This window comes from Phytophthora infestans, genomic scaffold (assembly GCF_000142945.1).
Source record: "Phytophthora infestans T30-4 supercont1.69 genomic scaffold, whole genome shotgun sequence".
In the NCBI taxonomy this organism is placed as follows: domain Eukaryota; phylum Oomycota; class Peronosporomycetes; order Peronosporales; family Peronosporaceae; genus Phytophthora; species Phytophthora infestans.
The window spans coordinates 372,793-441,866 of NW_003303690.1; the positions used below are offsets into that span (position 1 = coordinate 372,793).

Sequence of the window (69,074 nt, forward strand, 5' to 3'; positions counted from 1 at the left end):
CAACAGTATTTAATTTGTCTACTTTCAATGATGTTCCCATTGAAGCTAAACCCGGATGAATCGTTGAATGAAGACCTTGCCCAAGCCATTAGCAAGATGGAAAAAGGATGATTCCTTTGCTCTTCTTTTGGAGCATGAGTACACTGAAAATAGTAAAGAACGCTTTGGTTCGAAATGTCTTAAAGGTGCTAACCGTGCGAGATTTCGTGCTGTTCTGGGGGCGACTCCGTTCGCTGCGACGTACAAGAAATTGTGCTTTTTTATGGACAGGTTGCTCCACGGCTACAGCTACAAGACGTATGACGAGGATGAGAAGATTGATGAACATGTTGAAATTAATTGGAATTCTGTAACTGGAGAGGACCTAGGACAAAAAAGGAGATCGATAGCAAAGTTCAACTTTCTTAATCCTACTCAGGAGACTCTGTATGAGACCTGGATGCCACACTGGACCCAAACCAAAGATGGTGGATGTATCGGGAATGAATGCTCTGTCAACGTCATTACTTATTCCAGAGTTGCGATTGTTGCGTGCGAAGTATTTTATTTGGACCATATTTCAATTATCACAAAAATGGTCAACATTCTATTTCGTACCTGGTCAAGTGATTTGATCAAATATCCATCTTAAGTATGGATATGAGTGGTCGACCACCTCCGTCATTTACACTTTTCCGACAACGAAGATAAGTAGCGCCCTTCCTGTACGACCATGAACCAGCAAGTTGTAGCGTCTCCAGCACCTTCTTCACCACTTCACGAGGCCACTATCTGCTCGCCTCCGTGCAGTGCAAGGCACCAGAGCACTGCGAGATCTCGGCACAGCCCCGAGCGCATGCGAAACCCAATCTCTCAGAGCGTCTCAGCTTCGTGACGTATGTTAGGTTGCTGGAATAAGTCTCGCTACTGCCGCAGTCCAAGCTGTTGGCGTGTCGACGACCACTGCAACGGTCCGCGCCATCAAGACTCTGCTGGTCGTGGCCGCAGTTCACGTCATCGTCACTCGACCGGTCGCGAGTACAGTCCAAGTCGTCGGCGCAGTCATAGTCGTGGTCGCGGTCGCAGCCCAAGCCCACGTCGCCGGCGGAGTTTTGGTCGCGGTCGCAGTCCAAGCCGCAGTACAAGTCGTCGGCGCACGTCTCTTCGAGAATATAGCCCAAGGCACCAGATCCCTTCTGTACAACCCCGTGAAAGTCGCTGGCGCGGCACAAGTTCGTCTTGGCGCTCTTTGCATTGCCGCTACAGCCGAAGTCTTCAACGTACCGTTGACATGATCAGAGACGGAGTCGTCGGAGAAGCTCAAGTTACGTGAGCTGGTCGAGTCGACGCCGAAGCTCAAGTCGTCGCTGTAGCTCTTACACTCGGCGCGATTGCAGTCCTCGACAACGTGCAGCTCGGGGAAGAAGCTCAACTCCTCAACGAGACGCTAGCGATGCCTGCAGCGAGCATTTTCCTGGCAGCTTAAGGCGATCACCTATATATATTTTTTAGTAGAGAAGGCGATCACCAGTGTGCCATATTAAATTCACCTTTTACTGGGCATCCTGCAGACGGTGAAGCCGCTGAAGGTATTACACCGCATGTTCCCGCGAACAGTGCTCAGCATCATCGTCGCACTGTTGTCCATGCAGCTGGTCACGTATTTACAGGTTACCATAAATTGGAGGTTAAGATTTCGTACAGGTGAAGTTCCTACCGGAGTACAAAATGTAAGGCAAAGTTACATTACGATATCAAGCCAAATGGGTACCAAAGTCGTGGTGAACATTCTTGCGACCGGCGTAGAGTGGAATTACCTGGAGTAGCTGTTACCGAATCCATGAAGGAGGCCACTGATGTGATGGCTATCACTCGAATGGACCTGACGGCGGAACGAATCTGGATGCAGATTCGCAGCGACTTCTACCCTGAGGAAGTATCACTGGTGCAATTCGGACTTACACGTGAGCAGTTTTCCAGCGAGTTCGCCGAGCGAGACGTGCTCACTTTGATGCAGATTTTCATGGTATTGTGGAGGTTCCGCCGCTGTCACTGGTATCGGGGACCACACAGCCATTCTTTCAATTTTACAGGTCCTATATGAATGGAGCAACACTAGAGCGCTTAGTCGGTTGGGCCATCCTGATCTGATCAAGCTACTGAAGTACAAACAGACTACGTTGTTTCTCGACCGGACATTCAGGTGCGTCCCGCGCCCATTCTACCAGTGCGCGGTAATGATGGTTTTTGAGAATGCAACGGACCTATTCGTCCCTGTATTTTATACATTGTGCACGTCAAAGACCCAATTTACGTACTGGCATTTGATGGAGGCTGTCAATGTCGCTGCAGACGACAAAATCGAGTCGAGCATGGTGGTCTGCGACTTTGAGGCTGGATTGGAAAAGGCAGCACAAGTTCAATTTTCGGATGCAGATATCGTCGGCTGCTACTTTCACTTTAAGCAGGCCTGCCGGAGGAAGATGAAGCCACTAAGCCTCCCTGAAAGTGAGGTCGTCATTGCAATGAGTAAGGGCTGTCTGGATATGCTGCCTGTCATTCCGCACGAGAAGATCAAAGACGAAGGTATCAAATTTGTGAAAGACAAGATAAGAGACACGTGTGTAGCCAAGAGCATTCGGTAGTCGGACGTGTTGAGGAAGCGATTTTGGTCGTATTTTTGTACAACGTGGCTGAAGATATTCACACCTAGTGTTTGAAATATTCATGAGGTGGGTGCTGCTATGGTAAGTCGTACTAATAATATTTTAGAGCGTTTTAACCGCGAGATAAACGCGGAGCTAACAGCTCCACATCCTTCTCTACCATCATTGGTCGGCATAATCCAAGCTCTATCGAAACGCTATGTCAACCGAATTGAGGATATGTTAAAGTCCCGAGCGAAAAAACGGCAACGTCTAGCTCCTGAGCCACTAGATCTCCCTGTCCCTGTGGAACTTGGAGGAAGTGCAGACACCTTAACGACGAACGCGTAGATTACGTAGAGTAGTAAAGATATACAAATTTCTGTATATATAGAAATGCATGCAGAAGGACTTGTATACGAAAACAATTTCGAGTCACTTCAGATTTGATCAGCTTTCGTCAGGGTCAAGGGATTTGATCAACTTTCGACAGGGTCAAGGGATTTGATCAGCTGACCATTTATGTGATGATTGAAATATGATCCAAATAAAAGTCAAGGAGGAACTGGCCGTTCGGCCGTGGAAATGACACCGATGGCTTAAGCGATGAGAATACTCAAGCTGCACTCCTAAATATGGTTATGGGAAAGCTATGAAAGTAAATGAAAGGGAACTATTCTTGATGAAGTCCGTTGGTTTATTATGGAGGTGAGTGATTCGTTGTAAGAAAATCCCTCTCAGTCGATCCCAAATCTGAAAGCGCAGATCTGGGTGTGTTTGGGTCATCTATCCGGTATTTGTCGGACTATTGCAGAGATCTAGACTTGGAGGCTGAAGCGGTTAAAATTCCTGTCGTCTACCGTTACCAAGCGGATCAAGTGGCAGCAAACTCAAATCGAAAAGCTGATAAAAACGTTAGTAGTATGACATGGAACATTACGCCGGCAGTTTTATTACTTTCCGTAATTTACCACCGAGACCAGTTCTGGAACGTTCTTCCGAGGCAGCTGGTATTCTGGCGACGCAACCTCTCGACCGAAAGCAACGTCTTTTCGACCTTAGGGTAGTTTCAGAACCGCTCGACCACTGAGAACAGGTTTGTCTGAATTTCAGAATTAATTTATTTTTTTCAAAAAAATAAGACCCTATGTACATAACTAATAACGTGTCGAACGAACTAACTTTTGGAAAATACAAGGGCACACCGATCGAAGAAGTATATGCTTCTGATCCCGGGTATTGTCAATGGATGCACAACCAACCCAGGCTCAATATTACTGAGGATATCAAGATTTTCCTTCACTCCAAGTTTCTTAGCAATGATAATTCGTATATGATGAGTTGAAGCAAGTACAAGGGGAAGACGCTAAAGCAAATTAGTCGCACCGATTCAAATTATATCGATTGGCTTCGTAAGAACCCATTCGTAATTGAGAAATGCCCTAAACTACTCAACGAACTTAATTAAGCGACAAAAAATAATTTTTTTTGCCTATGACAGAAATTACTAAACACATTCTAACTAAGCCGTGGTAAAATCTAAAACCTCACCCGTTAGACGATCGTAGAAGAGCTCTTGTTCGCTTACAACCAAAACAAGCATCTTTGTTCCCTGGCAACCAGCGTTTGTACCCTGGATCTGAATAGCCTGAGGTACATCACGCTCCGTCAGGCGGCTAACGTCAGCGATAAGGACGCGGTAGTTAGAGACCACGTCTGATAGTCAAGCAGTCCATTCAGAAGCTCAGGAGTCAGATCACCATTAATCGCAGCAATTTTAGCGAACTCGTTTGTGAATTGGTCGAAATCGTAGTCATGACTAATGTCGAAGCATTGAGTCGAACCGATATGGACATTGAAGTTGCGAATGCTCGAACCAGGCTGAAGTGTCCAAGGAGCCGTATCAAACGGACTCTGAAACTGTTGAACAGCAGCAGTAGCAAAGTTTCCAGTTTGCCTCGCAAATGGTAAAAGAATGACGTACTTCGCATTCTTTACAGAAGCCGAAAGTTGCAGATCGAAAGAAGCATTAATCTGTGTCCCTTGCTTGCCAATACCGGCGCGCTGGTAAAACCACTGTGCATAACAGTCGTTGTAGCGGACCTTCTTTAGTGGCTTCGAGATGATAGCCTGAGAGTTCTCCAAATGAACAAACACGATATACAGTCGAGAAGTCGTAAAAGGCATGTAGGTTCCATCAATAGTAGGTTCAAGCGCATTGACGACAGCACCCCACAAAACAGCAATAGAACCAGCTGTTGAACCTGAAAGGACACTAACCATAGGATTACTACTTGCCGACGAAGCAATCATTACAGGTCATGTATTACCACTCGATAGTGTAGTACTTGTAAGCGTCATATAACGAGAAGTATCAGCATCAATAGCTACAGTACCCTGATTAACCTGGAAACGAAGACGGACTTGAGGGTTAGCCATAAGATCAAGCTCCTTCAAATCGGGTGGAGATTAACAAGCTTGATTTTTAGCATGTAGTTCTACGTTCCCATGATAGCGCCAGCAGCATAGCCACCCGCCACGAAATCGCCACGTCCCAGCTGATTAGCGATGGTGGTTGTAGCAGATGCGGCACCAGTGGAAGGCCACGACGTAGATGAGTCAGCTCCAGCATTTGGTGGGTTCGAAAGAAGGCGCTTGACAAAACCATCATTTGCTACTGAAGCTGTGGCAGAGATAGCGCCGGCGGTGAAGGAGGAGGAGAACGCAGTGTTATTCGAATACCCGTCTCCAGTAAAAGAGCCCGTAGCACTGTACCTCGACGACTGAGTAGCATCAGGGAAGAGGAAAGACTCTGCACCATGCTTTTCAACATACTGAGGACTATATCCAGTCGGAGCACGAATATTGTTCCAAAACAGTTTGTAGTCAGCCATAGAAACGATAGTCTTACCATTCAGCTCAAGACTCAACGAATCGATCACATCCAATTTCCGCACTTCAGCGAAACGCAAAAACGGTTAGCAGGATTAGCCTGAGCAGTAGTAGCATGAGTGTTTTTCATCGATACCTTGTATGGTAGCATAATGTAGGCATCACGGAGCGAAGCGAATCCTTCACTTCCATTAAGCTGGGATGTTGCATCGATAGTAATAACACCGTTTTGGTATGACCCCTGGTTAAGATCGATAACGAAAGGCACGCGCTTGCCAGAGGAGACTTTAATCTCCGGATCACTCTTGCGCGAGCTCTGGTAAAGAAATTGGTCGGAAAGCTGTGTTCCAGACATCGTTGAGATTCTATATGGCATGTAATATACTTTATCAAAAATAATTGTTATGGAACTCGTCAAGCCTATTACATCCGATCATGATCTAATTGAGCTTGCCAAGCGTATTGGGGTTCATCTCGATGCTATCTTTGAGTCAAATGAGATCACAAAGCCGCTTCCGAAGAAAGGTTCTACTTAGATCGCCTAATCTCGATATAGGACACTGGCAGGCTGTTCATGATGGAGAATTATTTGATTCAATGGGGGAAGCGGCACCTACGAAGTAGGGCATCGGGCGATACAATCCCAAACAATATCAAGGCACTTATGGCGATTATTGTGGTCCGTTTTGCATGCTATGGCTATATTGCAAACAAAAAAATAAGACGAATCTATTGAATCGATTCAAAGATCTGAATTTGTCAATTCTGTATTAAATATGTTTCAGGAAATATAGCAATAATGTATCGCGAATTGACGATTTCCAGCGATGTATCAGCTCCCAAGCTGACTAAAGCCCTCACGACAGGTAAGCTAAGTCTTACAGCTGATCAACTCGAGGGTTCAGGCTCTGTTATCCATCTCCACCCAGCTTCGTATGAGAAAGCACTAAAGGCACGCAAGGCGGGTCGTGGGGTTAGACTTGACATTACCAAGCATGAGATCAAGAAAGGCTACAAGAAGCTCCAAGGAGGATCCATTTGGAGTAAAATCAAATCAGGGTTATCGACAGCATTCAAATTCGTAAAAGATAGTGGTTTGCTGAGCAAGGGTGTATCAGAAATGATAGGTGTAGAGATTCAGCCAATCAGAGACAGGCTCAGTTTAACATAGATTCAGTATGTAATACAAAAAGGCAGATGTAGGGCGGCCGTGGAACCTTCTAGAAGGTTCTAGAAGGTTCCATCCGCCTGAACTGCGGGGGCGGCACTTCTCGTTTCGCGCGCCCTCCCCCAAGCTAGCGTTTCCTGAAATACTGGTAGCACTTGTTGGTCCCAGCAACCTGATTAGAAGGAGCCCATGCCAACAATCGCCCAGCTACGCGCCGAGATCGATCGGCTGAACCAAGCGATGGCCGACCGCACGAAAGTGCCGAGCCATCTGCCCAAGTTCACGGGCAAGAGGGGGGAAGACGTCCGCGAATGGCTGTTCCAGATCGAGAACGCCTGCCGCATCAACAACATTCCAATTGAAGACACGAGCGCGCGTCTTTCTGGAATCGCCGGATCGGCAATGGAAAAGCCGGCATCCGGATGGTTTCTGCACTGGTCGTCGACAACTCGAGCGGAGGAGCACACGTGGGGGATTTTCCGTGAGCATGTGCTCCAACATTTGGAAGCGTCGAATTACCAGTCTGTCCTGCGCGAGAAGCTTCAACGCCTCAAGCAGACAGCGGACATCGAGACCTACAACGGCGAGTATTCAGCCTTGATCTTCAGAGTTGAAGGAATGAGCGTGCTTGACCAAGTACTATACTACGCGAACGGTCTCAAGCCGCGCACGCGTAGCTATGTCAAGCTCGAGAACCCAGAGACCCTGAGTGACGCAATGGACCTTGCGGTCAAGTATGAGGTGACACACTTCGTCGACGAGTCGCGCGAACGTCACACTCGCCAAGACAAGCGGAAGCCGTCCACTGAGCACGCGCCGAGTCATGACAAGTCGCTCAAGGGAAAAACGTTTCGTGGTAAAGGGCGTTTCAAGGCGAAGACTAGCTCGAAACGAGCCGAAAGTCGTACCTGTTCCACTGCAAGAAACCTGGCCACATCAAGACCAACTGCTTCCTTTGGAAGAAGGAGCAAGAGAAGCAGGGAAACGGGCAGCCACGTCAGTGAATGAGGGTCCTGTCGTGGAAGAGAACGTAGCCGGATCAGTTAAGTTTGAGAATGTCAGCCTTAACGTTCTGAGCGAAAACCCTCTCGTCTACAAGTCGCGTCCACTGTTCTCCGTAGAGAGGGAAATCATCGTTAGTGGCGCGACCATTTCGACCCAAAGGATGCTGTTGGACTGTGGAGCAACCACAATCTACGTGTCCAGACAGTGGGTCGAGAAACATCGACTCAAGGCCACGAAGTTCATTGGTAAGAACATTCGTGTGAAACTTGGAGACAACCAGATTGTCGAGACGGAACTGGAGGTACTTCCCCTCGAAATCCTGGTGTCTGGGTTGGGCGAGGCATACAAGTGTATCGCTGTCGTCTACGCCATACCCGACGAATTCGACTGCATCCTTGGAATCCCATTCTTCGAGGATATGCAGCCGCAGATCGACTGGAGAGGTCGATGTATCGAAGGAAGGCAAGTGAAGACTCTGCATTGGAAGCGAACAGGGGAAACCAGTGGACCGATCGAGGAAGGCGGACCGGTGATTGCCTCCGGGCTTCGGAGATCTGTCGAGGCGAAAGGCCTATCGGCGAAATGACCCGATTCCTGTCGAGGTGCCGCGCTGGAAACGGATGTGAAGTCCGCGGCTGAAACTGTTTGCGACGCAACGCAGAAAGAGAGCCCAAGAGTTGTTTGCGAACAACCAGGAGACGCGTCAGCCGGCAAGGGTTCGGCGGTGAAGGACAACTTAGAATGTTCGAAACGCGGCGGTACTGTACGAGAGGCTGGAGATAGCAGCAGTACTGGGGGCAGAGGCACTGTCGTGAAAAATATGTTCACGATCGGTGTCGTTAACGAGGCTGTTGTCCAGACGAAGTTCATCACTCGCAAGAAACTACGAAAGTTCCCGAGAATCAAGACCAAGTCGATCGATGAACCTGACTTTATGTTGGTTCTGACGAACGTGACGACCAAGCAAGTTGCTCGCTCACTGCAACGGCAAGATCAACCCGACAACGTCGGAAGTGCGAAAGCACAACGGTATCTGGATACGGACTGGGATAGCTTCAAGGGGAATCCCGCGTACCAGTTACTCATGGAGTACATGGACAATGTGTTCCGTCCTGAGCTCCCAGAAGGTTTACCCGAGAAACGCGAGATTGAGCATAGGATTGACGTGGAGGATCCGAATCTTGCAATGTATCGGCAACAATGGCGTCAATCGCCAGAGCAGCAACGCGAGATTGTGCGTTGGGTTGTAGACATGGTGAAGAAGAAGCTCATCCGTCCAAGCATCAGTCTACATGCTGCTCCAACCTTCTGTGTACGAAAACCAGTTGGCTGGAGGATTGTACACGACTACCGGTACTTGAACCCCAACACTGTACGTCAAAGTATCCCAATGACGAGGAAGGAGGACATTCTTGACGCGATGTCCGGAGCGTACTGGATTTCCGCTATGGATTTGATGTCCGCGTACTATCAAGTACGTATGCGTGAAGAGGATATCAAGTTCACAGCATTTCAAGCGCCAAATGGACTCTGGGAGTATCTTGTTCTGCCCATGGGAGTCTGTAATGCGCCAGCGACGATGCATCGTTTAACGTCAAAGCTGTTCCGAGGTTTGGAATACACTAAATCGTTTTATGATGACATCTACGTTTTCACGAAGTCTCAGAGCATCGACGACCACTTGAAGGCGTTGCGCAAGACATTAAATATCCTGCGTGCCAACAAGCTGTACGTCAAGCTTGCCAAGTGTGTCTTCTGTGCCGACGAGATTCCGTGTCTCGGGGACTTCGTAGGACGCAACGGTGTACGAATGGATCCGGACAAGGTACAAACCATCACGGACTGGCCAGTACCACGAACACAAGAGGAACTTTACAGCTTCCATGGGTTGACTGGCTACGTCCAGCGATTTTGTCCAGACTACGCAGCATTTACTGCAACAATGTTCACTCTCTTGAAGAAGAAGAACAAGAGGAACGCGAAGATCCCAATTCAATAATGAGCAGTTGAAGAATTTCAAGGAGCTGAAGAGGCGACTGTGTAATCCTCCAGTGTTGCACCTCCCTAACTTCAGCCAGTCCATGCATCTGCGCACTGATGCAAGCAAATTCGCTGTTGGTGGAGCAGTATTCCAAGTCGTGGACGGAGTTGAGCGACCCATTGCGTATACCAGTCGAAAGATGAAATCCGCGGAGCTCAACTATCCTACACAGCAGCAGGAGCTACTTGCTATCGTACACGCGCTAGCAGCTTTTCGAATTTACTGCTTAGACAAACCACCGATCGTCGAGACGGATCACAAAAGTCTCGAAGGATTGTTCACACAGAAGATGGCGAACCGCCGATTGGCTAGGTGGTACGACATTCTAGCTGAGTACCAACCCACGTTCTCGTATCTTCCAGGTGCGAAGAACAGTATCGCGGATGCATTGAGTCGTAGACCTGACTTGCAGCCAGATACGAAGTATTTCCATGACCTGAGTGTGTCCAGCTTCAACGACACTTCCTTCAGTCTTGCTCTTAGTCAAGTGTCTACAGATTCAGAGCTGCTGAAGAGAATCAAGGGTGCTTACGTCAAAGATCGAGATGTCCCGACAATCCGGGCAGCAATCCAGCGACGTACAAGCACCTCAAAGTCAAAGGAAAAACACCAGCACCACAAGCTATACCGATACTATTCGGAGGCAAACGGCTTGCTGTGGTACCAGTCTCCGGTGGATGACCATCCTCGAATCACTGATCCCAACGATGTGAAGTTGAGACAATCGATAATCAAGGAGAGTCATGACACCAACTACAGTGGCCATCCTGGTGCCGAGCGAACGTACTTGACGTTAGCACGACGCTGGTACTGGTCCAAGATGCTCAAGTCGATCCAAACGTTCATTGCTGACTGCGAACCATGTCGACAAAACAAGCCAAGGCTAACAAAGCCTCCTGGCTTACTCGAACCATTGAGTATTCCCGATGAGCGCTGGAGATCGATCTCCATGGACTTCATAACGGATTTGCCTAGAACGAAGCGTGACGTTGATTCGATTTGGGTCGTCGTCGATCGACTGACCAAGAGATGCCACTTTGTGCCGACAACAAAAGGTAACAGCCGAAGGCGTTGCCCGTCTCTTCATTAACAACATTTGGAAACTTCACGGTATGCCGACGAATATTGTATCCGACCGAGATAGAAAATTCGTGTCTGCGTTTTGGCAACACGTCTTCAAGTCTATCGGCACGTCACTCAGCATGACAGTAGCACACCGGGCCCAAGGCGACGGACAAACTGAGCGAATGAATCGATCGCTCGAAGAGTATGTTCGATGCTTCGTCAGTCCACGTCAAGACGACTGGGACATTCACTTAGCGAACGCTGAGCTTGCTATCAACTCAACGGTGAGCTCCAGAACTAAGCTCGCACCGTTCGAGGCGGATCTAGGGTATATTCCGCTGAATCCGCTACAGCTTGCAGCGGAGCAGCTCGATACGGTTACAAGGAGTCGTCGAGGCGCTGAGTTTCACGAGCGCCAAGCAGCTATTCTTTTTCGCTGCCGTGAAACACTTGCTCAAACGCAAGAGCGAATGCGTGATGTTTACGACAAGAACCGACAAGAACAAGTCTTTGCGGTTGGCGACCGTGTGTACTTGAGCACCAAACACTTGGACCCCAAGCACACTGGTCTGCCAGCATCCACTAAGTTCGGTCCGAAGTGGATTGGACCTTACTCTGTTGTGCGGAAGATACACAACCATGCTTACGAACTTAACATTCAAGCTGGCAACAAGCTTCACCCAGTATTCAATACGGGTTCGCTGAAACCGTACAGCGAGTCGACACGCTTGTCGCGACCCAACGAGGTTGTACTGGCTGATGGAAGTATCGGCCAGATCGTCAAACGCTTGGTGAAGAAGATGACACACAAGCGACGGACCCAATTCCTTGTGGAGTGGGTGGGAGAAGAGAAGCAGACCTGGGAACCGGATGAAAACTTGTCACAAGTCCCAGATCTACTCGTAGAGTTTGAGACTGCAAGGCGCAAGAAACGAAAGAGAAGATGAAGTAAAATTAACTTAAGGGGGGCTCAAAGACCTACATGTATTCCCGTACTACATCCCCTCCAAGTTGAAGCTACTGCTGCATCAAGCGTCTCTTCCGGTTACGCGCCGTCTTCGAAGTGCGTTTGCCGTGGCGACACACGTACCCAAGTTGAAGCTGAACACGACTAATCCACTTTACACTCTCAATCCAAAGGTAGTTCGAGAGAGGAGACACTTCCATCGGTGGATCGTGGTCAGCCGAGTACCCATCAAGCACGACCAGGCGAGCATTGGGACCAGTCTTCACTACGACGAAACAGTGACCGATGTCATCCTGGCCTGCGCTCACCAAGTACGTACCCGGAACCAAAGCTTCAAAGAAGTGGTTCAGAGTCGCAACACTCCCGATGGATTCATGAAGAATATTGGGAAGCATGATGCCGTAGTCCAACGGAACACTTTGGCGCTGAAGCGTTTTCCAGAACTCCGTGACGTCTTCGCGAGATACGCCAAACGCAATCGCCTCGGGACGAGTTTTTTCATACTCATCCCACATCGCCATGGTAACTAGATTAGGCCGACCAAGATGGTACAGCGCGCAGCGGAGCGCATCCATGAAACACGTACCAGCTTCGGAAGCACTAGCACGAACGTCGTACCATCCCATGAATGTTATTTCAGAATTCGAAGCCTTCCACTTGTCGACATTTTGCATCATGTACCGCGTCGATTCCTTGTCCAGCAACTCCATCCAGACCCAGCTCATCTGCAGCGGACGACCCTTTCACTGAACAAGATAGCAGCGGTGCGGAGATTCCCCTTCGACGTCAAGCAAGCGTGTAATTCCAGCCGAGTTCGCATAATCTCAAGGAGCATTCGGATTATAGTGGTTGCGATGGTTCGTAGTTAGATGTCTCTCCGGAGCTTTCGGAAGCGGAAAGGGATGCCAGTCCGACGTCTCATCGCCACGACGAAGCCGAGCGCGCTTCGTCTGTTGGGTGTCCTCCTCATCTTCGTCGTTAAACAATCCCACCTCTTGAAAAGGAACATCCTCAGCTGCAACGCTATCATCACCAGCATCATCAGCCGCAACATCACCATCAACGTCATCTCCACACAACCCTTCGATCGTGATCTCGTAGATGAGTTGCTGGAGCACGGTGGGCGGCGACGACGCAGAGGCATCGCGAGACGCAGCCAAAGAGAAGCCAACAGGAGACGAAGGCGAACGGGGAGGCATGAGACCTGAGCCAGGAGCTTCAGCAGCTGCGTCGTTCGGGGATGGAGAAACAGGAGCTCGTACAGGCGACGATGAAGCAACAGGAGCCCGTACAGGCGGCGAGGGAGCAACAGAAGCCCGTACAGGCGACGAGGGAACAACGGGAGCCCGTACAGGTGACGGTGGCGTTACAGCACCAGCAGGAGCATCGACCATGGCAGCCGGAACAGCAGGGACTGCAGCAGGAGCACGCGGCGTCGGCGAGCGAGGCGAGGGAGCGGCGGAAGGCGAGCTAGTGGCAGGAGCAGCAGCAGCAGACGCAAGAGGCACAGCCATCCCCCAGGACGGACCTACCCAAGCCCCAAGTAAACAGGCCCGCACAAGGCAAGCGTGGGTAAACACGGGGTCGGACTAATCCGTCAGGAACGGCACCTCTGGCCTTCAGCGCAATTTCGGGAATGACAAGACTGAGGGAACGCGCACGCCAGAGAGAGGGTGAGTGTATCAGATATGATAGGTGTAGAGTTTCAGCCAATCAGCGACAGGCTCAGTTTAACATAGATTCAGTATGTAATACAAAAAATGCAGATGTAGGGCGGCCGTGGAACCTTCTAGAAGGTTCTAGAAGGTTCCATCCGCCTGAACTGCGGGGGCGGCACTTCTCGTTTCGCCAAGCTAGCGTTTCCTGAAATAAAGGGTCTGGATGCGGCAGTGCCTGCTATTGCTACAGCGTTTGGAGTCCCTCAAGCAGGAATCCCCGCAAGTGCGGCAATTAAGTCATTGACAGGAGTTGGAGTATATGACTCTGACAGCGATACCCCGGTAGAGTCTCAAAACTCTGCCTACGTCCGAGCCTTGCTCGATGTAGAGAAAGAAGGTGGTCGTATTTCGGTAGCGGATGTTAAGAAGGCGGCGAAAAATGCTCTCGGGTATGCTAAACGTAAGGGGATTCTAACTGATGCAGTCGATGCAGGCGAGAAGTTTCTACTATCAAAAGCAGCGAAGCCACAGCATGAGAATCTGATCAAATCGGTTCGAGGTGAGGTAAAGAGACGCTATGGTGTAGGAGTCCCTAAGAAACCAGCTAAAGGTTCGCCCGAAATGAAGGCTAAGATGGCTGCACTCCGTGCTAAACGTAAGAAAGCAATGATTGCTGGCTCTTTTCAATTAAAGTAGATCCACCCTATTCTGCGGAATGGGAGAAAAAAATCATTGAGTGCTTATTTTTTGGCCTCAGCAACAACATGATCGAGACAGAAGTACCACGGAACTTAACCTTTTGATCGTTTTGATTATAGATACTGATTGTAATGGACGTTCTCGCGCCGTTATGACAGTTCATCCAAGCATACTGACTCGGCTTATAGCTGATTAATTGACCTGCCTGAGCATCACGACGGTCAAACGCACTAAGGATATCACCAGAGGCAACATACTCGTTTTTGATCAGGTCGCATCGAACGATGTAGCTCGAGGTTGGGTGAATCTGAGGAATGGTATTTGACAGCTGAGCACTTGAAGCCGTTGCAGACGCTGAAGGATACGTACCAGCCGTCAATCCTGCTACTTTACCAAAAGAGGCGCTATCAATGATGATGCGAGGGACACGCGTTGTTGTTGGCAAACCAGTACCGCCTGACGAATAAAGCCCACTTGCTGGTCGTGTCCAAGTGCCACCGGCTGTAGGAAGTGTCGTTGGAGTAGCGCTAAAATCGAATTGAGCAGCATAATACACACTGTTTTCCGTTAGTTAAATATAGAAAACGTTCTCACCAAATGGATTAATTAAATACGCTCCAGCATTTACGAGAGCCGTCGGAATGCTTCGATTAATATCGGTATAGCTGTAATGTCCATCAGGGAGGACAACATATACATTGGATGTGGTTCCAGCTGTCGGAACCTCGATTTTGAAGGCTTTATTCAGAAGCTGAGTTGCAACGATGTTGTATTCAGAGTTATACATCGAAATCGATTGAGCCGCGCATACCACATCCTTAAAATCGGCAGCACTGCCAGGAAAGCTGTATTTCCATGTGCTGTTATAATTGTCTTGAACGAGGTTAGTGGAATCGAGTTTAACAAAACTTGCCATGGTATATGTATATTGATTCCCCCAAAACAAATATTCTAAAGTTATTGCTCAATATCTATCGGTCGATCAAAGTTGTATCTGATTTGACCTTTGACTGAATCCACGAACAGCATCTGTCCTTTGCGCTCCGTGGCTTTATTGTAGTAATAGACGATTGATCGTTCATCAACGCCTTTAATGTTAAAATCCTTTACAACCATATGTAAATCACGCTTCGAATTCGCTTTTAGAATCGCTACGTACTCTAAATTCAACCGAATCATCTTATCAGTGGCAAAGTAGCTGTGACTTGGGAATATGGTTGAGAGTTTTAAGTGTCGCCCACGTGTATAGTAATGAGAGAAGATAATTTTCTGAAGTAGTTTATCATTGCTATAGTCATCGATGATAACAAGCTCCGGTTTGTTAGAGCTTAATGGAGTATGACGCACCTGATCTACTTTAGGAGGGCTATCTGGGTCAGCAAATGTGATGAATCCTTCCAACTTTTCCCGGAGATACTCATAAAGCTCCTGATGAGGATTACGAGCAATGATTTTTAGATGAGCAAATACGTGAGGAGAATGCTTGAGAATAAACATACAAAGATTGTTCTTTCCTGAAAAGCTTGGACCGAGCACAACCATTCTAAACAAAGCTTTCATATCCAATGCGGGGATATCACCCATCGAAGCAGACTTGAATTTTTTCGGAATCGAAGCCCCGAAGTCAGGAATAGCACTCATGACTAAAATTGTTTGATCTATATAGGATTAAACAAAATGAGCTCCGGTTTTTCATATCCACAGCCTACATTTCAATCATCCATTTATAATCCTTCATTCTATCTTTCGTTAGACTCGAGTGGTTACCTAACATACGATTATGCGCAGACACTATATTTGAGCAAGGATGATTACAGGATGGGCTACCTTAGCGGAGTAATAGCAGGAACTGCTTCGTACAGCAAAACTTTGATTCTCGATTCGTCCGGCAATATCAGCGGAATTAATAGCTTTGGAGCTTTTACTATTACTGGAACGCTACAAACCGGATCCCAACCAAATATAACGTCTCTCGGCTCTTTCTTACGATCGGTGGAAATTTATCGTTCAGTGGGTCATCGCACTCGATATCGATATCAGGCACTTCAAGCTACATCGATTGTCGAGAATATCGCCAGAACGGGACTACATACGATTTGGGCCTTCTTGAATACATAAACGGAGTTAGTTTTGGTACCGCAACGCCAAATAAATTCCTATTATGCGACGCAAGCTCGAATATCGGAGGCCTAAGTTCGGTAACGGCTACTACTCTGACCTGCACGAACTTGCGCCAGGGCTCGACGTATTATGACCTATCAAGCTTTTTAACATCTATTCCGACTTCCCTCTCGCTCAATAATCTGTCAACGAGTGGGGATATCAGCTGCTTCGGCGTTATCAATGGGTTTTTAGCGTATGGAAACCAATCAGCTATAACAACAGTAGGATCGCTGACAGAGCTTGGGATCAACTCTACAGCAACGAATGAATATTTCTCGATTACTGGTAGTGGATTGGACTTTCTTGATGGTTCTTACACACGAATGATGACTCTGACCGCGAATACGACTCCTGTTCAATTCCAGATCCAAGTCCATAATGGCAATCGATCAACCACAGCGAACGCGTCATGGATCGGGAACATCACAAACAACGACCTCAGATTTGGGGTCAATAACTCGACGTCGATGATTCTTACTACCACAGGTCGTCTTGGTCTTGGTACTACAAGTCCTTCAGCTCCGCTGCACGTCCCTGACAGCAACATTTTTGTATTTGGAGCAGGCGGAACGACAGTGTATCGCCTCAGAACAGATAGTGGAGCTACAGAATCCGCTCTTGGCCCGATCACATATTCAGTAGCGGGTATATTCGGAGGATACATTGCCTGTACAGCCATGGCGATGACGTCGGATCGACGCCTTAAAAAGAATATTCAATCATGCCCAATTGATCGTGTGAAGCGGCTCTACGATAGCTGTGAGGTCAAGCTCTATGACTGGATCGAGTCGGAAAAACAAGCCTGGACAAGAAATCGGTCTCATAGCTCAGGATTTGGTCTCAGCCCATCTAACTGATTTGATATCGATCTTTTACAGAGATGATATTGAAGGGGGAGAAGACCCAAGCCTTGAACCAGCTAAGCAATAGCTCAACGTTGATTACAGTCGAATATCGGCTTATAATGTGAAGATGATTCAGCATCTTCTGGGTGAGATAGATAAATTAAAAGATCGTTTGGCTAATATAGAGTCATGAGGATTGAGCGCTGAGAGTTAAGCCCTTTGAAAAAAAAATAAAAAATTTAATAAACAGCATTTTAATCAAAAAGATAATAAATATTCTTATTCTTATAAAAAATATAACAAAAAATCATATAAGAATAAAAATAATATTTATTACATCTTAGGTGAAAAAAGACCTTTAAGGCCATTAACAACTGCATATTTAGCAAGAGGTATTAAGTATGGGTTGTTGATATGCACCGACTCTGCACGGTTCGGCTATCAGGCGTGACGTTCCAAACTGGACCGGTCCCAAACCGGTTAATCTGGTGGATGGCCAGGAGCACTGAAGGTTAGAGGACAGATTTCATCTACTCACTTCGGCATTTGCCTTTAACAACAACAACAGGTTAACAGCCGCAACGCTCAACTCTACCGGAATGTTCCAAAACACGACGACGACCAAGCGCGCCGAAGTCCTCCTAGGGAGTGGGAACTACTTCCACTGGGAGTACAATATGTGCATGACGCTAGCCAGGAAGGGCCTGCTTGCGCATATTGAAGCCGTCAAGCCGGAGAACGATCACCGAGGCGTGGCTCGTCAATGATGCCAAGGCGCTCGGCATCATCGCTCAGGGAGTGGAACTCCAGCCTCAGACCAAGATTCGGTCGGCCACTCGTTCCATAGTAGCTTGGGGAACGCTGCGAGAATTCTATAACCGCACCACGCTCCACAACCGCGTGACGATGACGCGTCGCCTCCACGAGTTCAAGATGGAAAGTGGATCGACTATGGTCAAGCATCTGGATGCGTTTGATGAGCTGATCGTCGGGTTGCAGAAGCTAGGAGAGCCCATGGACGAGGCACGCCAGCTGGTGGTGCTGCTAAGCAGCCTCCCCGATGAGTACGAGCTCATTTCGTCTATCGTGGAGAACGCCAAGGGTGTGACGCTCATCGAGGCCAAGAAAAAGCTGTTGAAGGAGTACGAGCGACTCGAGAAGAAGGAACCACGGAGAAGGCGTTCCAAGTGAATCGAAACGCAGGCAAGTTCCGGAACGGCCGAGGGAACGGTCAAAATCGGAACGATCGAAAATGGAACGCTCCGAAACGGAACGTTGGTTTCAAGGGCAAGTGTTTCAACTGTGACCGAGTGGGTCACATGAAGCGGGACTGTCCTGCTGCGAAGAAGAGCAGTCAAGAAGATGCAGTGTTTGCGGTTGGTGGGGAGCGCTCGGCCGAGTGGCTGATTGATAGTGGTGCGACGTCGCACATGACCCCCTACCGGAATGACCTATTTGGGTACGAGGCACTAGACAGTGGCATCAACGTGACGATTGCAGATGGTAAGAAGCTGCGCGTCGCAGGACCCGGAACGGTCAAGTTGACTGGTTTGGACGGTAAGCGCATCCGAATGGTGGACGTGCTCCACATTCCGGGGCTTGATAGACGGTCATTGTCGGTCGGGAAGCTCGCGGAACGAGGCATGAGCGTGGAGTTTTAGCGTTCCAGTTGTGTAATTTTGGGAACGGAACGCTGCGATAGCGTCAGGGAAGAAGGTCGGTAAGGCCTTTCCTGCTGGACTGTCAGCAGGAGGAGGCACACTTCGTTCCAATACGCCGGTCCTGACAGCGAGTGGAGGCTTTGGCACGCTCACATGGGTCACCCCAACAAGGACGCGCTGACGAAGACTCAACGTTCTACAATTGGTATCCCACATGTGACAAATAGGAACGAGACTCTGTGCGGTGGATGTGTGGAGGGAAAGCAGACCGTGACGACGTTCCCGTCACGATCGCTAACGAGAACGACGTGTGTGTTGGAACTAGTACACACGGACGTAATGGGCCCAATGAGAACGATCTCAAAGGGTGGTGCCAAATATGTTCTGACGTTCGTAGCCGAACTACTCCAAGCGTTGTCGTTGCGTACTTTATGAAGAGCAAGAGCGAGGGTCGGCAGCAAACTGAAGGAGTTCAAGGCATTGTACGAAACACAGTGGGGGGAACGTCTAAAATGTCTTCGTTCCGATAATGGAACGAAGTTCGTGAACAAGACAGCTCTGGAACTATGCAAACGGAACGGCATCGTGCATCAGCGTAGCGTTCCATACAGCCCTCAGCAGAATGGAGTGGCGGAACGCATGAACCGACCCATCATGGAGAAGGCAAGAAGCATGCTGCACTACAAGTCTATGTCGACGCAGTGGTGGGCGGAAGCGGTTAGTACTGCAGTGTATCTCATCAACCGTTCCACGAGCACATCAAACTCTGATGTCACGCCGTACGAGCTGTCGTTCCAGGTGAAGCCACGGATAGAACACCTACGTGGTTTTGGGTCACAAGGGTACGCTCATGTGGACGACGTGATGAGAACGAAGCTGGAACCCAAGAGCTTTCAAGTGCACGTTCCTCGAGGTACGCTGAGAACGTGAAAGGATATCGTGTGTACGACATGGATGCGTCGAAGGTCAAGGTGACACGGTCAGGTCAAGCTGGACGAGCGTGAGGTGGGCCGGAATCTATGACACGCAGTCCGCAAGCTTCAGGAACGGTCATCCATGTGACGAGGAACGATGATACGATCGCTCCAATATCTGGAGTGGAACGTCAGCATGCTCAGGATGAACCGATGGAAGAAGCAGAGGGGCCTGCTCAAGACATTGAGATGGACGACCTTGAACCGGAACGGAACGCAGAAATACAGCAGCTACCCGCGCCGGAGGAACCCAGGTTAAATGGGCTGGATTTGGCAACGTTTTATTCGCAGCCTCCATCGTTCCATGAGGACCGGATGATCGTCCATCCTGAAACGGAGCGATCCACGCGCTCTCGTGAACCGTTACTTCTACTTGGGAACGGTGACGATGAAGATGTGGAACGTAGAAGTGATGGACCGCCATCTCCTAAGCGTGCCAGAATCGACGAAGATGGTTTGCTCGCAGAGGCAGTGTTGGCGTACGCGGCCAGCATTGGTGGCGTTCCAGATACGCCTAACACGTACGCAGAAGCTATTGCCAGTAACGAAGCAGGAGAGTGGCGTCGTGCTATGCAGTCAGAGCTGAATTCGCATTCCGGGAACGGAACATGGACGCTCGTTCCACGTGGAACGACAACTCGCTCCATTGGATGTCGCTGGGTGTTCACGAAGAAACGTGACGGGAACGGCCGGGTTATCCGTTACAAGGCACGCCTAGTGGCGCAGGGGTTCAAGCAGAAGTTTGGAATAGACTTCTTTGAGACGTACTCTCCAGTTGCGAATATGAACTCGATTCGAGTTGTACTCGCTGTTTGCGTTACGTGCGGCTACATTATGGAGCAACTGGATGCCGACACAGCGTTCCTAAACAGTGGCTTGAAGGATTTGGTCCACATGGACGTTCCATTTGGCCTCGAGAATGCTGAAGGCATGAAGTGCAAGCTGCTAAAGGCCTTTTACGGCTTGAAGCAAGCTGCAAATGCATGGAGCAAGACTATTCATCGCGTGTTCCTGCAGAACGGTTTCAAATATTGCGGAGCCGACCAGTGTGTCTACGTCAAGCGTTCCAAAAACGCATTCGTGTACGTATGTCTATATGTGGACGACATGATCATTGCGGCCAAGACGCGCGACGAAATTCGCGACGGTTTTGCGGTCACGACTGTATCGTTCCTTAATCGGGTGCCTCATGTACATCACAACCTGTACTCGGCCGGACATTGCCTACGTTGTCACGCAGCTGGCACGCTTCCTAGAGGATCCTGGAACGCAACACTGGAAGGCAGCGATTCGTGTTCTGCAGTATTTGGAGTCCACTCGCCATCATGGTGTCGTATACAAAAGTGGAACGAGTGGATTTGGAACGCAAGCTGTCAAGGCAGAAGCGTTTACGGACGCAGACTGGGGAAGCAGCATTGACGACAGACGTTCAGTGTCTGGCGTCATGGTCATGATTGGGAACGCCCCGGTGGTGTTTAAATCCAAGTACTAGAGGACGGTTGCGCTTAGCTCAGCGGAAGCAGAGTACATGGCACTAAGCCTTTGTACTCAAGAGGTACTGTGGACACGTGCCATGCTGAAGGATATGGGTCACGAGCAAGTGGGAGCGACGCAGGTCTGGGAAGACAATCAAGGTGCTATTGCACTTGCAAGCAACGCTGGATATCACGCGAGGACCAAGCACGTGGATATCCGTCACCACTTTATTCGAGAGAATGTGGAACGTTCCACAATCAAGGTGGCCTACATCGACACGAAGCAGCAGTTAGCTGACATGCTTACGAAAGCACTGGGAACGAAGTCGCCAGCGTTCCTTTGCGAAGCAAGTGGAATCAAAAAGAGGAACGACGTGCAGTAGCGGTGAGTGGGAGTGTTGATATGCACCGACTCTGCACGGTTCGGCTATCCGGCGTGACGTTCCAAACTGGACCGGTCCCAAACCGGTTAATCTGGTGGATGGCCAGGAGCACTGAAGGTTAGAGGACAGATTTAATCTACTCACTTCGGCATTTGCCTTTAACAACAGCAACATGAATACGTCTTGATACGGGAAAGTTGCGCAAGATTGATTTCGGGGCTCGTGGATACGCCCAATATCGGGATCAAACGCCTCTGAAGGCTTTTAGTCATCTTGATCATAATGATGAGGAGAGACGTCATCGATACTACCTTAGACACAAAGTTGATTACCCAGAACCATCAGCGGATTTCGATGCTAAGAAGTTTCGTTGGTAATAATATACAAGAAATGGGTTGCGTACCAAGCAAAGATCGTAAATCGAATTTAACTGCTGACGAACCTACTCAGGCAATTGCTTCTACATTCATGCGCGCTGATCAGATCGTAGCTCTCGGAGATAGTGCATTCGTTCCTATGAAAGATGCTATCATGGAAATACATGTTGGAGAGAGAAAAAATTAGTATATATTGCGGAATGGCGAATAAAGCTGTTAGATCTGGAATTGCTTAGATAGCAAACGTCTTTACAGACTTTGATTTTTTTTAGTTGAGTATGCCCATACTTTCCCTCCTTCCGTCTGGGTTGACGCCTCCGTTTTCTTGAGCGTCTTGTCAAGATCCGTTGCCCAAACAGCTGCCTGGGTCTTTTGAGGGCGGTCATGGATGATTAGATTTTTCATGATGGCTTTTAGCTCTGCGACGTTGAGATCAGCGTTGTCGCCATATTTACCGCCTGAGCTGGAAATAATTCGGGGATTGAAAAAGAACATGGTTATAGTAGTCGCGTGACAATTTCCTTAAACTCAGAATCCGAAATTAGACGGTTGCTGTACATATCCACTGAGAGACTCTTAAGCTGTTTGACAATTGAAGGATTATCATTGCCCAATTCAAGCTCTTCTTTCAGCTTGTCATATTCAGCTCTTAGAGAGTCTAACGGATCCTCAAGGTGGTCATGGAAGTTATACTGAAGATGTGTAATCGCAAGGATCTCTTTGAACAGTTCTCTATCATCGATACTGAGCTTGTCATATGAAGCTTGATCGATATGACTCTTATACACAAGAGTTCGGATCATTGATTGTAGACTATCACTGATTTGACATTTGGGTCCGCATTTGCGACGATTAGGCGGAAAAATGACAAGGGTTTTGTTATCAAGGTCAGGGATTCGGATATACTTGCTTCCGAGCTGACGATATACATAAGCTGAAGGTGTAGCTAAGCCTTGAAAATCATTGAGGTTGTATATACGACCGCGTCGTACGACACCTTCGAGTGGAGCAACACCGGCTCCTCTTAACCCACGACCCTGAAGATTCCTCTTAACCGCTGACCCCACTCAATCAACCATGTTATTCACAGTTTGGCGAACCGTGCGCTCGTCTTGTCGATCACTGAATTGATCAACCTCGGTGAATTTTTTTAGCATCGGAGTAGCTTTTAGCCTTGATTTGATAGACAGCCTTGGTCGCTTTCATGGCAGAGGTTGCCGCCTTCAACGCTGATCTTGCGGATTTTGAGTTATTACCCTTTACTGTTCGCTTCGCCTCATCGTATTTCCTCTGAGCTTCGCCATACTTTTGGAATGCGGCTTCTGACTCATCGTGGAGTTTTTGCAAAGTGTCATCGCGATATTGAGTACTCTCTGAGGATTTGATTCGAGCTGATGTATCTGTCGATTTTGTATTGTCGAGGATCGCTCGATTCAATAGCTGAAGATTAGCTTCGAGATTTTTTTTCAAAGCTGGATCATCATTCTCATAGACGTATCGCTCTATGTCTTCAAACCCGGTCATCAGGCTATTGAAAGTATCCATCCATCTAATGGTTTTCATAAGATCGTTGAAAACCTTGCCAGAAACCGCTTTGTTTTCGTGGTTTCTAATGTAAAATGGTTTTGCTGCGGTGGCTTACTAAAGTAGTAATCTTGATTAGCTTTCACACCACTTTTGGTATCTAGTATTGGTTATACTCTAAAGGGAATTCGAGCTCCTTCAGATGCTATTTTGCTGTAGTAGTCCATGAGAATCTTCTTCGCATCGTTATCAGCATTAGAGAACTATTCATATCTTCATCAATTCCAATCTTAATTCTATGCCGAGCCTCACCATCGCGTGGCTCAAAGGCTTTTGCAAGTTTGGTGGTGTCTTCATTAGTAAATAGATCGATATCGCCACGATCTTTGACTAAATCAATAAATTCTTGGAATGTAGATCTCCAATCGACGTTTTTAGTAATCGCTGGCTTGACTCTTTCACTATCAATACCAAATACACTAATTGATGAACCATCAATCCACACGTATTCAGTTCTATCCACCTGAGATGTTTTGCTCATGCTCTTGAGGATAGGAATGGTTTTCTTTTTCAAACCAGCCGACTCAAGCACTGCTTTATTTTTGAAAATAGACCAAAGCAATCGATTCCTACTATCAACTTGATCTAATGAGGGTGACGTCGATGTGTCAAACTCGAAGCTGTCTTCAAGACGTTGTCTTGAACGGAATGCATCATCACCTTCACTTGAATCGGCGATTTTTCGTTTTCTCGTCAGTGAAACGTGATAAAGAGGGTCTTCAAGTCTCATATAACTGCTCTCATCGATTGATTTACTTACGCCATCATACCAGATGTCCCTAATCTTCTCCTCTGTAGCCACCCAGTCAATCGATTGATAAGTCTTACTCTTTCTACCCGTTTTGGCTGCAATTAATGACCCCTTTTCACCAAGAAAGTATCTATTGTCATCCTTACCAGTTTTACGCTTAATTGGCTTAATTCGAAGCGCTACCCAATTAGGATTGGCGGTAAACAATTTCTTAATCCTTGATCGCGCCTCCACTTGATCTTCGGTATCCATGTTTTTCATGTTTGTTTCAGCATCTACCATTTTTGGAGTATTGTCGATTCCAACATCAGCTGTTTGCTGTGTGTTATCGATACCAACATCAGATGAAGGCGCTGATAGCAGCCAACAAAAACACGGATAAGCAGAGTCATAACTCCGAAATTTCCATGGAGGCTCTACGCCATCTCGGTATCATAATGTACTCGTGAAGGTGATCTTGCTGGCCTGTATAAAGCCCCGCATAAACATTGTCTGTATGTTTCACAGGGAGTGAAAGCATCAAATCCGGTGTACGAGCCAAAACCGCGCTGGCGCTTCTAAAAACAAAAAAAAAACGCTTTCGTCAGCGGATATTTTATCATTGGATAGCAAAGGCACATAGCGTACTCGGGGACAAGCGAATAGGAGGCAGTGTATAGGCTGTCGAATTCGATAGACAGGTAGGTGCTGGCAGTGAAGTACTCGAGGGCCTGGGTCAAACATACATCAATTACTAAGGGCTTTAAAACGAGCTTACAACTCACGCAACATGTTGATATCCACGCCACAACTTCCATTCCAGCCCAGCGTCTCCTCTGGGGTTGGTAGGGTTTTAGTACATCATACACAGTCAGTTGGAAGGGCATATAAGAAATTCGAGCAACATACCGGATCATCAGTCATCTTTACAGGAGACGGCAAAATCTAGACATAAAAGAACATCCCCATACAATCCAGGTGCGGCTCTGGAACATCACTTCGGAGACGGTCTATGCAGCTGAGTTTATCGAACACGCGATTTGAGTAGATAAAAAATTAAGCTGGGGAAGTAAAATGTATTGTCTTCTTTACGTCAAGCATTTCGGCGAGAAACGATATTGTAGAGCTGCTGAGGTTCTAGATATGGCGCAGTGGAGTTTGTAGTGCATGACTGTTTTTGTTCAATATCGTGCATAGTAGGCAGGCACTGCCTTCAAATGTGGCTATCTTCGCTAGCCTAAAAGCTTGTCGAGCGTCCATGACTTGTGTGAAAGGATCAACGTGAAGTACGTAGACTTCAGGGCAGTCAGTTCTTGACACAAGTGCCGAGTGCGCGACACAGATGTCGGTGACCATGCAAAATATCCGTACGACGCGAGCGCGCCTAGCACTGAGCAAAACACGCAGCCTTTCGATACCTTCCGATCGGTAAGTCGCCTCCTCTGTTACTTCCTCATCGGTATACGATAGCCTTATCAACTGTTGTCGCTTAAGACCACGTTGTGCTTTCGCAAACTCTGGAGTTGTGGTCTTCTCAGCTTGAGACCTGGGCGCAACGAAGCCACATAAACATTTTCGTAAAAGCTGCATCATAGTCGTTAGCTGACAGAGCATATAGGTTAGATAACACTCAAGAACATGACCTACGTACCGTCGATCTTCCCCATGGGTTTATACGTGATGTCCCACTGTGCGAGTTTGCATCTGTTGACATTTGCGAGTGTATTTCAGCTCAAGTTGTTCAGATCCTGTGTTTGCTTTGCTGGGTAGTAGATGTAGTGCGCGAGAAGTGTCTGTGGGCCACATAACCCTAGAGGCCGTGTAGCCCACGGTACTCCACTCACTGACTTTATTCCGCAAGCGACAAACCGGAAAGCTGCAGTTGAGTGAGCTAATGGCAAATTGATGATAAAGAAAAAATGGTAATGCAAAAGAATACCTGAACTACTGTTCTGTCCCGCTTTTGTACATAAAATCTACGATTACATCGAGTTGGACATAAACCTCGCGCATTTTGTGCCGTAGAAAGCTGCTTAACCCAATTAGGGCCGGGAATTACTCTGTGGAATACAGATTAAGACGATATCTTGATTAAACTATAGCGGGAAGTTTGCAATATTTTATCGGTTGCAAACCCTTTCGCTGCTAGACGCTGCGCACTGACTCAAAAACACTGCGCAATTGCACAAAACTACACTAATGTATCCACCACTTGGATATTTTAACGCTTTCCATTGGCCACAACTGGACAAATCACGATCAAAAATCCTCCAAATTCTAAGTCCTTCTAAATGGGGATCAAGGTTGCTCATCGCTTTCGCGACCGGTGGCGGACGAACACCCGCACCACGTGGCGCGCTCACCAAATTTTCGGCTAGGTCTAAACTTACAGAGAAGTAATTAGGCTAGAACTTGCCGAAAGTTTGGTGAGCAAGACGAGATACGACTGAATGGTACGCAAAGTGAAGCTGCTATTATTGTAGTTAGATAACTGCTAATCTAACACCACCACTATGATTAGCTATTGTCGTCAGTGTCCGCATCGTCCGCGTTGCTGTTGTAGTCCTCCCCTCACTTGCGCTTTCTGAAGCGAATCCTTTTTCGTATTAGAGAAGGGATGGCTGCTTTATTCCCCCACGCTCCATGCCTCACCTGACTGCACGTCAGCGTGTTTCCGGTTTCCGTGCGTCGTACAGTGTTACAAAGTGACACGTATCCTCCCATGTTGCTGCTGCAGTCACGGCAATACAAGCGGCTCTCGAAACTCTTGACCTTTGGTGGACTCAACGCGGAGCAATCCTTGCAGAGAAACTGGCGGCTTTTCTTATCTCCCTTGTGTCTTCCAGTCTTTGCCTCATGCAGCTATTTGGTGCTGCACAGAACGTGCTCCCGAGTTCGGAGTGGTGCGTTGGCCAAGTCCTCACCGTATTGATTAGAGCGGAAACTTACAGAAGTCACTGCTAGTAAATCCGTATGAAGGCGTCTCATGTACTCGGCATGTATTGGGACTCTATCTCCTTTTCGCTTCACGGCCAGCTTGTGCAAGATGAAGCCGTTCACCACTGCCATGTCGACAAAAGCTAGAAATAGCTGTCGAAAGTACTTTCTGAATGCTACACATCTCTGGATCGAGTAGCGTTGCAAGCGGATCTGATCATGAGTATCTACTCCACCCATGCCAGAATGGTAGTCAGCAACTAGCTGCGGGCATGGAACTTGCGTGACGGCCCCCGTCCTTTTGTCCTTCCTTGACACGTGTGTCTGTACTGTGGAGCACACTGTGGCGGTCATGTGAACAAGACTCGAGCCCATCCATGCAGCAGCAACAAGCTCTGGGTATTGCCTGGCTAGGGCAATCCTGTACGTTCCTCGAGACATAGACCGTGGTCTCTTCTTGTGCTTAAACATGAGCTCTTTTGGCCACCCCAGTCGGTCGCTTCGTTGCGTCCCAACGTAGTAGAACCCCAGTGGTAGAAGTGAAAGTGCCAGCGCAGGTGAACTGTAGAAGTTGTCGGCTATAACTAACCGCTGCTTCGGTAACCCATCAAACGCCTTGGTGATATTGCGGATGGCTGTCCTTTGGGATGCGCCTTCGCTCTTCTTCTTGTCCGGTTCAGCACCAAGATAAACTTCAACTCTGTAGTATACAGAATAACAAAAATTGTAGCATTGGTAGTTAGCAATTCTGTCGGAAACTGAACACAATACAAACCTTGCGCAGTACCCACTGACGGCACAGCAAGTCATGTAGCACTTGGTACTATACTTGTGGGGCTTCTCCTTGTTGTAAGTCCGTATAGGATTGTATTGACTTCGATTAGGGATTGTTCCTTCGTCGAAGCTTACACGTGTACCGAGACGATACCCGCGACGAAACGTTTTCTCGATCACCAGCAAAATCGGGCGGATCTGGAACGCCTTGTCAGTGGTCGTGTCTCCGCTGGTGGTGCTTGTAAAATGGAGGAGACGAGGTATTGTTCTGAATCTCTCGCGCTTCATGTACCCAAGAGAGGTTCCCCGAGGAACGGCACCTTCTTCACTGGTAGTCCAATGCTTCGACAAGCCGTCCTTATGTCCACACAGCGTACGCGCCACCAACAGCCGAATTACGTGCAAAGGCTCGTGCTCTCGTATTGGCTTCTGTATTTCGAGCTTGTTAATGATGTCTTCTATGGCTTCCACGGATTTCTTAGGGTCTTTAGCTTGGGCTGCAAGCTGTCGTCCACGGGTTTGCTGTGCGATCGCTGGAATGCATTTACTCCGATAGACTTCAAACTCCAACGCAATTTTCTTCCACAATGACTTGGGCAGAAAGTAAAAGAACATTCCTATCGGTGACTCAGCAAAAGCAGCAGCAGATTTTGTGGTTCCCATCTACCGTCAAACAAAGTAGCTCCGTCCAGTTTTAGATCGGCTGTGCCAAGTATAACACAGAACAAGTTGGACGTTGATAACTCTTATTCTGTATATCATAGTCTTACCGCAGCGGTCTTGGTCGTATAATTCCCACCCTGAACTAGCACGCTCCCGCATTTCTCTCGAGTCATGCCGAAAATTCTGACTTGCGTCCTCAAATTGCGGGTCTGACTCCACGTCATCCACATATTCCTCGTCATCGATTTTGTGCTCGTCAAAAACAGAAACCTCGTCGTTCGACTCGGCACTGCATAGGAACGACTCGTCGCCAATATTGACATCATCTACATCAACGGGTCCAAAGAGATTTTCAGCACGGAAGGCTTCCATAAAGTCATCTCGATCAAATTCATCTAGACCCGGTTCGTCGTCATCTCTATCACATGCCTCTAGACCCGGTTTTTCGTCAGTCTTTAGTTCCTCCTCGAAACTTGCAACGCCACCACCAGCATTTGTATCCTCAATAGCAATTGGGCTCGTATCAACAGCGTCATTAGCACCTTATTCCGTAGCAGCCATAATAGGGGTTCCCACCGTAACCGCTTGTTCTGTAGCAACCACATTAGAGGTCGCCACCGTAGCTTCTTCTTCTGTAGCAGCCATAGTAGCGGTCGCCACCGTAGCTTCTTCTTCAGTAGCAGCCGGATTTGTAGTTTCCACCGTAGCCTCTTGTTATGTAGCAGCCGGGTTAGCAGAGTCGGCACGAGTTTCTAGTTCAGGTGTTGGCGGCTCAGGCTGGCGCTGTCGAGCGGCAGCATACGCTGCTAGTTTCCCCATCGGGGGCTTCATTCCAGGTATCGAACCAATTTGACAAGGTGGAGGTGGAGGTAGAGGTGTCAAGCCTTCCTGTATTGCGTATGCCCAAAGCGCCTTAGGCCCTAAAACGTTTACAAATAGTCAGTCAACTATTTTGTACAATCACAAACCACCAAACATACCGACGAAATAGTCAATACCGACTTAGTCCTGGCGTAGCTTGCCTTTAACACCCGGCTTGACGTATGTATGGTATGAGCTGAGGCCTGAAGGGCGTCTTGCCCGCCACCCCGCCCTGACGAGAGAGCTTCACAAGCGCTTGAACTCCTTGAGGTCAATCCAGTCCGTCATTATGAAATGAGTGGCGTGAAAGATGAGGCAGGAAATGCGATAAAGGGCTTATGATAGGATTTCAACACCTGTCACTCATTTATACAGCCTTTTCTATGGTTGCAGAAAAAACCCATCTATCTCCCCAACTCCAATCCATTATACTAAAAAGCCCCTCTATCGCCAATACAAACAGTTCTATGCGGAGAATCTCCTTTTACCTTCTTGCTTCTAGCCTTTTAGTATATTAAAACTTGCAATATTCCTTCTTCTGTCGAATACAGAATACGGCCTTTATTGGGTTAAATATCCTTTAAGGGCTTTATTCCTTAACTTTGTATGGTGTCCCTTCATATAGAGTGCATGGCTTTAACGAAAGGGTTAACACACCAATACCCAGCTGCTTTTTCGTTACTTTCAGCTCCTTGCATTCATCTGCGCTAGGTGTAAGCTACGGACAACATTCACGCAAATTTGATAACTTCGGCGGTAGTCGTAATTTACTGTGATCTGGGAGTAAGAAATGAGAATGGTTTTGGTCACCTCCTAAAACTCAGGGTATAAAATTCAGAGAGCAACCACGTTGTACTGAGCAATGTAAACAGCAAATATCGACCATTGTAGGCTTCTGAGTCACATACTAGAAGGCTTTCAATGAAAAAAATGACGAGATTCGTGCATTATTGGTGTATCCTCTAAGCATACACACTGTTCGACCATGATTCCCTTCTCCCAGATCTATGTCCTAGTCGTAGTTACGCGTCTGGACATGTTTCACAATCATCTCAGCAAGCTTACTGTTCCCCCGTATAACATCCTCTCCAATCTCTTCCCTGATCTTGTCCACTTTATATTTGTTCCACTTCACGAACATCTTACGTTGATACTCCTCGTTTGTCAACATTCTCTCCCACGTTGCACTGGAAAAGGGCCCCCAGTGCCATTTACCGACGACGCCTGGGGCTCTTTCTTCAGTGTCAGCACCGTCGTAGTTCCGTAGCAGACGATTGGGAGCTTGGTGAGCTTGATCAGTGGCAGCGCATTGCGTGAAATATACCACTGCAACTGCCACCGCCATGAAACGTACATGTACCGGTAGACGCATCACACCTTGGAGAAGTACTGTCGACTAGGCTGCCTTGGGCCTGGATGGAGATTTGTAAAGTGAGAAACAGAAGAACTGGGAGCGGGGCCCAGCACTGCGCTTCATTTCTCAGACCCCACGCTTTACAGTAACAGACAAGGCCCTGTGTGTAATTCACAGACTATTAGTACGATCTACTGTACTCAGCGCTGTATTTAAATAGAGCCAGAATAACGCATGTTTTGCAGCACGTACGTATCGCCTGACGCATCCGTACCGATGGTTACGGCATGTTTAAGAGAACGGGAAGGGCTAAAAAAAAATTACTCTCACACTAGAAGGCTCTGATTGCCGGTAGTACGTAATCACCAAAGCACAAGATCGTGATCTTCCGCTGTCCGATGCTACCTCTCGTATCAAGCCCTACCGGTAGCCTAAACTTTACAGTACTAGGACCCAGGCCTGTAAAGTTTACCATCTACAGTAGTCAACAGGAGCTCCTGATTAAGGTATGGTCTTGTCAATATTTCTTATGAAACCATAAATATTTTTATTTCGTCGACTTCATAAGTAATTCATATGCTAAAAAGCCAATCTACCATAAATTATGAAAAAATGTTCATCATTATGCAAACCATGACATTTTCATTCAAAATAAACTCACAAATCGCTAAGCATCACAAATGGGTATTATTACAGCACGACAACGGTGTGATTTCGACAGGTTGTGCATTTTTAAAATGATGTTGAGTCGCTCTACAAATGCTCTTATTTATCGGTCACTAAATTTGCCATAATGTATGAATTGGCACTAGCTGCCCAATGCCATTATTTATGCTAAGGGAGGGCTCCCGATAGATAGCAATGTCATAATCGGGACCAGTGTAGATCGCAAACTTTAAAGTGCTTGATACGAGAGGTAATTCATGTAATAGCATTGGACAGCGGAAGATCACGATCTTGTGCTTCGGTGATTACGTACTGCCGCCTTCTTTTGTGAGAGAAAGCCAGACTTGTAGAATCACATTGCTGCAGACTCTTCAGATAAGAAGTGAGGCATTTTGTACCCCACAGCTTAATGCTGACATAAAAAAACCGTGTTCGCAAGCAAATTATGGACATGTATCAAAACCGGTACTTAGTTTACGAAGGGGCTTCCATACGATTGTGCGATCACTTGTAAGTTGTGGCTCCGCAACGGACTCGGTTGACACTACGAAGCACTTGACACCTTACCCTGAACTCTTTCGATCATGCTCTTATTAAGATTTCTTAATTTAAGAAGCAGCAATACTGGTACTGTACAGACGATCCGGTCGGCCGCACTGTATTACTATATAGAGAAATTACAATTCGGAGCTGTACCCAACATACGGTACAATCAACTAAACTCCTGGCTCAATGATGGATTGTCGGTGTGTGGCGGAGATCTGTCGTCGGTGTGCATTTGTCATTAAAATATTGGGAGGAAATTGATAAATGCCACCGCAAGCCGACACCAGTCGAGCCACTTCGTAGTTAACGAACCGCACCCTCGCTACTTCCAGCTTAAGTTGTAAGCTCAAAACGTGTCTCATACACAGCGCTCTTTAACACAGGCAACGATTAGAAGCATCCTGAAGCAGGAACGCATACTCGAAGCCATAGCATTGCAAACTCTGACCACAAAGTCGCACCGCTCGGTTTGCTTTACCGAGTTGGACTCCGAGCGCACAAAATGGGTCACTAGCTGGCATGAAATAATCTAAAAAAAAATCGATTGTATTTACATGCAATGCGGATGGATCTGAACGTTTACCATCACTTTTTGTGGGAAATTCAAGGAGATAACCACTATTATCATTCTTCGATCGTCCTAGATAGAACAAACACAATCAATAGTTAAGTACCTCTGAATAACAATACACATTATTTTAGGTTTTTATTCACTAATTAGAGGATCGAGGCTAGCTCATCTTAAGTTTGTAAGCTGGCCCCTCTCAAAAACTATATGACCAGTGTTAGAGTCACATAATAAGAGTGTGACTTCGTACTTAAGCGCATATTAGTGACACAGACACGGCACTCCGTCTTGTGTGGCGAATACTAGCGTCACAAAGCCACAAAGGGCACACTATCAAAATAAATTACCCGATATATTTCAAAAATTTCAGCCCGTGCCGCGTGCTTGCGCATACCTAAATGTGCTACGAATGTTGTGCTAATGGTCGTGTTGCACGACTGTACGCAAGACTTCGCGCAGTCAGATTTCTGCCGCAGTGAGAGGCGACGCGGGCGCTGCGGACACGCGAGGAATGACGGATGAAGACGATGGAAACAAGCGTCCGAGATGCAAGTAGCACGGGGAGGGGACGTCCTCGTCACGACGTGATTTGCTTTGCATGGAGGCTGTGCCGCCGTGCTGAAGGTCTCGAACAAGCTATCCAGCGTTGGACATGTGACCAAGTGCCCGAGAGCCATGCAATGTGGGCATCACCCAGTCGTACAGCGCTGTCAAGACCACCGCAGAGTCGACGTAAGAGCATGTTTATGGGCATGGCCGCGCAGCTCGTGCCTTGCCAACAGTACCAACAACGTGGTTCCAGGTCGGACACGGAGATTTGTAGCGGTTGCTGATGGACTCATGAAAGCAGATACATGGTAAAGAAGTGCTTACGCTATCCCATGCAGTACGGCATGCTGCATGGTCATGAAGAGAATCGAAAAACGGGCGCGCGAGCTCGCGAACACGCATGCAAGACGAAAGCATTTATCGTTCTTAAAGGTGTTAGTGTTCCTTGAACAAGTTGCTTGGCTTCTTTACGAGACTCCACCATCCGTTGTCGTTTCTCCTTCTGCTTCTGAGCTTTCCGAATTTTTGGACGACCTCTGCTCTTCGTACTTTTTGAGACGAAGAATGACGTTTCCTCACTAGAGCTTGAGCCACTACTGTTTGCTCTCTTCTGCGGTAATGTTGGTGAATTGGTTTGTCCTGAAGGCACACTGTCCGAGTGACTTTGTCCTGAAGGCACACTGTCCGAGTGACTTTGTCTTGAAGGCACACTGTCCGAGTGACTTTGGCCTCTGGACTCGCCATCAAGTGTTTCCACCTGGCTTGGTGTGGCATTAATAGTCGGTGCTATCTCGCTGTCGTTCGAACTTAGCCCAACTTCATATGTATCCAGCCCAGAAAGTTGCGACAGTGGATACAGCTCAGAGAACTTGTCAAACCACTCAGAATAAGTCGATACAACCGGGGTTTCTCCGGTAATCGCAATCTGCTCGAATCGTTGCAACGCTTCTATCATTTCCTTGAAGATAGGTGTGCCGTTGCGGCTCATAATGTCAGCTATACGCGTGGCAGTATCGTGTGATGTACGAAATTTACTCGTGCCATTGAGCACTTTGTGTCGGGATGCCTTCAATGCGGAGCTGCTCACTCGAAAAGAACTGCTAACATTTTCTTCACTGACAGTCTCATCGTCAACAGGAACATTCGCTGGGCTAGTCAGACTCCACCTAGAGTGTATATGTTTCAGCGAAATGGGACTTTTGCTGGAAAGTAATCGCCAGTAGATGACATGGCGACAAGGTAACAGCTCAGTTCCATAAATGCACACGAGCAGCGATAGGTCTAAGCACAGCATAACATGATGATAAGTCCATAGGAATTTAAAGATGATCACAATTAACCCAAACGTACTCTAGTGTCGACGTGATACTTGCGGTCTGGATCTCCTGCTGAAGACAGTTGAAACACTTGGTCTTGTAGCTCGATAATATTGTAGTGTGTTTTACGATCATTCGCAACCCGATACTGCTTTTCCACGAGCTGGTAGGCATGTTGACTCACTTCCTTCGCCAGCTTCTCCAATTCAGCATCAGCGCCACCATATCGCATATATCCAACATCCGTCATCTTCTTTGCGTACTCAAGTTCAGCTATCGACTGCAAAAACATTAGCGTATCTACACACTCGTCCAGCATCATTGTTGGCTTCAACACATCCTTTAAATGACCCCATGCTGCTTCAAGGCGATTGTTGGTTGTGTTTCCCAAATGCGGGACGTCAACACGCCCAAAGCCGCTCCACATTTCTCTGCACTGGTGCCAATTCGAGTCAAAGTATTGTAAGAATGCGTGCTCCGGCTCCGGTACTTCTTCATCTTTCAAAATTTGTTTCCCTTCCACGATGTAGTACAAATACTTTCGACCAATTTCATACTCGCCTTCCGTTTGCGCACTTAGCATCATATGAACAGCATCTTCGATCATTTCACGATCAAGAAGTCCGTACACACGCTTTGCCATCTCGGTCCGTAAATACTTAACAACGTGGAATACACAAAGGAGAACTCGCGCAGCCGGAAAAGCAGATTGCAGTAACGAAATTTCTCCGAAGTCCTTATCGACGATGATTACACGGACGTCGATTGGCAGGGTGGTTGTTATACTTGTCTGGTCCGAGGCCCTGGTTGTGCGTCGTGTTCTGCTGGGTTATCTTCACTTGAAAACCATGATCTCCTGACCACACCACTGTAACCGGGATCTGAGCCCTCGACTTGACAAAGTAGTTGGAGCGCTTGCCAGTAGACCGACTGGGCCGACTCCAGCCATGCGTGCAACAAAGTCGCCGGTAGTATTTGTCGAACGAATCAGGAATTCTTGTCGTCTCTGTCAGCTTGCCTCGCTTCGCTAATTCAGCATTCCTAGATGCAGCGCTTGTAGAGGTACGCTTACGGAACACTTGGTGGGTCTGCTCTTGGTACTGCTCCAACGCCGAAAAAAATGCACCCCACGTTGTGTAACAGCGCTGTTCTAACGGGGGAGCACACGTAGACGTATTCCGCGATTCCGGGACGTGTACCTCCGGAGAGCGTACCTCGGCAGGCTCACTCTCGCCGTCCGATCCCGAGCCAGTCGACGCGACGCTCGCCATTTTGTCGAATTTGGTCCTGTTTCGAAATGAACGGCGGGAAATCGTCGCGGGCGGGTAGAAGAGGGGAGGGGGAATGACACGGAGGAGGGGGGAGCTGGAAGGAAGGGGTGTTTTCCTATTTATCTGTTTGTCGGAATTTTCGTTTCTCGGGATTTTATTTTAAATTACCGGACTCGAAGTGGATCCCATTGTGTGACTTTATCCACTTCCAAACTATATTTGGAAGAATTACAATTGGGGATATTAATACAGGCTATCGACAGAGAACACGAACCTTGATTTATCTCTATCGACTTCAAACAGCTGCAACCGTTTGTGGTTTGACCGGCTCACAGTGAAATACCAGAGCAAAACTGTACGTCAGTTTTAAAGTCTGCCATCACAACAGACGATCATCTCTCGTCCGCATCGTGCGACTCATAAACCGGCAAGCTGCGACATAAGGCTAATGGCTACAAGGGTAGCTAAAGGGGTCGGTAGCTTTTAATAAATGGCTTAATTCTTTGGATTTTAGTCCAGAGTTGTTACAACGATCTAAACGGAGGTCTGATTTCTTAAACCAAAGCACCTTTTACATTCATAACTTCATCAAAAAGGTTGCAATCATTTCATATCGGAAGACGATGTCGCTTGTAACTCCGTCACAATGATGGTCACTCATACGGCTGCGGATAAGATAGAAAAATATCTTTCGTTTAATAATGGAGCTCTTGTAGAATCATTTAACACATAATCGCACGACCTCATTGGTAATCTCGCAGAATAAACTCCTATCTCGTCTTCCGATATAAAATGATTGCAACCTTTTTGATGAAGTTATGTACTATTGGCTAAATATTAGCTGTGGAAGGATTGATTGCTTGCAGCGATTTTCGGCCTTTGGTTGCTCGTAGGCGTGCGTTTCACGGCCATCAGTCTGTTTATTTTGTACTAGTCACAATCCACATCGCATTTCGTGTGGAAATGTTTACTACGGAGTATATCGTACTGATGGTTGATGCGGATCTTTAAGCGATCATAAATCAGACCTTTATAAAAGCTGACGAAAACGATCCCAATTTAATACTTCTTTATAATCAGGGCCATTATATATATGGTGATTTCAAAAGCTCAAAATTTTCCAGTACGCATTTAAGCACTTGCTTTCATCGTGCGAAACGTGTCAGCTTGCTCAGCATTGCCCTACCGACCAACAAAATAATAATAATTTCAATGTATTCGGAGATTAATATCCAGAACCATTGTCGAACAGTAGTACTAGAGAAGAATTATGGAAAAGTTGACGGACCTGGTTCTAACGGTGCCTAAATTTGAGCTCAATGCTCGAGTATGTAATAACGTTTCATATTTTTTTTAGCAACGCTAAACGAATCGAGGGTAGAGCTATAGCATGTTCGAGGAAGTAAATTTGGGCTCAACGATAGAGCACTAAGTATGCATTTTTTGTCGGCTTCGTGCTAGACGCAACCGTCTTCGCCTTAGGGGTTATTCAAGAAGCCGGACGCTTAGCTCGCGTAATACGAAGGGGGGTAGTAGAATTTGACTTGCAAACTGCACGCGAAGACCTGTGTACCGGTATTTGAAATGTCAGATCGCTAGTTCCCAGCTGATGCTGGACGCATAACATGAATGGAAAAGGTAACCAGGCAGTCGCCGGGGGCGGTACCCAGGCTGTCACCGGTGATTGATACGACGGAAGCGTATCATGACGGGTATTAATTGTGAATTTGAAAGAAAAAAAGATTACCCGGTTGATGCTGGACGTTTAGCTGTCATAACATGAAATTATTGGGCCTTTGATTGCAGACTCAAGCCACTTTCTTTCCTTTTCACTACCGGTACAGGACTGGTTTTCCAGCACATGATGTATTACTCTACCGAATTGAACATTTACGCTACCAGCCCAATCGTCTGGTACTGTAGTCCTAATTCTAAAATGTGTAGGTATTGCCTTTCTGCGAAAACGCCCTCAGTTTTATGGTCCTACGTAGGAGGATGGCCCTTACGGAAGGCCTCCTATCTGATCGGGTGCTTCCGACTAAAATTTAGCCTATCCTTTGACGAAAAAAGACGATGCCAATCAAAGACACATTCGACCATATTCGACAAAACTTCATTAAAATATTAGTATGCATTTAGATGGCCGCTCATTCTTTGTGGTGTCGTCGACATTTCCTGTTGTCCTGAAGAGATGGTACCATCTCCGAAGGCTTCTGGCCGAGATACCCAGTACACCGGCAACTACGCTGATCTCAATATTGTAGAAATACTGCAAGACAATGCCTCGCCAGCGTATGTCTGATGAGTAGCCCATATTTGATTTCATATCAAGCTGTTGTGGATACCTTACGTAAGGGTAAATGGCCGGCAAATACTGGCCATTCAGCCCTTAATTTGCTAAAAGGTACCCTTTAGACCAAATCGGAGCCTTTATGTAGGACCTCCACAATCAAGTGCTATTGGATCATAGTCGGCAAAATCAAACAGTGTTATTGGTCAAATATCATTTTATTTAGTGGCCTGGCTTAGCAATTCAACTCCTAGGACCAGTCTTTAAAGGTCAGATTGGCCAAAACTTTGGAAAGGCACAATGCAAGTATCTGGTCACGCTTACCAATTCTATCTCTATCTACTGCTAGTTTAAGCTCATAGTAGTATGATTAATCTATTTCAATTACTTCTCCGGACCTTTAAGGAGTTTAAAGAGTTTTTTTAAGAAAACCTCGTGTGTTTGATTGTTTCATATTCATTTTTTTACGTACTCGTCTGGTCCGAAAAAGAATTAACAGTTCTTTAAATCGGCGATAGCTTTGGTCGTACAGCTCCAACGGAAGCGTGGTTGAGCTAGTTTGGAAGCTCTACTTATGTTGCGTCAGCACGAGTTTTTTGTGAGCAAATTTCCCGCCAATTTTGCCAATACCTGACCATTTGAACTCTCACTTTATGGAGGGGTTGATTTTTCTTTCGCTTTAACGTCAAAAATATCCAGAATTAAGCTTTAAATATACTAGAAAAAGCGCAAACGGAGCTTAATCTAGTGGTATATACCTAAAAGCAATTGGATCCATTTTCGTGTCAATTATTCTCAATCCGTGTGCTTACAAATTCTCATATGAACTCATTTTAGCCAATCCTAACCATTTCAGAATGGGCATTGACCAATCATACATGCGAGGTTTCTTACAGAAAAACCTAACAGTTAATTTGTTTTTTGGATCGGAGAAGTATCTGATTAGATGAAAACGCATTAGCCGATTTGTATGTTAAGCTGATTGGCTGTTTTCGAAACGATTATGAATCAGATTGATTTTCGAAGCTCTTTTTCCTTCTTCTTCTTCTTCATAAAGTTTGATTTTTCTGATGATGCTGTGAGCAAAAACTTCAGCCTCCGCAAAGGGATCATTTAAATGTGTGGTATTGACGCTTTTGGTGGAAACTCGCCTTGCCAAAAACAAAATTGGGGGTAGTGCGAGTAAAGCGCTTTACCCTGAAACTCGCTCTTTCTACATTTATTCGGCAGACTTAAAGTTATCGAAATTGTCGCTTTTTAGCGGACCGGTAAAGAAGGATGTTTCCACTAAAAACAATCCAGAGCTCCCTCGTGTGCAACACGGCATTGTGGTTCGGTAGCTGAAGTTTGTTTTACACCCTTAAGCTACCGGACTTTAGCCCGTACCACAACAAATCAATCGAAGAACTACAGAAAATCTACCAGTCGCAATTCACCCGTAACCTTTCAAACGCTTACCCATCTCTATCGTGAACCACCCTACTGTTCAAATTGAGATCAGTATGGAAGCCAAGGTATCTGTGGGCGGTGTGGATCTTTGGCATGTGACCGGGAGATATACGCTGGCGAGCTGCGTGAGATCGCGTCACGTCTAATGCGATCGTGCACGCTCAAACGACGGAGAAACCACTCTGCCCGTGCTATTCTTCGCCGCCAGTATATCGATTTGAAAGCGGGGGGTATGAGTGGAAGTGTGCCCGAGTGCGTAAACCGAGGCCTTCTCAAGAGCTGGCCGGATACGTACAAAGTAAAGCAGGCCCTGTGATCTGTCGAAGAATGACAAACGGCGTCAGGAGCATCACGGATATATGTGGATCTTACTTTGGAAACGGCTTGGTAGTGGAATGCACTGAAACACTAGACATGAAATCTCCTCTCGCACTTAGTGCATCCGTATTTCGCCTTCTTGTTGATTCCTCTAATACTATACAGATAACAAGTCAGCTTTTGGTTGCTGTGTGTCGTAGCGTTCGGCGTAATGATATGATGAGAGGAATCCGCACCAACCACGTCGTCAGGTGTTTCGCGCTTCCGTGCTTTATTCGCCGTAATATGCGTCGCCTTACACCCTATTCATTACTCGCCAACACGTCCGCAATACGCCGTCTGAACCCGTGAGGTGTGAGAGACAACGCCGTAGTCTGCTCAGGAGTGCAAAAGCATTATTAGTCGTCAGATCCACTAGCCATGTAAATAGTGTCATGTCCAAACGCTTCTCCCGGCGTCGAGATAGGTTTGTTGAAGTAGTTGGTCAACACGATCGACGTCGTTCATGAAACGGTTGTACACTGCAATAACAGTAGGTACCATGAATATTTTACGATGCAAAACACGATCGTCTGTCCAGCGCTTAATAGGAGAGAGACCATGGCAGCATTCTGCAGCCTCGTGAGACGACCCGTGAAGCGTTTCGCCGATGATGTGGCTCTCAGGTCATTGAGTAGAAGATAACCACCTTTCTATCCTTAAAATGATGTAGCCAGATACTTTGGCATGCACAGGTTCTGTGCATACTCGGTTTGCAATACTTTGCCAGACGCTTCTGGGCTCTTTGATAATCTTCATCTTTCTTCTTTTAGCCAGCTTCTACATCGACTGAAGCGACCAGCGCCTAACCGCCACGCTCGTAGACAGCCACTCACTTCATTGAAGTCCCCAATGGCGGGCTTGTTCCACTTGTCAATCAAGTTAATACGCACAGTACTGATAGTATGCTTCTCATCGTCAGTGAATGAACGAGTTGCATTCGTGAACGTATGCCGCGTGTAAAATTTGCCAGATACGATGTGACGATAGCCGGTAGGAGAGCGTAGAACTTTCCACTGGTGACCCACCAATCCGCAGTGTCGTAGCCAAGTTCGGGCTGATTTAAATCTCTGGTCGCGCCAATGTATTGTGCAGAGACGTTCTCAACACGGGAAACAGCTCGGTGTAACGATGAGCTGGTGTAGTTGGCAACGTGTTTTCTGATGCGTTGACCAAGCGAGAATGCGCGTACAGTAAATTCCAGCCTACCACAGCGTAAAAACGAGCCCCGGACTCGTCTGGTTTTGAAGGCATGTAAGTACGGGCTTTCCAACGCGCTAGGGGTAGCAATAGCTGTGAATCGATCCTGAAAATGAAGTAGTATAGCTCTACGGTGCCACAGCGGGTCGCGTTTCTTGTCAACCGACGTGTCACTATTGTCAGGAAACTTCAATTCACCAAGAATTTGCTGGAATCTCGTTCTCGCCATAGTTTCTGGGAAATCACACTGGACAAAGAAGCTTTTTTTCGACTAGTACTCACTTATATCGCTCAATACACAGATGCTCATCGCAATCCCCAGCCCACCGTAAGCATCGATCTCACTCTCAGTCGGAGCATCTTGTCCACGAGCAACCATCTCAGCAGACATCCACGAAAGGAAATTGCTCCGGAATGAAGCAGTAAAAACTAACGAGAACAAGCCGTACTCTCCGTTGTCTTTGTAGGTTCTTGCAACTTGCTGATCTGCCATTTAGCATGCTCAAACCCCTCGGCGGCCCAGAGGTTCTTTGGAGATTTGTCGCCCTCGTCGCCACCAGCATTGGCCGTGTCCTTAGCCTCGTCGTCAGGGCTCGCAGATAGCCCAGGCGCCTTTGATCTGTGATCCCCGTGGTCACTAGCGAGCTAGTGCACATTCTTAAGGCTCTCCGTGTAGCCACTGCACACGGGCTATGTCATTAGCCTTCGTCACTTACACGCCAACCTTCTCGTGACGAGTAACCTCGGTGCAGTGCATCATGCCCTCCTTCAGATTCACCGAGAAGCTTCAGCACACTCGATATTTCATTGAATTGCGTGAATCTCGCGCCAACGTTCTCGTAACAAGTAGCCCTGGTGCAGTGCATGATGACATCCCTGAGGCTCGCACTGAAGCTTATACACGCTCGATATGGCCTTGTATTGCGTGAAATACGCGCGAACCGTCTCGTAACGAGTAACCTCGGTGCAGTGCATCATGATCTTCTTGGGTTTCCCCGTCAAGCTTCTGCACGCTCAATATGTCCTTGAGCTGTGTCAGATACGCGCTAACCTTCTCGTAATGAGTATCCCCGGTACCGTGCATCGTGGCATCTTTGAGGTTTACCGTGACGGTTCTGCACGCTCGCTATGTCCTAGTATCCTGTCAGATACATGTCAACCTTCTTGAAACGAGTAGTGCATCACGACCACAAAGTTTAGGGGTGGGCCAGTACTGGTGCGCACACCGGATGGAGGCTAGTGCGGATCGCCGAATCTGATCAGTACGGACGTCAATGGCGGGTCTGTGTTTCAAAGGCTGGAACTGGTAGCAGTGGGTTGCTTTTGAAGGTTGACACTGGCTAAACGTGTCTGGTTTTAAGGTTGACTGCTGCAGCATAGATGCTGGTTGTTGAGGCACTGGTCTAAGAGGAGAGAGTAGTGTGCAATGTAGCAAGTTTGGGCACATGTAGTAGATTATGTGCAGCGGTAAAAGCTGCAACAATATAGCGCCCCAGCACGCAGACGCAGGGGGAGCGGCTGCCTTCAGTCGTAAGCGAACATATTCACGACCGTGATGCTGTGGCACATGGAGCGTAGGTGGGGAGCTCAGTGAGTTTCACGTATTCGTGCACCAGCTGGGATGCGCCAAAAGTGAAATGATTCACAAGCTTTTGAGCGGCAGCACCTAATCGAAGATGGGGAGCTCGTAAGCGAGTAATATCTGCTCGTGGTCAGCTTGCACTTCCCATAATTAAAACAAATGCGTTGATGTAACATTGCCCCGCTGGAAGTATCACCAGGAGACGTGAAAATGGGTTCAAGGGGAGTATGAGACATTAATGAAGAATTTCCGTGTTATTCGAACTCAAGTTCGCTGTCCTCAGAAAGGTCTCGTAAACGACACCTACGTACCTGAGAAAACTTGTTGCCCTTATTTACGGGCCATTCAGACAGAAATCAGTTTCCGGGAACTGTTCGTGCAACAGTTTATAGTAAAATAGGCGTACTTCAACGCGAGGGCGACGGCACAGGTCACATTTATATGGGAAAAATTGGCTATATAGGGCCAGAACAATTTTGGCCACTTAGCGCATCTTATATTTCTCGTATTTTGTAAGCTTAAAGTGTCATTTGAGCAATTTTCTTGCAAACAGATATTTAAGCTGGTGGGATAGCTTTGGACGGGAAATGAATGGTTCAAGATGACATCGTAAGCTGCCTGTTCCTCCACGCAAGAGCAGTGGCAGATGCGTGTGCGGATGCCGAAGCGAGCTCATATACCGCGGTAAAGCCAAGCATTATGTATTTTTCTTTTGCATTTATCGAATTTGAGCTCACATTATCACACTATGCTATACTAGCACAACTGTAACGAAATTCTCGCTCTGTACAACAAGATTATAATACTATTGCCTTTCCGAGCCAAACTAGCACTGTGAGCTGTAATTTTCTGTAGCAATTCCTGTGGCAGGAGGCACCCGCCTACCCCCTTCATAAATCCTGTAGCATGCCCCCCCCCCCCCGCCCTGCCGGGTCATATAGCCTTACAGAGGGGATCGTTGCGAACCAGAACAGAAGCGCAGCTATAGAATGAAGTCTTGAGGGTGGCCTTGACTGTCCGGTAGAGCCGGCTTTCCGCCCTTCCTTGCGTCTGTGCTGTCGTCGCGCGCTCTAGAAATACAGTTTACAAAGTCATGAAAAAACAACTATCCTATCAGATAGTTACTTCGTGGTATTCACGTTGATAATACGCCTAACCCTGAGTCTGACAGCAATTTTGAGAGCCGTCACCCATACAGAATTCAGGTCTTATACCGGCCCCGAATTGGCAACATACCATTTTTCGAGATGTCATGTTTGACTCTCACTCTACAACTCAGATTTAATTTACGTCATGATACAAGCACACGGTATGTAGGCGGGGCAAAGCGCTTTTAAGCTGTCATAATTTATTCGTTCTGAATTTTAGTGCCGTTATTTACTACAACGTCACAATGCGCTTTCTGCTAAAGCCCCCCACAGTTGTTTGATACGACCAAACAGTGGTCTCACCAAACAATTCTTCTTGATAAAACTTTACGCGCGACTTTTTATGTAGACACCTAGTGGTCGAAGCAAGCCACCTGGAAACCCTCTTCCGGCCCATGGACTGCAAAAGAGTAAAGGAGTGTAATTATAGAGCTTAACGTTTTCTATATTACGGTGTGTTACTCGGCAAGAACAAGCTCGATAGATAAAGGTGATTTCAGTGGGGTTAAATTAGATTTCCTAAGATGTTCTCAGGCAAATTCGCTCATTATATCGTTTTAGACCCTAATGGAATCAACTTTAACTAAAAGTATTGTGGGTACCGGTTTCAGACAGTAAGTACCCATAAACCGTAGCCCGAACCGGTCGGACACGATCCCGCGATGATTATGATACGTTTATACGCTACTGATACTAGATGAGTTGGATGACTGGACGAGTGCAGAGTGTTGGTGATCGGATGCACCAAATCATTGGATGACCTTGGTAGTGAGGACACTGTAAACTCCGATAAACTATTCACTTCAGAATCTTACTTCTTCTCCTCAAGTGTCTTCGCTCCGGTCTTCTCCCCGAGTGATGACTCTTCCTTTCGCTCCGTACAAGCTTAACATAGCCCAAGATCCGTGTCCTTTATCATAACGCGAGTCAGGCCTAAACTAAATCTTGCGCGTGAATTACTGTGAATCAATACATTCATAACGTACTTTAACTCATACGAATTCGCCATTGACTCATATTAAATCGAGCGAGTAAATATGAATTCATCCTTGATTCCCTTTAGCTCGATCGGGTAAATATGAATTTACCGGCGAGAGAAAATATCAATCCATCGTTGATTTATCTTAACTCACACGGCGAGGTATTAATAATATGAATTGAGTCTGAACTCACTTTCAAACTTCGGGATTGGTTTCAGTCGGATACTGTATAGTGCCCTTGCGAATCTACGTTTTACTTATCTCCCATTGACACATATTAATAACAAGCCCGCTAATGTGAGAGGGCGGGAATGGCTTCTACAGTAGCTCTTAAGCCTAGAAAAATTCAGACAAAACTCAGCGACAACCTATCGTATACCCTACCCTTACGCTGAATTCCGCATGCTCTTTTGGGGATAATGTTCATTTCAGGACTATACATGTGCTCTCATTTTATCTGTACGCTATGAGTATGCCCTATCTCTCTCACAGTAGAGGTGTACATTTTTTACAAGGGCACTGGGACATAAAGCACCAGAACCCCTCATTATTTGCTTAGATGTTCATACTGCTATCCCCTTTAGAAAAACTTAGTGGAACAAGCCAATTTGAGAGAGCTCAAATTTGTCTGACCTCCCAACTTTCGCCTGTTAAAAGCTGTAGCGAAACCTGCCACAACTGGCACTATACCTTACCGGTACCGGTACACCGATTCTGTTCAAGCGCCATAAGGAATTTGCAAAAAAAGTTTCCAATAAGGGTTTTCAAAATTAAAGCACTTTTAATGTTTTCGCTGATTATTCGAGTGTGTAAAACTTACCGAAAAATAACCACGCGTACAGTACAATCTCAAATATTTACGACAAACCGCAGCCGTTGGATTTTAGGAGCTCATTCGAGAAAACGCGCCACGCGTCAGAAGCCATCGCTCGAACGTTTCCGCGCGCTTTTCTCGCGAAGGATAATCGCCCGTCAAAGTAATTTAAATCGTCAACGCATTTAACAGATGTTTTTATACATTAAATATGACCCATCAAAACATAAAGGTATTTTAATAGATGATTTAGGTACAAAATCATTATGCCGTCTAGAAACATTAAATACAATAGAAGATCGCAACGCAAAGCCGACCCTTGGAGGTGCACTCCGCAAACAATGTCCGGCGATACGTACATGTAGTACCTTGCTCGATTTATTTGAGGTTTGCTTACGCGTGTTGCTATCATTTGAAGACAGCCTCGACGACCTATTTTAGCGAAGCCCGTCTTCCCGCGACGACGACCACGACAAAGACTCCGAGCCTGCGAGCGATTCGAGCGAGACTTGCAGGGCATTCTGGACGAAGTTGGTAAGAGTCTTGATTTGTCGTATGCCGATTTATGACCCAAGCTTACTTAATCGATTTTTTTTACGAATAGACGCAGCCCCTGTACGACGCAATGGCAAGGTTGGATACTCTACGGGCTAGATTTGAAGACATTAAAAGAGATGTAATCTATTGCAATTAAACTTTGTTTCAGCTCCAAGCGTACATCATAGCTAGCGAAAGCGTCCAAGTGGAGAAAGCATCGGGCGCAGCAACCAGAGAAACGTCAGCGACGTCGATCCTGGGTGGAGACTACTAGTAGCGGGGGCGAGAGCGTCGCGGAAACTTTGCATCTGCCATCAAGCGACGAAGAGCATTGTGGTGACCCTGGCCAAGGCGTAGGTGTGCACATCCAAGACTCGAGCGCTGACCGCGCGCCCCGAGTTCGGCGCACGGAATCTCATCCAGAGCGAGTTGCGATGGAGATGTCTCTGCGTTATGAACAAGATTTTTCCCCGTGCCGAAGCTTGTTTTTTCGTCGTGGAAGGAGAATATTAATTGTTTGGAGGAATACTGCAGCTATCATTTCCAGTTGTACAGAGTCCGAGATACTAGGACTGTAAGAAAACACAATAGGTGAGTCTTTTTTTTCATTGTTTTAATTTACACTGACGAGTTGATATGACTGATGTAGTTTACGTGATCGTCAAATTTCTATAAAGATGAAGCACAGCTACAAGGTGTTTCGCTGCACGCATGGCTGTCTGCACAAATCTCGCAGTAAAGGTCAGCGTAGTACTCCTAGTCGATACACCGAATGCAAGGCTCGCTTTGCAGCGCATTAAAAGAACACGGCAGAGGAAGGACAGGACGAAGAGTGGCGCATTGTTTTGCGAAACAGGGTAAGCAGTAGCATGTGTAGCGATGAAACATAATATCACCTAACCCAATATTACTGTCTAGACCTGGACACATAGTCACCGCGCAATTACGACGATCTTCGCGAGCTACTTTGGTGCTGGATCAATTCCAGAACATAGTCTGGTATTGGAGCAAGTTGGGCTTCTTGCCGATACCAGCACTGAGTCAAGAGTTTCTATCAGACGCCTTGGATCGCCAAGTAACACCACAGCCAGCGCGCAATTGGAATCAACTAAAACGTCTTCTGGGGAGAAAAACGAGAATTGACAGAGCAATCGCAGGACTGCTCCAGAACCAAGTGAAGATCGTGAATCATTTGCTTTTGTATCTCCGGAAGTCTACTACAGAAATCTGCCTGAATAAGGAACGGGGTTTCAACTAATAACTTCGCAATTTTTATAGTCGGGAAAGATAAAGGGAGATGGGATAGTGATGGGCAAGGTACTGACAAAACAAACCAGGCACTGACTTTGATTTCAATTTAAAAAATGGCGCGCAGTAGGTGATCCTCCTTCGCTTCAAGCCCTACGAGCCGAACTTCATTCCTACATTTACATTCAAGATCACTAGCCGACTGCGTCCTCAGCACCCCCATGTCCTCCAATCGTCTCCGCCTCACCTGGTCCGAGAAGGTAGCCATCCTCAAGTAGGCTGCTCGCTCACCTAGTCTGTCGTAAAATGAGCTAGCTGAGTGGGCGGTTGAAGAGTTTGGGCTTCCAACGGTTCCTGGCAAAATGACAAAGTACCGCATACTCAAATCAAGTGCTGTGCTGCGCGGACGGCCTGTGGAGAAGGCTGTACGATCTAAAGTTAGCGCTTTCACGATTCAGCAGTGCTGCTGAATCAGCACTGCTGGAATATCACTTTGGTCTCTTTCAAAAGTCGAATCTTCAATTTATCCTAACTTAATTCAATACATGCACATGATCCGATATCATAGTCTGTTTCTAGCGAGGCATTGTCAGCTTATGCAATCTCTTTCCTAATTTATATCAGGCGCTCCTTATTCAGGCAGATTTCTGTACCCAGTCTCGAAGAGCAGAATTGATACCTCTTTTCTTGCAGCTGGTTGCTGCGCACCTATCTAATGACGCGTTTGCGAAGGTCTCATCACAGTGGGACCTTTCCATGGTGAGCAAGGCAGAGGCCACGAGTGCTGAAGTGGGTCCAACTCAATCTGAGTGGCAAGTTCGTTTGTTCAGGCACGAGTCAAGTGTCGACGTTTTTTTTTCTGGAGCTGCTGCTCCTCTTTTTAAAAGACCCGTTGGTTCCCTTGTCAATATATCATGATTGTTGCGAGCAAAGGTCACAAATTTAAAAAACTCCCGGCAGCATCAGTACCAGAGCGATGGAGCATAAACATGACAGAAGAACCGTACGATTCGCTCGTGAAAGGGTTAATTTCGATTCGGCAAGCTACCAATATGGTTTAATCTCGAGCTGGACAAGTAAGGCCGCCCAAGTCTCTTGAAGCCCTTTAACCACGGGCACCCTACGGCACAGCCAATACGCAAGCGCCCCGTTGAGTACGTCCGCCTACAAAGAGAAGAACGAGCAAGTATGGTCGTGCTCTCAGATGCTGAAAAATATGCAAGGGCTCAGGCGCTTTTCGAACCCGTGGTAGAATCGCTGAGTGAGCTATCTACTGTTGACTTTTATCAACAGATGACCAAGTGGAAATTTGTTATTGATAATGAAGCTGGTCAAACGTGAGCTACGACGTAATCCCCCCGAAGCTGTATCAGCCGGTATTGATCCTGAAAGCAGTTCCGATAGCGTTTTTGACCAGCTAGATTACGCTGATCTTTTCGCGGATCAGAGTCTGGTAATGGAGGACGAATCGCTAGAACATCCATCTTGTCGACAGAACAAGGTAACAAAAACAAGCGTTGACCCTCTTGAAGAAATTTCTGGTGCCTCCGAGGTGTCGGCCACACAGCTTTCCCCAAAGATTATTACGTCAGACGAGAAGAACTGCGATTCCCACAAAGGTCTGGCAGCTTAGATCGTGCGTGATGAAGCGCCACGCCAGATTTCAGTACTGGGTGTGTCGAAGTGCTTCGATTGACACCTCCAAAATACGGAACCTGAAACAAACTGAAACCTATATGGATCACACCTCCGCCCAAGTTTACTGTAATTTTGGTGTCTTTGGAGGTCACCACGGCTTTGACATATATCATACAATGTGCTAGATTTTGTCCAAACGCGTAGAGGGTTTCAAATGGAATCGACCAATATTCCGTTCGGATGACAGACAAGGTTCTACAAGCTCGTCCTGCTACTTGTGAAGTTGCTCATCAAGACAGCGAGAGCATGGTCATCGATCAACATTTTTGTTATTCCAAAAGCTTTACTAAAAACGCTGATGCGGCAATTCAGCAAAAGAAGGATTCACTCGCGAACTAAACGGAGGACGTCCCGCGGGGTTTACTGATTTCGTTTGGATCTAAAAGCCTTGATCTGCACAGGTGTGTGGAGCCATTTGCTGTCGTAATAAGTGCTTCACGAGAAGTAAAGGTGCTCCAATTTTTCTCTATTTAATTTTCGCTGTCTCACTTTGCTATTTTGCCTTCGCTTTTTTCTCAACAGAATGAAGCAGTTCTACGTACTAAAAGCAGAAGCGAGGGGGTTTATTGAATATACAAATTGGCTCAAGCAAGGGCGATTGTTCAAGCCCACCCTTTCGAGCCCTTTTCGTTGGAGACGAACATAAGTGAATTGATGGATTCTGACAGTGCAAGCATGCATGAAGCGCTGGCGGAAGATGTTCTGAAGAAGTACTCTTCACACATAGTTCATGGCCATATTGAAGACTAAGTCAAGGTCTTCGTCTGTCAAATTTATAGATGTTGCTGCTGGAATACCCTGCGACGTGATAATGAGCGATGTAGTGATCGATATGGGCATCAATATGATTGCAGATTATGTCGAAGGGTGTGTGGGGCTGTCCTCGTCCATGATATGGCCAAATTCTCCAAAGCTATGGCTGTCTGAGACACTGTTCGTAATTCAATGACTACATCTTAGCAGAATACACTGGGGTATTATCATTGTGGAGGTGACATTCCTTACGACATTAAGAGAGAATTTCTACGAGCCTCTCCACCAGCAGTTATATCGGACCGAAATCAAAAGTGTGTGGAAGAACAAGTTGCTACTGTATTTGAAGAATTGACATTCAGAAAATTCCCGCAATAAATATGAAGAGGTGGGTTAACGAGCCTGCGCAGCCCGACAGCTAAGCCAGCGGTTATATGATTCTTGGCGATTGACGCGTTCGTGCGAAACGCCCTCAGATTCAAGCATCATCGTATCACCGAGGCGTACCCGCAAGCTATGAGATTGAGACTTCCGTGAATACTGCTGTACACAAGAAAGGGGGCTACACGCAGTGAAGAGAGCATCACGAAAATGAAGGAAACAGATGAAGCAATAAGCAAGGTCATGTCAACAGAATGAGCAAGAACTCAACAGGCAGCAGTGAGCTCAAGATCTTAAAGAAAAGAAAAAACTGCAGTTCTCATACACACTCGGAACATCCGATTATTAATCTTTGCCGCCGCCTGACTGCCCTGAAGAATCGCGCCGTAGTAGCGTGGTCATTTGCCACAGCAGAGCTCCGTGTGATGGAGTGTAGCCCCGAGTCTCTCCGACGCTTGCAGTCAGCTCGTTGATTGCCTCGGCTTCTCGTATAAGCGTCTCTTCAAACTCCTCGCGAGCGAACATCAGATCATATAACGCCTCCGTCATCGTGTGCACCTTGTCTTGAAGCTATTGAAGCTCGTGGGCTCTGGAGCGCAGGAGATCGCTTACTAATAATTGCTGATTCATGCCGACACTCTTCATCGGCTCGCGCTTGTATTTGTATCTTAAAACAAACTGAAAAATAAGATGTGCCCTGTTGTAAAAATCTTAAAACCTCGCCTCTTTACGCTAAATTGCTGGTTATTTATTCTCGTTATTAAGGGTGCCTTTCAGTAAATGGCGCCGCAGTGCCATAAGGGTGCTGGTAGGCTGTCGTATTGTTGTAACCTTATGGCCCTCTATTAGAGGCTCTAACGCCATTCGATTTGGTCATCATCAGATCGCACATCCATCGAGATAGGCCGTGACAAAACATGCAAGTACACTCGGTAATCATCAGCCCGAACACTCCTCCCTCTCAGTCGTCGATTCTCAGTAATGAGAGCCAACGTCATCGTGGTGGCTCTAGCCCTTTACATTGCGTGCGCCAATGTCACGTTGGCAGCTTGTGCCAAGTCCCGACACTTAAGAGTGAATGGCAAAGACGCCTTGTGGAACTACGACACAAGCGGCGGTATCAACAGCATCGTAGCGGATGACGAAGAGCGCGTCGTCAGTTTTTCGGGTATCAAGCGATGGCTCAAGGAGCTGTTTAAGAACTGGTCTTAAAGGAACAAGAAGATTCCAGAAGGCACTGAATACGATTTTTTCACCGGAAACTATCAACAAAATGCTCAAAAGCAGACACGTTCGGCGTGAGATGTTTAAGAGGTGGGACGGCCACGATATCAAGCTAAAGATTGGTCGAGCACAGATGAACAACAAGGCAGTTGCCAAGGTGCTCGTGAAATACGTACAGAACTATCGAGTTTACACATACCGAGGCTATGTCCAGTAAAATACGAAATTATCGGACTCAGATACTATCTGACAGATAGTGTCTTTATCCTCAGCAACGATTTCTATAATTTTGGCACAAATGGTTTGATAACAACTCCTTGCTCCTTCTCATTTACTGAAAATGCTCAATTTGTTACCATTTAAAAACATCAGAGTAAAACCTAATTTCATTAATCCCCTTAAGTACTTTGTTCGCCAGTAGGGCACAGCTTAGTGCGCCGCGTCGGCATCGTAGACAACTCCAATAGCCCCTCGAATTTCGTCTATGAACTTTGCAATCGCCAAAGACTCCTCGGGTGTGTACTCGTCGCATTGCAGTTGGCCACTGCTAATTGCCTTCGTGACAGTCTCAGCTTCGTAGACAAGTGCTTGCGATCCGGGGTAATTGAACGGCGTGGCGATGCTCGTAGAAGGCGTCGGCCACGGGAATTGCATCGTTTTGGTTTGCTGCGTGCCATCTTCAAGGAGCTGAAAGACAGTGACCTCCATGGAGAGTGGCTTCGTACACAGTAATTAAAAGGGGCGTTTTTCACTCGGAGTGGGATGTCAACTGTGGGATAGTGTATCCCCTATCCACGCAGATTTGTGTGGTTTTCTCGTCGTAGAAATCTGCGGTCCTGCGTGCCTCTCCCTCCATTCGAATCCGCGCGCTCCGACAGCACCGTTAGCATCCCCGGAGCTCCACGATGTCTCGCCGCCGGCACGCCGGCGTCCTAGCAGAGGTGGCACATAGCTCGGAGGGTGGAGAAGACGCCTCGTCAGCGAGCGAAAGCTCAGGGTACGTCTCGTCGTTAAGAGAGCAAACAGAAGAGAGAGGAGACAGCGATTTTCAGAGTCCGCTTCCTGCTACGTTTCGGAAGTCCAAGAAAAGAAAGAAGAGCAGCTCTCAGCCGAGGCACCAGAAGAGCACGCGTCAAAAGAAGAGGCGGTCGCGGCGCTTATCGTCGCCGCCGAGACATAGTTCATCATCCGACTCGGACGCTGAATCGGATTCGTCTTCTGAAGATCAACATGAACCTACACCAATGCGTCTTAGCCCTCTGGAGAACACTATCCGCGTTCCAGAACTGGATGTGAAACTCTTTGCGGACTGGGAGGATCTAGAGCGCTACTTGGGGAGCTACAGCAGGCGAACGCACCAGGTATGTTTATTGTGTGGATCTAAATGTCTATCAGTCTCAGACTGTGTACAAGTCTTGGTATTAACAAATGAAAACTTACTGCTTTTGCCACAGTTGTATTCCGTGCGTACTGCCACACCTGTTCAAGTACGAAATGAGCGTATTAAGAAGAGTCGGAATCCAATCAAACCGATTCCAGTGACTTTTTCTTTTTACAACAAAACGTACGTCTGTACGCACCACGGCAGGCCACGGCGCAGCAGAGGCAAGGGCAAGCGTCCCAAACAGCATTCCCGAAAGATCGGATGTCCTGCTCAGGTGAGCACATTTATTATCTGAGCTGCTACGGCAAGTATTGTGACGTCATGTTGTTGTTTGTGATTACTCCAGATTAATGCTTGTGTCAGAGAAACCGGAGGCTGGGAAGTTTGCGTCACAAAGCAAATAACGGAGCACAACCATGAGATCAGATATGACTTGCACTCAGACTAGTTCACAGTCTGAACTTTATGCACAACCCAAGACTGTACGAGCAATAGCGGTGGCCGACGAAGCCAGAAGTGATCGGAATGACAAACCAGTGGATTCAGAAACCCACCAACCGCAACCTGTAACGTGGATAATTGCTCCATCAAAGAAGAGGGATGGTCACGCTAAAGCGGCGAAAAAAGCGCGAAAAGAAACCCACAGAGATAATCTGAAGCAGACATCGAGGTTGGTCGAAGCTGTCGCGGATGGAGTAATTCCCTCTATGATGAAAGTTTTGGTGGCCTACAGGACCGCGTTTTGTTTGAAAGATCGCCAGGCTCTGTTGGGAACGACTGTGCTGAATCAAACGCGCTCTACCAAGATTGTAGTGGCCGACAAGGCAAAGATGCCTCCCACAGAACCCGCAAAAATTCGGTCGATCCTGCCACAACGCAGGATTGAGTCCTGCCAAGCACAGGTTGCGCATTTTCAAAACAGGTGGTTCAGTGATCACGATGTTAGGATGCCAGCTCTCGCCATCTCAATCAAAGCCGGGAGTATTGTGTACGACGTGGAGATGCTTAAAGCCATGAGTTCGTGGCACAGAGCTGTCCAGCGGTTCAATGACATTCGAGAAACTATTCACTGGCTCCGGCACGTAGATTTGACAGATTGGAACCCCGAAGATTGTTGGCGAACAGGATTGCTGTTCCCAGATGATCTGGAGAAACGTATTGCAAATATCGATGTTCTCAGTGATTATTTTTGGATAACAACCCTCCGAGGTCGCTCTTTAGTGGAGCTATCGTGTTTAGACCTTGCTCTAAATGCGTTGAAGAGCATGTACGACGCAGACAACGAGATTTTCTGCATCCCTTCGTACATGATGAGATTTCCCTCCGTGGATAATCAATTCATTGCTGAGTCAAAGGTTCTAGTGAACCTCCGCGATGCAGTCAAGAGGATGAACCTATGGGGGGAAACCGCCCCTGACACTGCCGTCAGTGGCCCAGAAAAACCAGTGTGGTTGTTTGCTGTTATTCTCTATGCTAGCGACCACTGGTATGCCACCGCTGTAAACTTTAATGAGCTCACTATCATGATATTCGACCCCCAGTTAGCCGGAGACAGATTCGAGACTCTAAGAAGATATCTTCGTGATGAGCTGGTCCCGTTGTTGCCGCTGCCGCCGTCACCAAAGCGCTACCGATTCAAGCGAGTTGAATGGGTAACGCAAGTGGATGACTATAACTGCGGAGTCTTCGTGATAATGTTTTTTGAAATGCTCCTGCTAGATGTCGTTCCGACCAGGTTTGATACTTCGACTGCGCTGCAGTACTTCCGCTATAGGTACATCAGTCAGATTGTAAGCACAATGTAATCTCATATTGCCTACACTATTGCATCGCTGCTTAACGTATAAGAATTGATCATTAGCTGCGTAGCGGACTCGTTGTTTTAGGCAGCCGTATTAGACACTGTGTTTTTTTAATGCTGGAAATCTCTAAGATGCACGTCGTTCCTGTTGTGAAGACAGTTTAGCCGATAGCGCTGTTTGTTCTATGAAGAGAAGCGTGACCACAGCTGCCAAGGGCTGTCCAAATTGCTCGCTCTATGAAGAGAAACCTGACTGCCATCTGGCAGCTATACCCAGCACATGGTGAGGCTATCCACCAGATACTGTGCAGGACTGTGCACGACTCTGCAAGACACTGCAAAAATTGCTGACTCATACCCTTCAGACTGTGTACGTAGCCTCTGCCGACCTCCATGGCGCAATGAGCAGGCTCGGGGATGCGAATCCTGCCTTTGCTACCCGTGATCGTGTGTCACGATTCGTGACAGTGTTGCCCAGATTTGCCAAAGCTGTGAAATTGATGGTGCCAACTCGGGTGCCACTGTATTCGAGAGTTGCCGAACCGTATATATCCTCCCCACCCGAACTGGTTTTGCCGGTGGTAGTGATCTTCAGTGGCTTCGTACCGAACACCATCGTCACGAATGACAAGGGGTATATCCCGATGCCGAGAAGTGCGCCATCACCCAAAGAGCTGCGAAAGTTCGACATGGGATTCACGAACGGAATGTTAATATCTCCGTGAACGTGGTGGACGTCGCCAATGTTTCCGTCAGATATCAACTGGCGCACGTATTTCAGGAAAGGAAAGCAACGAGTCCACACACCTGATAAAAGCAAAAAGTTGCAATCAGCTTCGGCAACAAAAAAAGTTGCCACAAATTTTGGCATACCTTCCATGAGGAAAAGATTCTTTTTTTTGGCCAGTTCGACAACGGACGTCGTCTGCTTCGCATTCATTGTCATGGGTTTCTCCACCAGCACGTGCTTGCCGTGATTTAGAGCAAGCGAAATGTGATCGAAGTGCATCAGGTGAATCGTGGCAATGTATACCACGTCAACGTCGCGGTCTTCACACAGCTCTTCGTATGATCCGTAGGCATGAGCAAATCCTGCAACAACATAGAGGCACGTCAATCAGCAAAGGTAAATCATTGATCTATCGGTTTGATGCACGCACCGTGAGTCTTGGCAAATCGGTCTGCACTTTCAAGCAATCGAGCAGCACAAGCCGAAAGCCTCGCGGTCTCGCCGGCCATCCCTTTCAAGGCATTGACAAAGTCATTGGCAATCTTGCCACAACCAATGAAACCCCAGCGGAGCGGAGCTTGCGAATCAGCGCCCATCGATACTTCTTGTTGCACTCCAAGGCAAATGATGAAATTGACCTTCAACAGCGACACCCTCGAAAACGCAATGCTGTTGCATGAACTTCAACTTCGGCGGTAAATCTGATTCGTGGCTGAAGCTGCTGTTCGCGATATTTACCGTCATTTGCACCCATCGCCAATAAACCAACCCTCCAACAATTGGCAAAAAATAACGTGGGGTGAGGTCTCAAACGTTTTCAACGTTAGCTTTTTCATTAGTGTGGCAACTCAAAAGCTCCAAATTTGCATCACAATTGTAGCAACACTATCTCAGATTATGCCAAAAACGCTAATGATTGCACTTCAGATGCAAAAATAGGTAAACTTACTTCGCGTCGGCGGGGTAAACGAGACCCAAATCCTTGCGAATCTTGTCCATAATCGTCATAATTTGGAGCGATTCGTCCAGTGGGTACTCTTTGCTCTCGGCCTCCTTGTTCTGGATGGCCTTAATCACAGTCTCGGCCTCATAGCGGAATCCCTCCGAGCCGCCGTAGTTAAAAGTAACCCCAGCAGCAGGTGCCGGCCACGGGAATGACGTCGTGGTCTCCTTCTGCGTCCCGTCCTCAAGGTACTTGACCACTTGCACCTCCGTCGCCGTGTGAGCGGGCGTTGGCAAGTGAATGCGTCCTTTAGAGCCCGAAATGGTGACAGTCTCGTCCGTATTGGCCAACATCGTGTACTCGACGGTAGCGAAGCGCGAGTCGCTGTACTCGAGCGTCACCGAGTTGTAAATGTCGATGCCACCATCATTCAGTTTGCCAGCCGATGTGATTTTATCAGGTTTGGCTCCAAATACCATCGTGGCAAAAGCCAGAGGGTAAATGCCAATGTCCAAGAGGCCACCGCCTCCGAGTTCGTTGTGCCACATACGGGTATTGACAACGTCGAATTGGATGCCAAAGGACGCGTGTACGTGGTGCACGTCGCCGATCTCCTTGTCGGCCAGCAACTGACGCACGTGGCGGATGGAAGGGAAGAAGCGCGTCCACATTCCTTCCACGAGGAAGAGATTTTTCTCACGAGCGAGGGCAATTGCAGCCGTCGATTGGGCGAGGTTCATGGCCATGGGTTTGCACGTGCTTGTCGTGGTTTAGAGCGAGCACAGTGTGCTCATAGTGTGACGGGTGCAACGTGCCAATATACACGACGTCCACGTTGGGGTCGGCGACGAGGGCCTCATATGAATCATAAGCTTGGTTGATACCATGCTCTTTGGCGAATTTCTGAGCGCTGTCCAACGAACGCGCGGCACAAGCCTGGAATTCGACGTTGTCCAGCGCCTTCATGGCACTGGCGAAGTCTGACGAGATGCGGCCACAGCCGAGGAAGCCCCAGCGGAGAGGGGAAGACGAGGTCATAGCTGAGAGGTACTTGCGATCCAAGCGGAACAGCTTTGAGTGACGCGGATCGGGAATAATGAAAAACTTTGTTATAGCAGATAAAAATAAATATCTTGAGATTTATTTCGAAAGAGGGATTGTGGCTTATAGATACCTGCCGTTGAAGATATCATGAGTTCACTAACGGAAAAAAACCACTCATCATTGATGGCGGTGTCACGAGTCATGTCGTGACTCATGACATCCTGGAAATATGGAGTAATGTAGCGAAACCGATCAGCTTCTGCGATAATACATGTAGCAATCATGTGTCTGGAGTAAAATTACGATAGTGATACTGCAAGCAAACAGCAAAGGCGGAGGAAGGGCACCCCAATCAAAGAGTCAAACGCTTCATTTTTGGTTTCGTGACTTCATTGATCCATGCTGTCGGTCCCATTCATTTCGCATCGATTCTCTTCACTGTAGACAAGAGCTCATAGTTCAGTTGGCGGTGTAGTGGATTATGCGATCTTCAAGATCGTAATCTTGCATCGATTCTGTTGATTCAATTGACAAGATACACGTACGTGAAGTTCACGTCGTGAGTTACTGAACGTGTACTGTACGTGTACATGTAGTAGCTGACCTCATGAGAATATGATAGGGCTTTAGCTGAGGCTACCTCCCGTTTTTTTTATTATGGACAGTGTCCACAGTAATTCACTGCCGCTACTCAGACCATTTTGACAAAGAACTTCTTTGTCGAAGAAGCAGACCATGAGCAGGCGATTCGCGAGATATATTCGCTATTATGATAGCATATCATATCTAGGCCACTGTTAATAAAGTGTCAATGTATTAATTAACATTCAACAAAGACTAAGCAGTGCTACAAGTATGCATGTTCGCTTTTCTCTCCATCCTTGTCTCCATCATTTATTATAACACTATATTCATCAATTAGAGCGTGAGGGGCGCCCTGCGCTCATACCTATTCGATTTCGAGCGAGCTTACGGATGCGTGGACGCAACTTTAATTAAGTACACATTTTGCAAATTCTCAGCTTCTCGCTTCAGTAAGTTACAGTATTAAATATTCTTATCAAAAAAAAAATACTCCCAGATGCAGTACATGTAGTGTGTAAATTTCATACCGCATTTTTGGAGGGGCTAAGAACGTCGTCATAGATTTCTTGAGGTGTACCTACGTAGCTAGCCAAATAAAGCTCAGCAACTTCGAATTTAAAAAAAAAATTGTTGTGAGGATTTGTCAGCTGTGGTTGATCTTCCTCTTCAACCACGAATCAATCTTGCAATCGATTTTGCATTTACTGCCACTTGTACTTTTGAAACGAGCATCGCCTCTCCGCTGGGGCTTTCTCGGCTGCGGCCGGATCTCACACGCTTTCGCTGGAGCCATCAAGTCTCTAGATTCCGTGACGTTCCAAGCCTGTGCAGCGAGATCGCTGGAGAACGCTCAAAAGTTCGCGAGTGAACACGGTGAGTGTTCCTGTCAAGAATAAATACTATTATATTAAAATTGACTGTGCAATCTACTACCAACAGGTATTGCAAATGCTTACGATTCATACGAGGCTCTATGCTCAGACCCAGAGGTTGACGTCGTCTACATCGGAGCTCTACACCCGTGGCATTGCGAGCACGCGACGTTGGCTCTAAGCCACGGCAAACACGTTCTAGTCGAGAAACCCATGGCAATGAACGCGAAGCAGTCAGCGTCGCTCATTGCATTGGCTCGTGAGAAGAAGCTCTTCCTTATGGAAGGCATGTGGACTCGTTTCTTCCGAGCATTCGTTTCGTTCGCAAATTACTGGACGACAACGAAATTGGAGAAGTTCGCCACGTTCACGCCGAGATTGGCTACCCGTTCCCCAAAGACGAAGCGCGTCTGTGGAAAAATGAGTTGGGAGGAGGAGGTTTACTCGATATCGGTATTTATCCTCTTGCCTTCGCGACCATGGTGTTCAGTACGGAGCCTGAGAAGGTGACGACGGCCGGTACACTCAACGATGGCGGTTTAGACGTACACAACTCGGTGACGTTGCGTTACAACGACAATCGTTTCGCTACCATCGAGTACTCGATGTTGGTGCAACTCAGTGAGACCGTCACGATCTCTGGAACTACTGGACGCATCCTCATCCACACGCCAGCTCATGTCGCTTCTGAAGTCTCCGTCATTCGCAGCTCTGGACCAGGCAAAGAAGAATCGGCAACGACGAAGTTTCCGTGGCCTACGCCAGACGCTGGATACTCTTGCTTTTTGTATGAAGGCGAAGCGGTCACGAAGGCTATTCAGTCCAAGGAACTCGAAGCGAAAGAGTACTCGCTGGATGAATCGCTTGGTATCATGACCATTATGGACAAGATCCGTAAGGAAATCGGGCTTGTGTACCCTACTGACGCAAACTAGGAAACATTTTTGCTAATTAGTGCCACGTAGCTCAAAACTTCAACCACAATTCAGGATATGCTTGGCAACTGATAACACTTTTTTGCCCTTTGACTTTGTCAGAGGCAAATTATCACTTGATTCTTCAACCATGGCTACCAACACTCCTTTGCGCTGGGGCATTCTCGGCTGCGGACGCATCTCCCACACGTTCGCCAGCAATCTAAAGCCACTTAAAACCGCCATTTTCCACGCGTGCGCAGCTCGTTCACTGGATAAAGCGCAAGAGTTTGCCAACAAACACGGTATGTGTCAGTTTTCTTCTCTTTTTCATCGTGATAATTGACCACATTTTGCTGCCACTTGTGCTTAGGCATTTCGAACGCGTACGATTCGTACGAAACGCTTTGCTCCGACCCCGACGTGGATATAGTGTACATTGGCACACTCCACCCGACGCATTGTGACCTTGCACTATTGGCATTGAACCATGGCAAACACGTTCTGGTGGAGAAACCCATGGCCATGAACGCGAAAGAGGCCGAAACAGTCATCACACTAGCGCAACAGAAACGCCTCTTCTTCATGGAAGGCATGTGGGCGCGGTTCTTCCCCGCAGTTCGTTTTGTGCGCCAAGTCATCGAGGAAGGTGGCATTGGCGACGTGCATCACATGCACTCGGCCTTCGGAGTGGCATTCAAAGCCGACAATGACCGTATCTGAAGAAAGAACTGGGCGGCGGTGGGTTATTGGACATTGGTATCTACGTGTTGGCAACTGCCACGATGGTGTTTGGGTTTAAACCCGAGAAGATCACGTCGGCTGGGAAACTCAATGACGAAGGAGTGGACGTGTACAGTTCCATCACGCTCGAGTACAGTGATCAGCGCTTCGCTACGCTTGAGTACTCGACACTCGCGAAGATCAGTGAGACGGTGACGGTCACTGGCACTAAAGGGCGGATCTTTATCCACCCGCCGGCACACGCGTCGATGGAGATCTCGGTCGCCACGTACGACGAAAGCGGCAAGGAGACGGAGAAGACGTCGCGCTTTCCGTGGCCGACACCAAGTGACCATCACTCGGGCTACCTCTACGAAGCTGAAGCTGCCACGGAGGCTATCCAACGCAACGAGATCGAATGCATTGAGTACTCACATGCTGAGTCGCTGGGGATCATGAACATCATGGACAAAATCCGCAAGGACCTTGGACTTGTTTACCCCGCTGACGAGCCGTAGGAGTTGCCAGGGTGGCAAACTCAGCTTGATTACTCTTTACATGTAGCTGCATCAACATGGACATTGTCGTTGCTTGAGCATTGCCTGATGATGAAGAACCTTGGAAAGTGTGCGCTGAGTCTGAGCGAGCTCATCTAATGAACCCATCAACACGCAAGAGCCACGTATGCGCAAACACCTATTAAAATATATGTTTGTCATTCGATGTACTATCGCAGGATACGGTACATAACAGCCTCTCAGATGAATTTTAATCTTTTGTTAGCAGCACTATTTCCGATTTATAACAGTAAACAACATAACGGGTATCAACTATCTCATTTTTGTCGCCCATCCACCTCTGCCATTTTTGCAACGCACCACCGGACTCGCTTCATTCCTCGACTTTGCGTGTCCGTGACAATGGCGTCTGCTCCCCCGATGAACGTGATCGAGAAGATCCTGTGCCACCATGCTGTAGGCCTCTCCAAGCCTTACGTGCGTGTGGGCGACGTGCTGTGTGTCAAGGCTGACTGGACTATTGCCAGTGAACTGACCTTCCAAGCTATGGACACTATGCACGAGGCCATCGGCCGACCGCCTCTCCACCGCCCCGACCGCTTCTGGCTGGCTCTGGACCACACGGTGGACCCGCGTGTGAACCATTTGCCTAAGCAGAAGGCGCTTATTGAAATGTCTACCAACTTCGCCAAGACCCATGGGCTCACGGACTTCCAGCCTGCCAACACTACCATCATGCACACCGAGTTTGCTCGTAAGCGTGCGCAACCCGGCCAGATCGTCATTGGCGCTGACAGCCACACATGCAGTGCCGGTGGAATGGGCGCATTTGCTGCCGGTTTGGGCGCTGGCGACGTCGTTATGCCACTAGTCACGGGTCAGACGTGGTTCAAGGTGCCGGAAGTGTGCTACATTGAGTTTGTCGGCGCTCCGAGCTTCGGTATCGGTGGTAAGGACGTGATTCTTCACATCCTTGGAGAATTGAAGCGCAACACCGTCGCGTTTGAGCGTGCTGTGTACTACGGCGGCGCAGGGCTCAAGTACCTGTCCGACGACGCTCGCTTTGCCGTCGCGAACATGAGTACCGAGTTCGGTGGCATTGCCGGCGTGTTCCAGGCCGATACCATCACTCAACGTGTACTCGAAGCACGCGAGTCTCACTTCGACGAAGCTCTGTTCTTTGAGCCGGACGAGGGATGCAACTACGCCGCCCACCATGTGATCAACCTGGCTGATGTCAAGCCGTTGATCGCTCTGTACCCATCGCCCGACAACTGTGTGAGTGTCCAGGAGAAACTCGGAATGAAGCTGGATGGGTGTTTCATTGGTGCCTGCACTACCACGCAGGAAGATCTGATTCTAGGTGCAATGGTGTTGCAACAAGCCATGTTGGAGGGAAAACGTCCCTCGGCTAACGGCAACCGTCGTGTTACTCCCGGCAGTCTGGAGATTGTCGACCGTCTAAAAGAACTTGGTCTGGTCCGTATCTACGAAGAAGCAGGCTTCACTGTCGGCGTGCCGAGTTGCAGTTTCTGTGTCGGCATTGGTGCCGATGTTGCCGGCGAAGGTGAAGTGTGGCTTTCCAGTCAGAACCGAAACTTCCGGAACCGTATGGGTAAAGGATCGATCGGCAACTTAAGTTCGGCGGCGGTAGTGGCTGCCTCCAGCTTCGATATGGAGGTGGTGGACCCTCTGCCGTACTTGGACAAGATCAACAAGGACGACTTTGACCGCTACCGTAACTGGGTGGAGCCGGACTCGTCCACGCCATCACCGGCCAAAACGACTAAGTCGTACACAGTGACGGAGCCCGAGCCCGTGCTCGCTTCGGGTAACGACGAAGTGACCGTCCAGCAGGCCAAGGAACAGGCTGCTGTTGCCGAATTGGAAGCTGCTTTGCCACCTAAATTCAGTGGCAAAGTGCAAAAGTTCGGCGACAACATCGACACAGACGCTGTGATCCCGGCCCAGTTTATGGGTCTTAACAAGTCGTCGCCTTTGTGGCCTGCTGAGTGTGAGACAGAGCTGGATGTGCTCGCTGCCAAGTCGTTTGCCTATGTGCGTCCCGAGTTCCCGCAGAAGGTGAAAGAGGGCTTAAACATCATTGTGGCCGGTACGGCATTCGGTAGTGGTTCGTCTCGTGAAGAGGCCGCGATTTGCCTTAAGGCTGTCGGCGTCCAGGCCGTGATTGCCAAGTCATTCGCTTACATTTACGCTCGTAACCAGCCCAACAACGCTCTGTTGGGCATTGTCGTGACGGACGAGAAGTTCCACGAACTGGCCGCTGAAGGTGAGGAAGTTACGGTGGATCTGCGTAACCGAGTGGTGAGTGTCAAGGACCACCAGGTGGCCTTCTCGTTGACGCAACTTGAGGAGGCATTCCTCAACGGAGGCGGTCTGAAGACGCTCTTCAAGCAGCACAAGGCAGATCTGTTCCGTGCCGCCATGCGTGGCAAGGCGCCAAAGGTTATTTCTTCGGGCGGTGTCGGCTGTGGCGAAGGTTGCGGCGGCGAGGCGGCGGCCACTCCGTCGTGGTAGGCTGTGAATTTTGACACCAGATATGTGCACAAAACGATAATCAAAAACTACATGCGCGTTTTCCATGAACCGGTGCAACAAATTTGCAAGTGGTGAATTTCTCAATTGAGTGGCAATGAAAACCATTTTTCAAAAGGTATCTTTTTTTTAAAAGATACTTTTTGGCATGAAAAGACGCGATATTTGGCATCTTGCTAAGACAACGAGGCAACATGTTCCAGGACGTGACACTGGGCAGTGCGAGCTTCGCGGCCAAGCGAACGAAGACAGTAGCCGAAGTATTTGCCCAAACGATTGAAATCGACATGTTCGACTGTGAAGCTCAGACGGAGAGCGAGATCGTCTCGAGCTCCACTCAAACGGGTCCAACCCAACAACCACCAGCCAGAGGCAAAGGCAAAGATGCAACAATTAATACTGAAGAAGAAACCCAACGACAAGTGGCTGAGTGCTTGCAAAACGTTGGAGGACTCATGCTACGAGAAATGGCCAAGAATGGAGCCACCAGCTCCTGCTTCAGCGGTACGCCACAAATTAATTCCTCTCCCAGAATCTTGGGACTGATATGTTGATGCAGGTTTAGAACGATACTTGGAAGAGTCAGAGGAGAAGGATATCACCGAACTCTTTCGACTGCAATTCGACTACGACACGTACTTCCAGCCGCAACAAGGCACTGCAACGACAACCACAACAGGATCTTTATCTTCATTGAGATTATCGTGCACGGGTGTGTCCTGGAATGCAACGGGGTCGGTCATCGCAGTTGCGTATGGACGCTTCGACCACTCCGGGTGGTGCAACTATCGATCGGCCCTCTGTTTATGGAATGTCTTCCAAAGTGACCTTAACCAACAGAAACCCTCCCTTGTCCTAGAAACATCGGTACGTTTCGGATTCTAGTCCCGATTTTTACAATTCCGATCTGAAATTGCCGCTTCCTACAGAGTGGACTCATGTGTGTGGCGTTTCACCCCCAAAATCCTTCCGTTGTTGCTGCTGGCTCTTTCAATGGAGAAGTCTTCGTGTGGGATATGGAACCTGCTGAGTATAAATTCTACTCGTCAGGTATCGGAGACTATTTCCACCGCGAACCAGTCACCAAAGTGGCCTGGGTCTACGACATCCAAACCGCCGACTACAACGTAAGATTTAAACTCTCTTTCCCTTTTACCAGCAACTAACTCCATTTTCCTGTACATGTAGATTGCAAGTGTGAGTGGCGATGGTAAAATTCTCTTTTGGCGAGTTAAAGACAAACTTGCGTTCCCTGTTGAAGGTTACGTCATGCATTTGCCCCAAGGCATCGGGGGTCCTGAAAGTAAAAGCAACAACGACGACACACGCTCGCCGGTGATCGGTGGTAAGGCATTAGCCTTCAGTAGCACGGACAAAGCCAGTCGCGCTTTCGTCATTGGCTCAGAAGGTGGCGTCGTCGCTAGATGTTTCGCGAAAGCTGCCACAAATGTTCGTTCGTCGGACTTTAAAGGGGACAAGAAGTGGACAGCTACAGCTGCACGTCTTGTGAGTAAACTCCCAACTTCAAAGATCCCTGCGGCACGTCGACAAGTGGAGGCGTATGCGTCTGTAAAACGCAGTAAAGAAGTGACACTGGCAACGGTGTATGAAGCCAGACTCGACCCTACAATAATATTCCCGAGTGCCATGGACTTTGTCTTCGAAGCTCATACCGCTCCCGTATATGACGCGAGCTTCTCACCTTTCCGGAAAAGTATTTTCCTCACTGCATCAGCTGATGGAACCACGCGTGTATACTCAACAATGCAGCGTGAATTGCTATTATCTTTTGAAGTATCGCCGTCATCAGCGTATCTCTATGCGGCCGAGTGGTCTCGTACACGTCCGATGGTGTTCGCTGCTGCCAGTGAAGACGGGAACGTCTATGTCTTCGACATCAAAGCTGATCGCGTCAGTCCCGTGTTGGTTCTTAGCGGTAAAGATTCCATCACGGGATCAACTTCAGGGGCAAAGACTGGCAGTACAATCACAACGTCAAAGACTGCAGTTGCCGCCCCGATGTTTGCGCTCGACTTTAATCCTCGACAGAGGAACTTCTTGGCGGCAGGGGACGCTGAAGGTGTGGTGCACATTTGGAAACTGTCGTGGCAACTTGCCAACTTCCAAACAGGAGAAGGAGAGTTGCTGGAGGCACTAGAGGCAACATAAAACCAGGTTTACGTGATACGCAACTTTTCTTTTTGATTTTCACTTGTGTTGACTGCGAAATGCAACTTTTCTAGAAGTTGTTTCTCTCGTGTTATTTGCGTCCAAGGTCCTTGGCCGTGCGGTGGGCATGCAAACTCCACTCCATCTTCGTTTGGGTCACTAAGGAAATAATGAGACATTAGCATTGACACTTGAGATTTTCAATTTTGACAATAACGAACCTGGCATACGCGACGCATCTCCTTGAAGGTTTCCTCGGACATGTTGATGTACATGTCTTCGAGGTTGCTCTGCAGATCGTCCTCTGCCTCCTTCATAACGCGCAGAATGGCGTCACCCAGACCGCCAGGACGTTGCACCGTGATCTCCTCGTCGATATCCTTGGAATTTTGCAGTTGCAAGTTGCCGTTCTCAAAGTAGTGAACATGCAGCTGTATGTTGCCCTTAATCTTGGCCGGATTGGCTGTCAGATCCACTTCCCATCGCGATTTCCAGCGTCCTCCCCAATAGTTGCGCAAATTGATACGCTCCGTGCACAAATTCACCACCAATTTGGTACCCACAATGTACACACCGGCACTTCCACTGCAACATCAACAGTAAATATTAAACATTTATACATCACCTCTTTGTAGCAGTAATGTTGCTTACCCGTGCATATATTCGAACTGCAAGTACGATTGCAACGTCTCCTGACTGGCAATTATTCAATATATAAATTATTTATTTCATAATACGCCAAATTTTTTCTTACCGATCCTTCTCAAAGTCCGTGACTTTGTCCTCTGGAATCTCAGCGACATCGTCCGGTACAATTTGCTGTCAAATCCAAGCACGCGGTTGCCGATGGGGTCCACGTAGTGCGCAGCGTCCACTTCTCCCTCTTCACAGATCAAGATCTATCATGTAATATATATTTCAGGGCTTATATAGAGGTAATGCTCGCAGCAACAGAGTCTAGTAGACCTTGTAATCAGCATCGGGGACGTCTACGGGCACGCAGTTCTTAACGTTGTAGGCATGCAGCGCCCCTCGAAGCGCCGCATCAGGTAGCACATGCGCCGGGACGAGCTTGGCCACGTCACGCAGAACCTCGTGGACCTGTCCAGGTGGACTAGCCAGCAAGAAACGCTGCGCAATCTGCAGCTTTTCCTCGTCCGAGGCTTCCTCGTACGCCCACTCCTCCGCCATGATAATCTGCAAAAATGGTATCAAAACTATGATAATGACTCATTTCACTCTCCTGATTGGTTAATTATAATGTCGTTTGTTTGTAAAGTGCCCATAATTGAAATGGAAACTCCAAGTGTTCGTGTTCTTGTTCTTGGAGAATCCGGAGTGGGGAAGACGGCGTTGCTGCGTGCCATTTGCCGCTTATACTCGCCCACCCCGCTCTCTAACGACAAGCCGTCGAGCTTGTGGACCACTGGATGCGATGTCCACGTGCTACTCACGTCGTTGGGACCGGCAGGACGAGAAGTTTTTGTGGAATTCCTGGATGTTGGAGGTCATCGCCAGTACGAGCTCAGCCGCGGAGCATTCTACCACGATATACACGGAGTCGTATTCGTACACGACTTAAGTAACGCCAAGAGTGGAGAACGTCTTCGTAATTGGAGCAGGGAGCTTAGTGACTTGCAAAGACTTAAAGGATGCGTGGTGCCGACGATGACAACAAAAACTCCCGACTTTTCTACGTTGCACGAGTTACCGAAACTCGTGATTGGCAACAAAAAAGACTTGTTGCAAAGAAATTATAAACTTAAAACGTCGGCACCAATGGGATCGCTGGAGTTTAGAAACGTTGCCTGTATTGAATCGGTAAGCAAAAAGTTGCCGATAAATCTGTGATATTTTTCACAAACTATTTCTTACTGTTGCAGAGTGCGGAACCCTTCTCAATGGAACCGAGTGGCCCATTCGATGCATTTTTACAACAAACTGTGGCATTTGCCAACCGAGGAGAAGGCGGAGGAAGCTACAACAGCTACAATAACAGTATGGGACTACGACAGACGAACAGAGCTGTTGGCGGAGACGATAGTCGCGCTGGATCGGGATTTAGTGCCGGAGTCAGTAGTTTAGCAGCTGCGCTACCACCATTATCCACAGGATCAGGCAGTGCACGTTCTCGATGGTGGTAACATGGGAAAAGTTTTCTTTACTTTGATTTTTTTTACTTGTTCTGTAAGGTTTTCTTCTACATGTACACGTACATGTAGAAGCCTTTTGACAACATGCTGTTCAAATACTTCAAGTAGGACCGGACCGGGGCTGCTAAATATCGATCTCCCACTGAATTTGGTCGTCACTGCCCTCAGCTTTGGCAGGAGTTTCTATTTGTACAACGGAGTTGAAAAGCTCTCTGGAAGTATCAAAAATACAGTGCACTTCTTGGTTCCGATCCTCCTCCGGGCCCCGCTAGCAACACATTAAAGCAGTTCTAATCCAGTGTTTCCAAAAACTAGAGTAACATTAGATACGGCATTGCAGCTATGATAATTGGGGGTCGGTACGACAAACTGCCGTAATTATTTTCTGACATTTCCTGTCTCCGTCGACAGGATGCAACTGAGCTCAAAACTCGACAGAGCCGCGGCTATTGAACGAAACGTTGTCCCCCCTAGTTGGCCTCTTCGACTTGCCTTCGTTTGGTGTCTTCAAGTTTCGTTCATTTGGTCCAAAACTCTCAGCGTCTTCGAATTGACCGTGAGAAAAGTCGCTGCCAATGGACCGACTCGAGCCGTATGTGAGGACGGCTCCAAGCTTCGTGGATTTGGCACTTTCGAGCGCTTCAGTGTCGAAAGTCTCGTAGCTCCGAGCACTTTCCAAGGAATCCAGAGGCGACGCAGGCATCGCCGACGAGTTAGGAGACAACAAACTACCGACCATCAGCCCACGACGTGCCGAGCCCGAAGCGTACGACTCTTGCGCATTCAGCGTTCGTGGCCTTTGGATACTCGCCTCCGATGCACTAGTACGGGAGTGTACCATGTCATTACTATCCGCTGAGCGCAAGGCGTCAATTCGAGCTTGCAATGTATCGCCTGAAGCTCCAGAGCCGGCACTGGCTCGAGCTTCGGATGGACTGGGCGGTGCGCGTGTGTATCTCGGTACTACAACGGGCGCTGGAGTCTGTTCCTGTTCACTATTGGGCGCCCCCAGTTTCACGCCGTTCTTTCTATTGGCTTTCAAGCTCTTCGAGGCCGATGGAGACGTGACCGACATGAAGGGAACACCGTCGGCGCCTCCGCCCGTAGGATACGGGTCGTCGTAGCGCATGCTGTCCGGGTAGTTCGTGTCGTAGCCGAAACAACTGGAGCTGAGCCGGGGTGCATTGGCTTCGTAGCCATGACTC

General features: G+C 47.7%; 18 protein-coding genes across 18 annotated transcripts in view; 7 read left to right on the top strand and 11 right to left on the bottom strand.

The window, feature by feature from the left end:
* Window positions 1–4,146: 4,146 nt before the first annotated feature.
* On the bottom strand, window positions 4,147–4,654 carry PITG_18526 (uncharacterized protein; the record flags this gene model as incomplete). Its single annotated transcript, XM_002997593.1, has 3 exons — window positions 4,147–4,340; window positions 4,385–4,536; window positions 4,623–4,654. 3 exons carry the CDS (start codon window positions 4,652–4,654, stop codon window positions 4,147–4,149), a joined length of 378 nt encoding a protein of 125 aa, XP_002997639.1.
* Window positions 4,655–12,050: 7,396 nt separating this feature from the next.
* On the bottom strand, window positions 12,051–12,487 carry PITG_18527 (uncharacterized protein; the record flags this gene model as incomplete). The annotated part of the gene is made up of 2 exons (XM_002997594.1): window positions 12,051–12,065; window positions 12,179–12,487. 2 exons carry the CDS (start codon window positions 12,485–12,487, stop codon window positions 12,051–12,053), a joined length of 324 nt encoding a protein of 107 aa, XP_002997640.1.
* Window positions 12,488–14,123: 1,636 nt separating this feature from the next.
* PITG_18528 (uncharacterized protein) lies at window positions 14,124–15,035 on the bottom strand (the record flags this gene model as incomplete). Its single annotated transcript, XM_002997595.1, has 2 exons — window positions 14,124–14,676; window positions 14,734–15,035. The coding sequence occupies 2 exons, from the start codon at window positions 15,033–15,035 to the stop codon at window positions 14,124–14,126; spliced, it is 855 nt and encodes a 284-aa protein (XP_002997641.1).
* A 41-nt stretch (window positions 15,036–15,076) lies between these two features.
* Window positions 15,077–15,661, bottom strand: PITG_18529 (uncharacterized protein; the record flags this gene model as incomplete). Its single annotated transcript, XM_002997596.1, has 2 exons — window positions 15,077–15,547; window positions 15,590–15,661. 2 exons carry the CDS (start codon window positions 15,659–15,661, stop codon window positions 15,077–15,079), a joined length of 543 nt encoding a protein of 180 aa, XP_002997642.1.
* A 14,897-nt stretch (window positions 15,662–30,558) lies between these two features.
* PITG_23131 (secreted RxLR effector peptide protein, putative) lies at window positions 30,559–30,918 on the bottom strand (the record flags this gene model as incomplete). Its single annotated transcript, XM_002997597.1, has 1 exon — window positions 30,559–30,918. One exon carries the CDS (start codon window positions 30,916–30,918, stop codon window positions 30,559–30,561), a length of 360 nt encoding a protein of 119 aa, XP_002997643.1.
* Window positions 30,919–47,481: 16,563 nt separating this feature from the next.
* Window positions 47,482–47,982, top strand: PITG_18531 (uncharacterized protein; the record flags this gene model as incomplete). Its single annotated transcript, XM_002997598.1, has 2 exons — window positions 47,482–47,490; window positions 47,552–47,982. 2 exons carry the CDS (start codon window positions 47,482–47,484, stop codon window positions 47,714–47,716), a joined length of 174 nt encoding a protein of 57 aa, XP_002997644.1.
* Window positions 47,983–50,546: 2,564 nt separating this feature from the next.
* On the bottom strand, window positions 50,547–50,824 carry PITG_18532 (uncharacterized protein; the record flags this gene model as incomplete). The annotated part of the gene is made up of 1 exon (XM_002997599.1): window positions 50,547–50,824. One exon carries the CDS (start codon window positions 50,800–50,802, stop codon window positions 50,599–50,601), a length of 204 nt encoding a protein of 67 aa, XP_002997645.1.
* A 410-nt stretch (window positions 50,825–51,234) lies between these two features.
* PITG_23132 (PexRD36 secreted RxLR effector peptide, putative) lies at window positions 51,235–51,465 on the top strand (the record flags this gene model as incomplete). The annotated part of the gene is made up of 1 exon (XM_002997600.1): window positions 51,235–51,465. The coding sequence occupies one exon, from the start codon at window positions 51,235–51,237 to the stop codon at window positions 51,463–51,465; it is 231 nt and encodes a 76-aa protein (XP_002997646.1).
* A 3,558-nt stretch (window positions 51,466–55,023) lies between these two features.
* On the bottom strand, window positions 55,024–55,988 carry PITG_18534 (trans-1,2-dihydrobenzene-1,2-diol dehydrogenase, putative; the record flags this gene model as incomplete). Its single annotated transcript, XM_002997601.1, has 3 exons — window positions 55,024–55,469; window positions 55,536–55,754; window positions 55,823–55,988. The coding sequence occupies 3 exons, from the start codon at window positions 55,986–55,988 to the stop codon at window positions 55,024–55,026; spliced, it is 831 nt and encodes a 276-aa protein (XP_002997647.1).
* Window positions 55,989–56,254: 266 nt separating this feature from the next.
* Window positions 56,255–57,373, bottom strand: PITG_18535 (trans-1,2-dihydrobenzene-1,2-diol dehydrogenase, putative; the record flags this gene model as incomplete). Its single annotated transcript, XM_002997602.1, has 2 exons — window positions 56,255–57,030; window positions 57,092–57,373. The coding sequence occupies 2 exons, from the start codon at window positions 57,371–57,373 to the stop codon at window positions 56,338–56,340; spliced, it is 975 nt and encodes a 324-aa protein (XP_002997648.1).
* Window positions 57,374–59,055: 1,682 nt separating this feature from the next.
* PITG_18536 (oxidoreductase, putative) lies at window positions 59,056–59,771 on the top strand (the record flags this gene model as incomplete). The annotated part of the gene is made up of 2 exons (XM_002997603.1): window positions 59,056–59,075; window positions 59,147–59,771. The coding sequence occupies 2 exons, from the start codon at window positions 59,056–59,058 to the stop codon at window positions 59,769–59,771; spliced, it is 645 nt and encodes a 214-aa protein (XP_002997649.1).
* Window positions 59,772–59,901: 130 nt separating this feature from the next.
* Window positions 59,902–61,077, top strand: PITG_18537 (trans-1,2-dihydrobenzene-1,2-diol dehydrogenase, putative; the record flags this gene model as incomplete). Its single annotated transcript, XM_002997604.1, has 3 exons — window positions 59,902–60,055; window positions 60,124–60,413; window positions 60,476–61,077. The coding sequence occupies 3 exons, from the start codon at window positions 59,902–59,904 to the stop codon at window positions 60,989–60,991; spliced, it is 960 nt and encodes a 319-aa protein (XP_002997650.1).
* A 316-nt stretch (window positions 61,078–61,393) lies between these two features.
* On the top strand, window positions 61,394–63,529 carry PITG_18538 (3-isopropylmalate dehydratase large subunit, putative; the record flags this gene model as incomplete). The annotated part of the gene is made up of 1 exon (XM_002997605.1): window positions 61,394–63,529. One exon carries the CDS (start codon window positions 61,394–61,396, stop codon window positions 63,527–63,529), a length of 2,136 nt encoding a protein of 711 aa, XP_002997651.1.
* Window positions 63,530–63,741: 212 nt separating this feature from the next.
* PITG_18539 (uncharacterized protein) lies at window positions 63,742–65,716 on the top strand (the record flags this gene model as incomplete). The annotated part of the gene is made up of 5 exons (XM_002997606.1): window positions 63,742–64,051; window positions 64,107–64,414; window positions 64,477–64,674; window positions 64,736–65,483; window positions 65,556–65,716. 5 exons carry the CDS (start codon window positions 63,742–63,744, stop codon window positions 65,714–65,716), a joined length of 1,725 nt encoding a protein of 574 aa, XP_002997652.1.
* A 91-nt stretch (window positions 65,717–65,807) lies between these two features.
* PITG_18540 (uncharacterized protein) lies at window positions 65,808–66,375 on the bottom strand (the record flags this gene model as incomplete). Its single annotated transcript, XM_002997607.1, has 3 exons — window positions 65,808–65,861; window positions 65,938–66,301; window positions 66,368–66,375. The coding sequence occupies 3 exons, from the start codon at window positions 66,373–66,375 to the stop codon at window positions 65,808–65,810; spliced, it is 426 nt and encodes a 141-aa protein (XP_002997653.1).
* A 298-nt stretch (window positions 66,376–66,673) lies between these two features.
* On the bottom strand, window positions 66,674–66,907 carry PITG_18541 (uncharacterized protein; the record flags this gene model as incomplete). Its single annotated transcript, XM_002997608.1, has 1 exon — window positions 66,674–66,907. The coding sequence occupies one exon, from the start codon at window positions 66,905–66,907 to the stop codon at window positions 66,674–66,676; it is 234 nt and encodes a 77-aa protein (XP_002997654.1).
* Window positions 66,908–67,009: 102 nt separating this feature from the next.
* PITG_18542 (uncharacterized protein) lies at window positions 67,010–67,860 on the top strand (the record flags this gene model as incomplete). Its single annotated transcript, XM_002997609.1, has 2 exons — window positions 67,010–67,537; window positions 67,600–67,860. The coding sequence occupies 2 exons, from the start codon at window positions 67,010–67,012 to the stop codon at window positions 67,858–67,860; spliced, it is 789 nt and encodes a 262-aa protein (XP_002997655.1).
* Window positions 67,861–68,293: 433 nt separating this feature from the next.
* Window positions 68,294–69,074, bottom strand: part of PITG_18543 (uncharacterized protein) — a gene marked incomplete at both ends in the record, with an annotated part of 1,311 nt that continues 530 nt past the window's right edge. Inside the window, one exon of the mRNA XM_002997610.1 lies at window positions 68,294–69,074. This exon is cut by the window's right edge and continues 530 nt beyond it. Coding sequence (XP_002997656.1) covers window positions 68,294–69,074 — 781 coding nt within the window.